We start from the raw sequence: 72,089 nt of genomic DNA, 5'->3' as shown, positions 1-72,089 counted from the left end.
GGCCCTGCTTTTACCTTTTTTTTTTTTTGTAATTTAATTAATGTTTCTCTGCCCCACTGAACTGGTGAACACCTGTGGCTTTTCTTTCTGTTTTATCCTCAGGCCGCAGCTCGATGTTATCACATCACACTCAATAACTATGTGCTTAAGTAATTATTTTGTCACTCAAGAACTACGTGGTTAAATAATTGTTTTATCTGTGACAGAGTTCTCAGCTAGGCATGCCCTTTTATCACAGGAGGAACATTTGCAGGGAGGAGGATGTAGGAAGATTATTCCATTCCTCTTCAGGTGGGAGGAGAGAGAAGTTCAAGGTAGAGAAGTATTGATAAGGATCAGGCTGGAGAAGGTGGAATTTTTGCAAGAGAAAGGGTCTGGGGGGTGGGAACTGTCTGAAGAGTTAGAAAATGGGAGGTGATGGGTCCTTAGTAATGGTCACTAGGAGTTCCCTAAGGGGGAAATGGGAGGCATTTAGGTACCTTTCTGGGGATCCTGGAGTCGCCTAGCCCTGTGGTCCCTCCTTCCATTCTCACCATCCTGCTGGCGTAATTTCCATTATGATTCTCTCTTTTTCAAACAAACAGAAAACCTTGACCAACATATCACTTAGAGATAGGCCTTGAAATTTGTTCTTAGATTTATTTATAGACAACCCTTAGTTTATACATAAGCATTTTAATTTATAAGCAAACATTCTTGGAATGTTGAAAGAACATTTTTCTTATGAAATTAAGCTTAATGTAATAGGAAAAATACCTATCAAGTAAAAGCTTGTAGATACATGAAAAGGATTAAAAATGAGTGTCGGTCAATATGATAAACACTTAAAAAAAACACATGATTTTTAGAGAGAGAGGAAGGGAAAGGGAGAGAGAGAAACATCGATGTGAGAAAGGAACATCGATTGGTTGCTTCCTACATGCCCCCTATCAGGAATAGAGCCCACAGACCAGGCTTGAGCTCTGACCAGGAATTGAATCAACAACCTTTCAGCGCACAGGATGACACCCAAACAACTGAACCTCACGGACCAGAGTGATAAACACTTTTTTATAAACAGTAACATCTCTGGTGGGAAAAAAAAGTATTTTTATAATATTAATAACATAAAATAAACTTCATAGTCACATTTGAAAATTATTGAAGAGGAATAGAATTCGCCACCCCAAAATGTGTCTCTTTGACATGAGGATTATTATAGGCAGATTATTTTTTAAGAAATGAAAACAGAAGTTACCTTTTTTGTAAAAGACACTTGCATCCATAAGGGAAATCTCTATTGGGAAGGGTGTCTTCCTCTCTGTACCAAGAAGAGTAGGATGACCAAATCTCTAGAAACTTATCAATGAAGAAAGCTGAGGCTTAAATCCGCATAGCCATATTCTTACTACTACTTTTAATAGTAGTTTTTTAAATAGCCTCCATGGTTGGCTCCTGACCCCTCTACATTTTTTTTTTTTTTTGTCTTAGCTGGGGATGGTATTTAAGGTGGTGATTTGGAACGGTAGGAGTTCAGAATGAGTCACACCAAGATATGCCCCTGTAGTATGCATACTATTTTGAACTAAAGGCAACCCAGACCTTAAGGGTTAAGAGAAACTTCTGCCCCAGCTTAAATACCTAGAAGAATTTAAGTCAGGGATCTTGCCCCGTGTACAAGATGATCAGAGATGACCTTTGTGACATATCTATTTCAAAAGCACCTACTTTCTCACCCTGCAATGGCATTTCTCCCTTCGGAAGCCCCAAGGTCCCTTACCTCATCCTTAGCTCAGAATGCTCTCTGTTCCTCATTTTACCTTTCTGTTTTGGAGCCTTTCATATTGACTCTCTCACAGTTGGGGGTCCCACATGTATGTGTGTAATTAAATTTGGTTATTTTCTCTTGTTAACCTGCTTCAAGTAGATTTAATTATTAGACCAGCTGAAGGAACATAGGATAGTAGAGGAAAGTTTGTTCCTTCCACAAAGGCCATCTCAGGGACTGACTCAGTTTCCTGGGTATGTCCCTTGCATAAAGGACGCATGCATGTCCTTAAACTTGTTTGTTTTCACCCATTAATCTGTCTTTTATTGGCGGGGCATAGAGATCACACTAAAAACCTAGAATGGTAGAGGGAAAATTATATTTTTCTCCCATACATTATGAAAACCTATTATACTTTGAGGACTTTACTAGTATATGCCTAAAATAATAATAATGGGATTCAGCAATGATCCTATTTTAAAAAAGCAAACAAAACAAGAACAGTACAGTCTTCTAAAAATGGAGATATTAACTTGAGGAGGAAAATAAAGTGACAAAGATAAAGGACATTTTAACTCTCAGTCCTTTATCATGTCATCATCATAATAAGATTCAGTGGGCTTTGCGCAAGGTGGAAGCAATTTTGCGTCTCCTGGTAAAAACTGCAATGTGTAAAGGTCACTTTCACAACAAATTGTGTCAAGGATGAAAAATGAACAACAATCATGCTAGGATTATTTTGCCAAAGTCTTCTGTGAATTGAATGTCGCAAAATTTGTGACCAAATGTGTGGTTTGCTATGTCAGCATAATATCAATTTTTGAATTCAAAAACCCAAAAACACAAACAAAACACAACACACACACACACACACACACACACACACACAAATAAACAAAGCCCAAGGAAGGCATTTAGACTCTATTTAAGTTGAAATATATTTTATCAAATTCTAATATATCAGAGGGTAAAATATGTATAGTTTTTATGCTTAGTATTATGTCATGTTTCCCATCTTTCTTAATATCATACTGACTTTATGAGTTAAAATATTGTCTGGGACAGATTATGATGGGCATTGTATGATATGCTAAATAATTAGAAACTGATTCCGGCAGGAAATGGTGAGTCATATATGCATATTCAACAGGGGAGTAAAACATTTAGAGTTTTGAGTAAAAAAAGATTGCTCTGTAACAATGAGAAAGACGGATATGAGACAGCTAGGTCGTAGGCAGGGAGATTTCGAGTATGGGATGTAACATCTGATATTGCGTGTTCCTTCTCTATACGTGAATGTACTTGTTAAATTGCTAGGTAATTGAACAACACCACTTCCTCTTCTTCATCCCCCTCCTCCTCCTCTTCCACCTTCTTCTTTTGTCTTTAAATTGCAGTTCCCTTGTGAGAGGAATGGTTTTTACTGAAAACCTTTGCCTTCCTAGTGACAGAACCTTGGAGGGTCAGGATGAAGGGGATTTGAATCACCACCAGCATATGAGGGTCAAAATCCTTACCTCCCACCAAGAGCCGAAGCTTTGAAATGGGTAAAGATCCTCGTGCCAGGCTGCTTCTTATGTAGGATGCATTTTCCTGAAAAGAGTGTTCAGGCTTCTGCTTACCCGCCGTTTGCCAGACATGCCTCGATATGTTTGAAGCCCAGGAAGTGATAGAACTGAAAAGTGTCCTCAGGCAGCTGCTCAGCCCTGTAATAGGCTGCAGACAAGGCTGTCTTATGAGCTTGTTAAACACGCCTGCACCTGCCTGAGCCACAGCAGGGAGCAGGAGAGTCTCAAGTGAGTGCTTTGTTATATAGAGCGGATATGGTAAAAATAAGTAAAAAAACACATTTATTATCTTTGTATCAAATTTAATCCCTGTTGATACATTTTCACATATTTGATCTTCACAAGAACATTGTGAGGTACACACATTTTTTTTTATGAGGGCATTTCTTATCATCCCATTTCAAAGCCAAGGAAAGGGTAGGAGATGTGAAGTGAGTGGGAGAGACAAGGAGGAAAGCAACTTTCTGATCATTGAAATGGAAAACACCAGAAAACGGAACTGATTTTGTTACTGCAAGAATAAGAGGTGTGTGAAAAAATATGAAGGTGATTGACAACCAAAGGGATATGAAGAGCATGAGAAAAAACCCCTTTCTACCTGAAATCAGAATCAATATGAGGTTTCTGGGGACAGAAATGTAATGAACCCACATACTTCTGATTTGTTTTCAACGAACTACAGAAAAAAACCCCAAGTAGGTAAGTTGAAAACCATAGCATAAGTCAAGGAAGCACATTTTAATTTCAAAGATGTCATTAAAAGAATAACAAATGAGCAAGCTAATCAAGGAGAAAACTAGAATCCTATATAATAAAGAGCTAATATGCTAATTAGACTGGATGGCAGAACCACCGTCCGGATGACCTTCTGGACGACCTTCTGGATGAAGCCGGGGCATGAGGGCTGAGCCCCTTGCATGAATTTTGTGCATTGGGCCTCAAGTATATAAATACATGATTATTTCCAAAGATGACAATAAAAGAGTAAAAAGAAACAAAGAACCTATAAAATAACTATAACATGGTAGATTTAAATAAAAATATATTGATATGGCAATATATGTCAAAAGACTAAATATTCCAATAAAAAGACATAGGTTATCAGTGGACAACACACACACACACATATCTATAATTTTGCTTATAAGACACACAACTTAAAGATAAGCAAACAGTAAAGGTTAAAAGGATGAAGAACGATATACAATGTAAATTGTGTGTTAGTAAGGAAGTAGAGAAATTGGAACCCTGCACACCACTGATGGGAAAGTATAATGGTATAGACACTATGAAAAATAGTATGCGTTTTCTCAAAAAATTAAGAAAAGAATTACCACATGTTTAGCAATCCCCAAAATTATATATATATTCCCTAAAAGTAAAAATCAGGATCTCAAAGAGATATTCATTCTCCCGATGTTCATTGTAATGTTATTCACAATAACTAATAAGTGGAAGCAACCTAAATGTCCATTGACAGGTAAAGAAAATGTGGTGTACACATGGAATAGTATTGAGCCTTAAATAAGAAGGAACTTTCTCCATATGTGATAACATTAATGAACCGGGAGGACATTATGGTAAGTGAAATAAGCCGATAGCAGAAAGATAAATATTGTATGATTCCACTTATAACAGGTATCTGAAATAGTTGAACTCATAGAAGCAGAGAGTGAGTGGTGTTGTCAAAGGGCTAGGGGGAGAAGGACATATGGAGTTGTTGTTCACTGGGTATAAAGTGTAAGTAATGCAAGATAAATAAATTCTAGAGTTCTGATGTCCGGTACAGTACCTGTAGTTAACAATACTGTATGTGCACTGAAAAATTTGTTAAGAGAGTAAATCTCAACTTAAGTGTTTTTACCACAAAAAAAGGGGGTGGCAGGAGGAAATTTTTGGAGATGATGGATATGTTTATTACCTCGATTATGGTGATGGTTTGGTCAGTGAAATGGGTCCTGCATATGTCCAGCTTGTATACATTAGAGAATTGACACTCCCAGTCTGGTGGAAAGAAGATGGCCTTTTCAATAATGGTGCTGGGTTATTTGAATATCCATTTGAAGAAAAGCTGACTCTTGGTCCCTGCTTTGTAGCATACATGGAAACCTATTTCTGGTGGATTATTACCTTGCAATGGGCAGAAATTTCTGTATAAAATACTAAAAACTCTAATGAGAAAGGCTTAAATTGAAATATCAGATTTAAACTAAATTAAAAACAGTTGTTCATTCAAGGATTATATTAAGAAAGTGAATATACTAATTATTGACTGGGAAAGGACATTTGTAATATGTATATTTGCAAGATTATTATATCCAGAATACATAAAAATATCTTACAACTTAAAGGGGGGAAAAAGACAGCTCAGTTAACAAAATGTACTCTTTCACACACACACATAAAGATCGCCAATGAGCAAACAATAATGTGCTCAACCTTATTGTTGTTCAGGGAAATAGAAGTTAAAACTTCAGTGTCAAAATGAGATACTATTATATATGCAACAGAATGCTAAATAAAAGACTGATAATACTAAGAGTTGATGAGGATGTAGAACCACTGGGCCTCTCATACACTGCTGGTGGGGGTAAAATCATCGAACTGCTTGGAAAATTGTTTAGCAGTATCTAATAAAACTGAACATACACTTACCATTTGATCCAACAATTTCACTTCTTAACTATATACACCCAAGGGGAACAAATGCACACACATGTGCACCAAAAACATGTACAAGAACTTTCATAGCATAATGTTAATAATCTCAAACTGGAAATACCTAAAGATTATTTAACAGTAAAATGGAGATATAAAAGTTGGTGGGTTCATACAATGGAATAATATACAGCATTGAAAACAAATGAGTTACTGCCACAAATAAGATGACTGAATCTCATAAGCTTAATGTTGAGGGAAGAAAGCCAATGGATACATATTGTACAATGATATTGATAAAATACTTAAAAATACACAAAATAATTCTATGTTAATGGAAGCTCAAATAATGGTAACTTCTGGTAGGGCTGTTAATGATTTGGGCAATGAAGAAGGTGGGCTTTTTAGCTGCCAGTAATAGTCTTGATCTTGGTAGTGATTATAAGCATGTGTTCATTTTGTAAGTCTTTTATACTTGAATACAATTTTATTTTTTGTTAGTCCTCACCCAAAGACATTTTTCCATTAATTTTTAGGGAGAGAGAGGGAAAGACAGAGAGAAACACATCGATTGATTACCTCCTGCATGAATCCTGACCAGGGCCCAGGCCAGGGAGGAGTATGCAACCAAGGTACGTGCCCTTGACAGGAATCAAACCTGGGACCCTTTGGTCTGCAGGCTGACTCTCTACCCACTGAACCAAACCGGCTGGGGCTTGAATACAATATCTTAACATCTTGTAGGATTCTAGGTAACAAGGTGACAGGATTTATCTTTAATACTCTGAAGGAAGATGTTAAATCAAAACTGAAGATCTATAATGGAGAAATTAGCTGACTCCAGTTCTACCTTTAAATAAAATATATCAAATGTCTTTAAACACAAGACAATAGATTAAAATATTTGGTTAAGTTGCAATTAAAATCTAAAGATTAACCACCTATGCACAGGATAAATCAGGATAGTATGTTTATTTTAAGAAAAACAGTCTAGACATAATTGATGGACTCTGAGATATTAAAATGTCAGAAGTGTTTACAGACCTAGATTTAGATATCTTGCAAAAATATATGGAGTGAGACATTTTCTCTTTATTCTGTGGAGGGCAGACTACTTAGTTTCCATATTAGTTTTAAATATATGGTACACTTATAGTTTGTTAAATCATACTTGAAAGATGGATTAGACACATTTGTATATAAACTGATTTTTGAATAACAATCTAGCAAAGTACTTCTCCTTCACATGTTGTGTGGAAAATGCATGGAATGCCAAACCTTTTTCCAGAAACATAGAACAATGTCTGTGTGTGCCTTCCCTGCTTTGAGGCGGCACGATTGGTTTCTGGGGGGAGAGTCTTTGGCTCTTTTCCCAACATGGCTAGCCTACGTCATGACAACAATTAGTGGTTGACCAATAATGCTGTTACTATTTAAAAATGATTGATGTCAGATACTTTGCTAACAGCATATACTAAAGTGTTAAAGTTACAAATGCTGTAGAGAAATCAAGAAGAAGGAAAGAATTTTGGTTTTGTGCAAAAGTAAATACCAAGAGCTTTTAATATTAGTTTTAAAAAATGTTTTGTAGTTGATGGAAATATTATTTTAATGATTTGTAATTATGAGAAGCTGTAATACATGCCTATTTATCGAGAGAGAGAGAGAGAGAGAGAGAGAGAGAGAGAGAGAGAGAGGATCTATATCTCCTGAAAGGATTTAAAGTGAAAAGCAGGAACATTTTATTTGCTTCCATATTTTGGCTAAGTGATGTGCATTTGTATCCTTTCTTTTAGATTTCCAGCGAAAAATGCAAAGGTAATTTTTTTCTACTCTTATCTGAATGGCGTTAAAAATAGAAAAGAAGAATAAGAAGGGAAAAAACATTGTTTCAGACCATGCAAGCTGAAGGTCATTTTATGTGAATACTTATCTTTTTATCCCTTTGCTATGCATGTGAAATCTTCAGCTTTTTCCTCATCCTCACTGCCAACCTCCTGGCAAGCCAGCATAAACTCCCACCAGGGAGCTTAGCAGTCTTCTAAATATTCCTTCCATTGTGCTTTCCGCGTCCTCAATCCTTTCTCCACTCCAGAGCCAAAGTAATTACTTTTAATGCCAAAAGGCATCATGGAATTCCCTTGTGGAATACTCTTGACAGAAGTCACATTGCGTTGAGAATAAAAACCACATTCCTGGTGTGTCCTCCCAGATCTGGGTGACATGGTCCCTGCCTATTGTCCGCCTTCTCGCCCAGCCCTCCCCTCTCCTGCTGCTGCAGCCCAGCCACTCCGACTCTGCTTACACTCCCCACTTTCTTGCCCCAGGGAGTTTGCTCATACTTTGAACAATCTACCTTCCAGTTTTTCCTCACCCACCAATCTTGGAACTCTACTTCTCCATGATAGCATATAGTGTACGCACTCCCATGTTTATGCATTTCACATCTACCTATCCTTCTAGAATACAAGTTCTACGAGGGAAAGGAATCTGATTATTTTAGTTTTTATTTTATTTCTAGTATTTAAGATAGTGTCTGACACATAGCAAGTGTACAATAAATGTTAATTAAAAAACTAAGAAATCTTATATACTAAAACCTTAATATGCAAATCAACTGAACAGTGGAATGACTGGTCGCTATGACATGCACTGACCATCAGGGGGCAGACGCTCAATGCAGGAGCTGCCCCCTCGTGGTCAGTGTGCTCCCACAGGGGGAGTGCTACTCAGCCAGAAGCCAACCTCATGGCTGGCGAGCACAGTGGCGGTGGCAGGAGCCTCCGTGGCAGCGTTAAGGACCCCTCAGGGAATGTCTGCCTGCTGGCTTAGGCCCGCTCGCCGCTAAGCTCGCAGTCAGACATTCCCCAAGGTGTCCTGGACTGCAAGAGGGCACAGGCCGGGATGAAGGACCCTCCCTAGTGCACCAATGTCATGCGCCAGGCCTCTAGTTTGATATAAAAACTCGTGCATGGGTAGGGTCCCTAGGCCTGGATGGCAATCAGGGCCGATCTGTGGGATGGGACAATAGGGGGGGGCCCTGCTAGCACCCTCCTTGGCCAGCCTGGCACTGCTCGCTGGCCAGCCTGGTGCTGCTCGCTCACCAGCCCTGCCCCCACCACCGTCACTGGTCATCTCCCTCTGTGGGAGGTGACTGGCAGGGCATTTGGGGGGGTGGCGCTGGCCCACTCACTGGCTGGCCCCTCCTCCCGCTTCTGGTCACCTCCCTCTGCGGGGCGACTGGTGGAGTGATCAGAGGCCCCTGCTGGCACCCGCCTTGGCTGGCCTGGGGCCTGCAGGCTGGGGGCAGCCTCTGCATTGAGCATCTGCCCCCTGGTGGTCAGTGCACATCATAACGACCAGTCATTCCACAGTCGTTGTTTGGTCAATTTGCATATTATGCTTTTATTATATAGGATATCAATTAGAAAGCAAAATTATGAGTTTTATATTATATATCTATTTAGGGTTTCAATTCAGATTTATTTTATATATATATATGTGTATATATATACATATGTATATACACATATATATATGTGTATATACATATGTATATATATACATATACACATATATATATACACACTAGAGGCCCAGTGCATGATTAAATCATGCACGTGTAGGGTCCCCTACACGCTTTCGCTTTCGATCACGGGGGAGCTGGGTGCCTGTCCACTGGTGCACAGGCCTGAGTGGACAGGCACCCAGCTCCCACGCTTTTGATGGTCCATGGCGGGACGTGAGCTCGCTGCCCCAGAGGCCCCTTCTGTGCCGCAGCACAGCCATGGCACAGACGCTGAGCTCGCGCCGCCGCTGGCGAAGCGAGCTCAGCGTGCCGCCGGCCCCATCGGCCACCCCGGCCACGCCGGCCACCCCAAGTCCCACCCCCCCATGCCTCCTGGCCAATCGTGGGCATGGCGAAGGTACGGTCAATTTACATATTTGTCTATTATTAGGTAGGATAGGCATTTACCTTTGCATAAAATAAAAATTCTAATGTTTCCCCATATATTTATACATATAGATCAATCTTATTTATTCTTCCTTTAAACCCCTGTAGTTTAGATTTTTGAAAGTAGAAGAAAGGTAAATATTATTAAGTTAAAATTTCTCATTTTATAGATAAGAAAACTGAAACTCAGAAGAGGTCAAGGAGACACTGGCCTACTTGGGCCTGTCCCGTGCCAGATATCTTTGTGGAACTTAGTAAGTGCTGTTTATCCATGGGGAGCCCATGTGATTTTTGCAGGAGAAAAGGGTAATTGCAGTGTATGTTCTGTATTATAGCTTGATATTTATTCTATAGAGTGTGATGTATATGGGGAACAAATGGATGTTTGTGTATTTAGACATAAAGTGGGCCATTGTGCCTTAACAATGGTGTTTTACAATAGACAAACTTTTTAGAATGCAAACACTTTCCCAGATCATACATATTAATTAAGGCTTCTAGGCATAACCTCTGTTTTCATTAATTCATGCAGAACATTGTCAATTAAATCAGACAGTTCCTTTCCAGGTGTTTTACAAGTTGTGTTTGATTGATGCTTTGATTATACCTTTTTCCAGTTTCCGTAATGCTTCCTATCATTTGCATGGCAGAGCTTCAGAGACACAATGTGAGAAATGCCATTGTCCCCTGAAACTCTAGGCTGCTCCTATGAGGGTATCTGGGCAAGAAGTTGGTCAGGGCTCAGGGTCCTTCCTCTTCATCCAGCTGGATGGGTGGCCCCTAATCTCAGCATCCCCCAAACCTGTGGCTTTTTTCTGTTAAGAAATCCTGTAAATCTCATGCTCTCTCTCTACTTGTGCACATGCTTCTCCTGTTGCTCTCAATATCATCTTCACCCACTCTATTTTTCAGAACTAAATCTTATTCAGAGCACAGACACCGTATTGTGCTGATAACTATGAGGCTGGGCTAGAGCTCAGAGCTCTCGTACTTTCTCAGTCACAGTTTCAATGTGCACTGTGAGGGCAGACACTTTTCTGCCTGCTCCAGGAAGCTAAGTGTCCCTCCGAGTCTGGACTGAATCTTTTGTTCACCGCATATTAACACAGCGTCTGCCATGGTGCTCAATAAACACTTGTTGCCTGAGGAAATTGCTATTTAACATCATATTTGAAAAAAACATCCAATATCAAAATTCATTCCACATTTTAAAGAAATAAATGTCCTGCAGATGAGCATAAAATGAAAATCATTTTTCTGTTTTTAATAAAGTGTCAAAAGGACAGTAGCCATAACAAAATTCACTAACATCTGATCAGAACATGTATTGTACATCAGAGTCCATCATAAGTTAAGGTGAAATGTATTCTTTCAGATCAGACTGATGGAAGTAGAAACCAGAGCAGAAATTATCCTTAGATTTGCATCTGCCTGGGATATTTTGACGTTTATGTTCCCTAATTATTGCTAATACCTGGAACAAAATCTGGAAAGCAAGAAATCACTGGCATTTCAATAGCCACTTCTCCACTCTCTTGGCCACACCTGATGGGCACAAGGCGAATCTCACTATCACTCCTTTTTCTATGTGTGATTTGTGTTATAGCTGGAGTGACAGTTTTCCTCTGTTGTCCTGGACTTATTTTTTGATATGTTTTATTGATTTTAGAGGGAGCAAGAGAGAGGGGTAAAGAGATAGAAACACCAGTGATGAGAGAGAATCATCGATTGGCTGCCTCCTGCACGTTCCTCACTGGGGATCCAGCCCGCAACCGAGGCATGTGCCCTGACCAGGAATGGCACTGTGACCTCCAGGTTTCTGGGTTGATTGATGCTCAACCACTGAGCAACACTGGCTGGACGTGTCCTGGGTTTATTTTTAATAGTGTTCCTTTGTGCTCAAAGGTGTCCTTACTTGAATGAGAAATTATATGGTCCTTTGATTGTAAGATCAGAACTAAAAAGGGGGCTGAGTTGTTACCTTGTATTCTTCCTACGTGTGGACTCAGCAGCAGGGGTGGCTGACCCGATATTCTTGCTTTGTCAGCAGGGAGGACCCTTTGATGCTTCCAGTGTTTGAAGAAGAGGCTGGGATGGTAAGGAGGGCTGGCTGGCTGTTGGCTCCGGGCCTTTCCCATGTCTGATTGGACACTAAGTGACCCTCGTCTCACACAGCACACCTCCTGTCTCTGGCACAAGCAGGAGTTAGTTGAGGGAGGCTGAGAGGAAACTGTTTATTGAGGGCATAACCGACCGCGTGCCAGTGTGCACCCAGGGCTGGGCTGCTACAGCTCTCCGAAGGAGGCGTGCCTGTCAGATTTACAGATGAGGAAACGGAGACTTGGCGAGGCGAGGCAAACTCACCGATGGCCACCCGCCCCCCCCCCCCCCCCCCCCCCCCAGGAAACTGAAATTTGAACACTGACTTACTAGTTCAACATTAGTTTGAAATATTAGTTTGAACCTTGGGATCCACATGTGGAGAGAAGGTGGGCGGTACTAGTGTGCAAGCTATCACGGACCAAGGTATTTGCCAACGTTTCTTTTTCCCACAACGGAGTGTGCTGGACACACAACGGTACAGACTTCATTTTCCGTTGGCTTGAATTTCTGTTAGTCCCCCTGGGAATGAACATTTCCCCCCAAGAGGCCCACGATGGCCTCCCAGGACTTGCCTGCCTGGCTCCCGTCGCCCCTCCAGGCTAACCTCCCTCCTCACACGCCTCCCTCTGTGTTCCAGCCACAGCAGCGTCCTCCCTGCCCCTGGAGCCAAACACGCTCTTCCTCTGCACACGTGTGTGCACATCGCTCCCTTCTCCAAAGTCTCTTCTGCCGCCTTAGCCCGTGTTTGGTCGGCCCATCCCTGAGCTATTCGTCCCCAGCGAGGTCCCTCTGGTTTCTCAGAGCAGACGAGTTCCTTTGTCACCTCCTGTGAGAGCACCTGCATTTTTTATCAGCTTTACAATAGCAGAGGTGATGGGATAGGCTGTGCACAGAACTCCCCCCTATTTCCAGACCCCTGCACAGACCCCAGCACACTGCATGCACTCCTCATACACTAGGATTAAGTATTGTCCATTCAGCCTTCATTGACATTCCACCTGCTTACGTGGTTTCCAATTACTGCCTGGCCATCCCTCCCTGTCTAAAGTGTAACCAAACACCTTCTGTAAGGATCTTAAGCACTGAACACATGTCCACAAAAACAAACAGAACCACAAAGCTTTGGCTGCATTGGCTGGAAAGGCTGCACTTACTGCCTAACCGGTGTGGCTACGTGGTTAGAGCATCGGCCCCGGCACCGAAGGGTCACAGGTTCGGTTCCAGGTCAAGGGCATGTACCTGTGTTGCAGGTTCGTTTGCTGTTGGGGTGAGCATGGTCTCACATCCATGTCTCTCTCCCTTCCTCCCTCCTTTCCTCTGTTCCACTCTGAAAAGCAATGGAAAAAAGATCCTGGGGTGAGGATTAACAATAAAGAAAAGACTGCACTTCAGTCCATAAAGCTTAAAAAAAAAAAACCAAAAAAAAAAAAAAAAAAAAAAACAGAAAGAAATGCGTAAGCCTCCCTGTTACTATGGAATTGCTTTGTTTTATTTGCAATCGGGTTCACCAAAAGCTAATTAGTGCTCTTTAGAGCAAAGGAACAATGCCTGACGAGGCTCACCTTCCATCTGGAGCAGAATTAAAAAGAAAAATGTAAGGTGAGAAGATGTGAGGGCACTCAGAATGGACCAGTGATTGCTATTAATGCTCATTATCTGGCCAACAGGCAGGAAAAAGGCTTTGGGAATTGTAGGGCGCATATACTTTCTCTCTAATTATTCTAGTTCGCTGTAATTAAGCCACTAAAACAATCCTGAGAGAAAGCAATAATGTCTTTTAATATCAACCAAACATGTCTAGCATGTTTAGCTTTATTTGATATAACGTTTCAATGTGACAGAAAGGCTAATGCTGACTTGTAAATTTTTTTAAATTATGGCATTTAGAACTCCTACCACAAAACCGGATAAAGCATAACTCAACATCATTTGAATCTATTAAGTATTTACAAATTTGTAAAATCTATCATAGCACTGCTGTATCTGAACTCTGTCTAGATCATGCCTTTTAGAAAAAGAGCCCTTTTAATGTACATTTTCAGAATTTGAAGAGTGGAGGCAATACAAAGGAATAAGTCTGAGTTGGAATCCTCTCCAAGGAAGTCCTACCCAGAGAGGGACGGGGCTTTGGAAGGCAGAGCCACGATGGATGTAAAGCAGGATGTTCATTATTTAATACACCCACGGGAGCTATCAAAGTAACGTCACATTGTATTCCATCATGTAGTCATGAACCGATTTCTGTGGTAGGTGGGTTGTGTTGGATTGAAAAGCACAGGTTAAAATGAAAGCTCACACCATTACTGCTAAATGCAGATGATGTTGCCACTCAGGCCACTGCCTCTGGGACTCACAGGAAGCTGAAAGCCTCAGGGCACCGCATGGCAATGGGACCCGTTCAGGGTTATTCACGGGCCTTTTAGAGAAAAGTCTACTGAGGCTTCCTGTGCATTTATTGGGTATTTTTACAACGTTTACAAAAGAGTAGTGGTAATTCCTAGCAAGTCAGAAAAAAAACTACGTTTTTAATCGTTCCTTTCCCAGAATATCCACAGCAACACTAGATAGAACAGTGTTTATCTTGTGCATTTCCCCCCACTGGAAAGCATAACCTAGAGAAAGAGTGTATGTGACATGCATGTACACTGTAGAATAATATGAACACAATCAACACCAATATAAACACCACCGTACTTCTGAAATCCTCTGTAGGCTCTGTCAATAGTCCTCTCCTCTTGGAGTAATTACTGTCTAGGACTTTGTGAAGTCATTCATTTGTGTTTTTTTTTATCAGTTCATCAGAAATGTAGGGCAGCCCCTAGATATAATACATGGGGCGGGGCAAAGTAGGCTTACAGCTGTTTGTATGGAAAATGATACAATAACTAATAAATAATAATGCAAGAATAAACTGTGCTTCATTCACTCACAGCTGTAAACCTGCTTTTGTCCCAGCATGTATTATTCAGGTTTGATGTTTTTGGTTTTTGGAAGAATGGAAATGCAACCTGTATGTGGTAAATGCTTTTTTAAGTCAACTTTGGAGCTTTGAGGTTTATCTGTACTGATGTGTGTGCAGCTTTATTTTCTTCATTTCACTCCGACTCATTATATGAATGTATAAAATTCCATTGTATGGATTGTTCACATCTCATTGCATACATTTTATTGTGTGAATGCACCAGCTGATTTGTTCATTTTCCTGTTGCTGAACAGTTGAGCTGTTTCTGGTTTTCTCCCTGTAGAGCGATGCATCTTCACCACAGAGTTGCTTCCCATGCACACCCCGGTGCACCCGGAGGGTTTTTCCAGGATCGAGGTTTCTTTATAGCTAAGAGTGAAGTTGCTGGGTTTCTGGGATATACATGTCAACTTTACGTACGTTGTAACGCCAAATTGCTTTCTAAATGATTTTTTACCAATTCCCAAATTAATAATTATTGAGCAAGTGCTCTCATCATTTCATATACTTTATAAGCAATATCTATTCTAGTTTTTCCAATGTACTGTAATTATCCTGAGAGAGATAAGATTTACTTATAGTTTTGTTTGGGACAGATTAAATTAGGCTGCATATATTACAAGAATTGTCTGTAGCTGTGGACAGAGAATTAGAACCATGCTTGAGAATGAAAGTGCACTGCTCAGGCATCAAGGTGAGTCTATAAACATGCGAGGCGAGGAGTGAACAGAAGAACAATGAGCTGAGGTATATTACACACCAAGACAGCACAACTGCCCTGATGCTTACAGTTACATCTAAAAACCATAGACACTTGAGAGAGAATTCATGACAATATTAGAAGCATGTAAATTAAGTAAAGAGGTATCCTTAATGGACAATTTATTTCAGCAAAATGATTTTGTATATTTTGTATATTTAGAAGAAAGGATGCATACTGAAAAAGAATTATTTATGAACTCAATCCATAGGTTAATGCTTTATAACATGATATACAACATATGCATATATGTATTTGCATGTCTCTGTGTTTATGCACATATGTATATATAGATGAGGCATGTAATTCATTTGCAAAATCTGTAAAAAGGAAGTTAAATAATGCATAATTTATCAACTGCTAACTTGGCATTGAAATAACTTCAATATTAGCCATAAATACAGGTCTAAGTCTTCCTAATGTGAGATTGAGGGTATAATTGACAGTTATCTAATAAATATGAGCTTTATATCTAACTCAACATATAGAAACATTCTGTTGTGTAATGTGATTAATCTGTAACTCAATAGCAAAACAAACAAACAAACAAACAAAACACAAACAGTGGGATTAAAAAATGGGCAGATAATCTGAACAGATGTTTTTCAAAAAAAGACAGATGCCCAAAAGGTCCATGAAAAGGTGCTCAATATCACTAACTATCAGGGAAATGCAAGTCAAAATCACACTAAGATATCACCTCTTTCCTGTTAGACTGGCCATTATAAAAAATACAAAAAATAACAAGTGTTGGAGAGAATGTGAAGAAATGAGAACCCTCGTGCACTGTTGGTGGGAATGTAAATTGATGCAGCCACTATGGAAAACAGTATGGAGGCTCCCGAAAAAATAAAAATGGAATTACCATATGATTCAGCAATTCCACTTCTAATTATTTACCTGAAAGAAATGAAAATGCTAACTTGAAAAGATACCTGCATCCTCATGGTCATTGCAGCATCGTTTACAATAAACAAGATATGGAAGTGACCTAAGTGTCTTGATGGATGAATGGATAAGGGTGTTACATATAAAACTAGAGGTCTGGTGCATGAAATTCGTGCACGGGGATGGTGGGGGTGGGTCCCTCAGCCCGACCCGAACCCTCTCCAATCTGAGAGCCCTCAGGGGAGCCCTCTCCAATCCAGAAGCCCTGATGGCTAAGGCCCACTCCCCATGGTTCTCTGCTCTCTGCGGGGCCTGGCCACTTCGCACCCACTGCCCAGAGGCTCTCTGCAGCCAGGGCGGGATGCTTGCCTCGTTGTGGGCTTGATCTCCAGTTGGGGGCATACAGGAGGCAGCCGACCGGTGATTCTCTCTCACCAATGATGTTTCTGTCTCTCTCTCCCACTCCCTTCCTCTTGGAAATCAATGAAAATATATTAAATTAAAAAAAAGAAGAAGAATGAATAAAACAAAGCAAAAAACAGCCATTCTCCGGATCATTGTCCCAACCCCTTAAGATTCTGCTTCCTGGCAAGTGTGGACAGTTTGGCTCAAGTAAACCCATAAAAGTTCTCTATAGGTTTGAATGTTTTTACATGAACACAACATATACACTGAGGGCGAGGCAACAGAATCAGTCCATGAGGTCTTTTGTGAAACTGTAGAGGCATCTGTTTTTGCTGTCAAAAGCCAGGTCACCCTTAGAAAGAGTGTAGATAACCGGAAATGGAATTTACAAAGAGAAAACAGACAGAAGCGAGAAGAGGAATGCTCCCGCACTCTTTTCCACCTGGACAGGCTGGTTTCTCAAACATCCTCCCTCCCTGAAGTTGGTGAGCTGCGGCCTAAGGGTGGGGGAGTCAGAGAAGCTGGAGGGGAAGTCTGAAGCTCTGACGTCACTGGAGAGCTTTCTGCATTTGAATGAAGCCTTGGAGTGAGATCCATTGGAATGAATGGCCCTGACCTCCTCTCCTCCTGCTTGCTCTCTACCCCACCCCCTACTCCCTGAGCCCAGGATCTGTCTGCTCCCAGTTGCCTCCCCGGAACATGCCATGCCCAGGTGGATCCCAGAGAGTGGGCACTGCTCCCACAGCAGCACCCAGCTCTGTAGGGTGCCCTGCAGCTTGTGGTGCTACAGTCCCAGGGACAGCAATACCCAGCAACCGCGGGTCCTCAGCCTCCCTCCAGATACAGGAGGAAAGACAACCTAAGCAGCAAGCCCAAGGGACGCCTGGGAGGGATGTGCTTGCCAAGCTTCCATGTAGAAGGCCATATGCATGTGCTGCCCAGAGGTCCTCCGGGGCCAGAGTGGGACGCTTGTCTCTAAGCAAGCATCCGGCCCCAGCAGCTCCACGGTGGGGGCAGAACGCTTGCCTTGTCGCCGCGGCGACAAAGCAAGCATTCTGTCAGGCCGCTCACACTGCCTGCTCTCAGCGGCTGCCCCCTCAGGACTGGGGGACTCGGGCGGGCTAAGGTGATTGGGCGCCACCATCTTGTGGCTATGGGTGCTGCCATCTTTGTGATGGAGTGACGGTTAATTTGCATATTACCCTTTTATTAGATAGGATATTATTCAGTCATAAAAAGAAGGAAATCCTGCCTTTTGTGACAACATGAATGGACCTTGAGTGTATTATGTTAAGTGAAATAAATCAGACAAAGAATGACAAATACCATATGATGTCACTTATATGTAGAATCCAAAACAAACAACAAACAAAACAAAAAATGAACTCATAGATACAGAAAACTGACTCGTATTTGCCAAAAGCAGGGAGTGAGAGCTGCATAAAGGGGTTTGAAAGGTACAAATTTCCAATTATATACAAGATCATGGCAATGTGATATATAGCATGGCAACTACATATTGAATAATGTGTATTGTATTGTATATTGGAAAGTTACTAAGTTATTAGATCTTAAAAGTTACCAGGGGCAAGAAAAAATGTTATGTGTAGTGATGAATATTAGCCACATTTAATGTGGTGATCATTTTATAATATACTAGAGGCCCGGTGCACGAAATTCGTGCATGGAGGGGGGTTGTCCCTCAGCCCAGCCTGTACCCTCTCCAATATGGGATCCCTCTCACAATCCAGGACTGCTGGCTCCCAACTGCTTGCCTGCCTCCCTTCCTGATTGCCCCTAACCGCTTCTGCCTGCCAGCCTGATCACCCCCTAACCACTCTGCTGCCAGCCTGTTTGCCCCCAACTTCCCTCCTCTGCCGACCTGGTCACCCCTAACTGCCCTCTCCTGCATGGTTGATCACCTCCAACTGCCCTCCCTTGCAGGCTTGGTCCCTCTCAACTGCCCTCCCTTGCAGGCCGGGTGCCTCCCAACTGCCCGCTCCTGCTGGCCATCTTGTGGTGGCCATCTTGTGTCCACATGGGGGCAGGATCTTTGACCACATGGGGGCAACTATATTGTGTGTTGCAGTGATGATCAATCTGCATATTACTCTTTTATTAGATAGGATAGAGGCCTGGTACAGGGGTGGGGGCCAGCTGGTTTGCCCTGAAGGGCATCCCGGATCAGGTGGGTGTTCCCTTGGGGTGTGGGGCGGCCTGAGCGAGGGGCCTGTGGTGGTTTGCAGGCCGGCCACACCCCCTGGCAACCCAAGCGAGGCCCTGGTTTCTGGGATTTATTTTCCTTCTACAATTGAAACTTTGTAGCCTGGAGCGGAGCCAAGCCTGGGGCTCCCTCTGAGGCAGGCAGCCATTTGTGTTGGGGTTATAATTGAAACTTTGTTGCCTTAAGCGGGTGGGCATGGCCAGGGTGTGCGGAAAGCTTTGTTTCCCCTGTTGCCGGCGGCAACCCTGGCCTGCTCTCTCAAGCTCCATTCTGCCGCCATTTGTTTGAATTTGTTTACCTTCTATAATTAAAACTTTGTAGCTTGAGTGGAGGCTTAGGCCTGGCAAGGGCAGGTGGAAAGCTTGGCTTCCTCTGTTACCTAGGAAACCTTGCTCTCTGTGGCTGTAGCCATCTTGGTTTGGGTTAATTTGCATGCTCGCTCTGATTGGATGGTGGACGTGGCTTGTGGGCGTGGCTTGTGGGTGTGTCGGAGGTATGGTCAATTTGCATATTTGTCTATTATTAGATAGGATGCAAATATTGAATCATTATGTTGTACACCTGAAACTGATATAATAAAACTAGTATACATTAAATAATATTATTGCAACAATGGACACACTTTGAATGGGGTCTGATGGCAGTGATATGTTTACATTAGCTTTCTGATTTTGTTGATTGTATTGTTGGCATATAAAAGAATGTCTTTGCAGGAAATACAGACCCAAGTTTTCGGGAAATAGGGAATCACATGGGCAACCTACTCTCAAAAGGTTTAGGAAAAATTGTCATTTATACTATACTTGTATCTTTTTTTGAACTTTGTAAAAATATTTAATAAATAAGTATATTTAAAAAATAATGCTACCAAATAAAGACATAATATATTCCTATTACAATATGCCCCTTTTCCATTTGCCAAACATATTTTAATAATAGCATCCAGTTTGAATAAATGTTGATTTGAGTACATGAGCTATTAGTGAGACCTTATTTTATATTGAGAAATTGCTTATCTTGTAGACCTAAGCTCCCCAGGGGCCAACATTGTACTCCTTTCTCTTCACTTGTGTTGGGTGAAAATTTCTCAAAATACCCGCTGTATTCGGCAAGTCTGGCAGTGAGCAAAGCAAGCATTGCCACTTATGCCTGCTGTGTTTTTAAAATTTTTTTTTTAATTTTCTTTATTGATTAAGGTATTATATATGTGTCCGTGTCCCCCCATTTGCTATGTTTTGAGAGCAATTTAGTACATTCAATTCAGCTTTTTCCAAACTGTAGATTGCAATCTACTTTAAATATCAAAATGTCACATACGTGTGTCCTTCTGTGGCTGTACTTCACATTTTATCATAATTGTCTCTACATCTTGGGCTGGATTCTCCGACATGATGTGGTGGTTGTGGTGACAGTACCATGCAGTGGTGCCCTTTCCCATAGTTCACTTCACATATAATCACTATCTACCTTTCCCCCAACCACGTGAATTCCAAGCCTTCAGGAAAAGGGAAATTTGTTTTTTCTCAACATAGTGAAAGCTCATGCATCTTTAAAGGCTTATCACTAACATTAACGTCTTCCCAGGTTTTATAAGCATTTCCTCCCCTTCCCCCTCCCCAGCCTCACGAGTCATGCCCCATCTCTTCCAATGCTTTGATCAGAGTGGATCCTCTCTTCTTCTAAGTCTGCATCATAGATTTTCGTTGTGTCTGTCTTACCACTTGGCTCAGCCTACTTTACCGTCTGGGGCATTGTAGGGGAGGTTGCATTTGAAGGGAAAATAGCATGGCTGAGTTTAAGGAAATACTCTGGCCACGGGGCAGGGCCAAGGAAAGCGGCGTGACCTCAGAGCAGCTGCTTCTCGCATGTGTTCTGCTCCTCACTTGGCAAGTGAGGGGTCTCATGGTGTCAGGACCCTCAGGGGCTGGCTCCTCACAGGCGGCTTGCAGAGAGTCATGTTGATCAAAAGTTGACTTCGCTGTTTTTCAGTGAAAACTAATAGGAGGTCGTCTAGATTAGCATGTTTCCAACAAATTTAAGGGCACACTTCTCCCCCTAATAAAGTTCCAAAGACTATAATCAACTGCTTCTTGGCATTGAGTTAAGAAAGTTGAGTTCACAGGCTCTTTCAGTAACTGAGCCTAACAGCGGCCAGCAGGAGGAGGTGGATTTAAGGTGCCTTGGGTTGTTTGCTGACCTGCCTTTTTAATATAGATTTCATTATTATAAACTAGAGGCCCGGTGCATGAAATTCGTGCATAGGTGTGTGTGTGTCCCTCAGCCCAACCTGCACCCTCTCCAATCTAGGACCCTTCGAGGGATGTCCAACTGCCTGTTTAGGCCCGATCCTGGTGGACATCCCTCTCACAATCCAGGACTTCTGACTCCCAACTGCTCGCCTGCCTGCCTAACTGCTTCTTCCCGCCAGCCTGATCACCCCCTAACCACTCCCCTGCCAGCCTGATTGATGCCTAACTGCTCCTCTGCCAGCCCGATTGCCCTTAACTGCTCCCCCCTGATGGCCTGGTTTCCCCCAAACTGCCCTCCCCTGCAGGCTTGGTCCCCCCCAACTGCCCTCCCCTGCAGGCTGGTTGCCCACAACTGCCCTCCCCTGTAGGCCTGGTCACCCAACTGCCCTCCCCTGCAGGCCTGGTCCCCCCAACTGCCCTTCCCTGCTGGCCTGATCGCCCACAACTGCCCTCCCCTGCTGGCCATCTTGTGATGGCCATCTTTGACCACATGGGGGTGGCCATCTTGTGTGTTGGAGTGATGGTCAATTTGCATATCACCTCTTTATTATATAGATAATATGCAATGAATTTCTTCATATTCATAGATTTTTTATTTTTATGTTATTACTTTGAGATATATATATATATATATATATATATATATATATATATATATATATATATAAAGTTTATATGCAATTAAATTCTGAAAGAATTGGCAAAGCAGCTGTAAATGAGCCAATAATTAGTATCTCATAGTCAGAAGCTGTGTGTGTGCGTTAGGCCCTTGCAGGTCTGCTGCAGAAAATGTTATACTCTTGCCAGATCATCTCTTAGCTTAAGGCTGAGGGTAAAATGCAGTGAGGCCTATGATATGGCTGGTTTTCAGCTTTATGAAGATGGCATTTGATCATCACTTTAGTCTTGCTTGAATGAAAAATTACAAAGATAAGAATCTACGTAGAGTCTCACTTGTATCTTTAATTTATGACTAATCTTTTCAGCATTGTTTGCTGGTTTGAAAATAACTCAAGGTGAACACAATTTGAATGAGGCCGAGACTTCTTTCCCGCCAGTCTGGAATGTGGAGTAGGCTATATCTGGCCTCGGTCAGGGTGCTGTTACATGATGGCACTGGGATGACACTGTGACAGTGTTGGAGAGGGTCTTGGTCATGTCTGAATGCTGGGTTCAACCTCAACCACCCTTCCTACAACGTCCCTGAGGGAGGGAGAGATGTACAAAGATGCAAACAAAAGCACATGTGGTGGGAGAGTTGTCTCTAAACCCAAATAATCAGAGCTCCGGGAATCCAGGCTGGGCCAAGCAATGGCTTCCCTCACCCAAACTTCCTCAGAAATCGCAGAGCTCCTCTCCCAGGCTGAGCAGACATGAAACCTACTCGTTAATACTCAGGCAGGATGGGATTTAAAACACACAGCAGGTGCCAGCCTATGTGTCTGACATTTCTCTCTATTATCTTCCTTTCCTTTTGAAAAATAGAAGCACTGACTATACCCATCTTCAGAATACCAATGGTATCTGTTTCATCTATGTCTTCAAAATGAAGCCTAATGGACTTACTATTTTAACACCAACCCCTTTCCTTAATAAATTGTAGACCTTTCCCCATCCCAATTCATAAGGGTGTGTGTTTCTTTTTTAAGAGTTTCAAAATATCCTAAGGAGAACGATGCTGGTATTTTTTGTTTCCCCAGGGTACTCTCTCAAGAAATATTTTCAAAGAATTGAGTGAGTGTTATATTTTCTGAATCCTGATGTGACTGACTATTCCTTTCTTTTTGCCCAGGTTCACGGACAAATTTGCCTGGATATAACCTCATGGCCACAGTCCTGTTCATGCGGAACTCGGTAACATTGCTCCACTGTTTTCTAGCATTAATCTTGCAGATGAGGCATATAAAGACAGCCTAATTTCCTTTCCTTTGTGGATACACATTTTACTCATCCTTATGCAACCTTATGGGATTTCTTTTGTGATTGCAACTCAGGGTTTTCCCTGGGATATGTGTAAGTGCATGATTTCTATCAATATTCATGCTCTGCACTCAGAGGGGGCCCTTCCTACCTAAAGATCCAAGCTCAGCCACATCTCCTTTTATTGTTTTATTTATGGTTGCCTTCCTTTTACATGCCTCGTTTCTCCTTTGCCTTCTCCTTCTGAAAATACTCTTTTAAAAACATAGCCGAATGGTCAGGGCTTACGCTACAGTGTTGTCATGGAAGGAGTTTCTATGTTCCGTTAGTGGCCGTTCTAACCTCGAACATGTCCCATCCTTGGATTTACAGAACTTTCAACCCCACAGAGAGTTGAAGAGAGCTTGGAAAAATATCTTCCTGCTGAGTAGCAAGAATTTCTTAGAAGAATTATTCATTTACTGTTTTATTATTTGACTAGATCTGAGCTTGAAGAACCAGTCACTAAATGTAACTGGTAATTCCCCCTCTTCCCTATTTAGTCTTTCAATCAGTAATACCTTGGACATGGAACTTCCTGAGATGACTTCATGAGAATGGCATATTTATGTGTAATAACTTCAACAAATAAATTTGCCTTGCTGATAATGGCTGTATTCCTCTATTGATCAGATTATGTCAATGTTCTATATTAATAGCAATGACTTATAAGTCTATGCAGACAAGTCAATTAAATATCTTCTTAGAAAAGCATCTTTTTTTTTTGCCTTTGCTATTGAAAAGAACACATTTCTAAATAATCTGCATGGCAGTAACATACACACTGTTTCTATACACCTTAGACCAATAGTTTTCCACCCTGTCTGTCCTTAGACGCACTGAAATACTTTAAAATTACCATTGCCTGTGCCACATCCCAGAACAATTAAACCTCTGGAACTGGCACCTCGGCTTCAGTATTTTTCAGAAATACCATAGATTATTTTAATCTGTATCAGAGTTAAGAACCACTGCCTTCATAAAACAGGCAAAGGAATGATTCTACATTTGTGTGTCCGGCTTTTGTTTGTTCTCATGCCTGGGACTGTTATGGTGGCTATCCATTGCAGAAAGCACGTGGGGGAAAAGATCCGCAATGCTCCAGGCTCTGGACCAAGCCCCTCCCAGAAGGCTGCAGCAGCCTGCAGAGCTTGCGCGCAATGGGAAGCCATGCAGGTCCATGCGGTGCGGGGCCATGCACGCTTATCGAATGTACCTGAGTACCTAGCTGCGAGCTCAGAGCTCAGCTCACGTAAAATGGTACACAGGACCTTGAATATGGTATTCAGTGTTTATTCACATGCGAAGAAAGCTTTATTCTAGGAAACATCTGTGAAACATAATACAGGCTTTTACCTCCCAAAGATCAACTGTAATTATAAACTCTATTTAAAATCTCACATAATAGTTTGCTCATCCTGAGAATTTCTGCACTAAAGAATTTCAAGGTTAAACTGAGGACTTTATAACACACACACACACACACACACACACACACACACACACACACACACATTTATTTATCTGGAAGTTGCTTACACCGCTCATACCATTATTACTATTGCTATTACTCTACAACCACTACTACTATGGCTACTACTACTACCAACAATAATAACAGCAAAAGCTTATATAAGCACTTACTTTACCATTTGCCAAGCAGTATTGTAAGTACCTCACATATATTACTTCTCTTAATCCTCAACAAGCCCATGTGGATGGTGCTACTGTTATCCTCACTTGGCAGGTAAGAAAGCAGAGGCATAGAGCACTTAATGACTTTGCAAAGCGGAGTACAGGAGGTAGGATCCAAACCTATGTTCTTCACTACTATGTGCTACTTTTAAGTTATAGTTCAGCACATAACTGGGATTAGAAATGTCAAATACGATTTAAAGAACTAAGAAAACAGAGCAGAGAAGTGTACTCAGTATAAATAATCTCAAACGACATAAATAAAGTGATGACTATGCTGGGATGTATGGATTTGAATTTTAAGGAACTAAATCAGACTTCAATGATGGGACCCAGGAAGCAAAACAGTGACACACTTTACTATTGGACTGCAGAATGGAATAAAACAACTGGCTATTAAAATAATCTGATTTTTAATGCAAAAGCAATATATCTCTGAGCTTGTTAATTGCGATTATTATATTATCTATTAAATTATGTATGATAGTAAATTTTTTACTAAAGTGGAATAAATTCAGAGCATGAAAAAGAACTTCTTTTTATCCAACAGATTTCTTGTTTCTTTCATAAAATTTTCCCATATCTTCTTTTTAATCTACAGACATCAAAGTAGCTTCCATCTATATTTATCATTAGGTTAATTTAATCTTCTTGCTTTGTTTAAGTAGAAGAAATTTCTCTGTGTCTTTGTTGTGTGTACATTTAAATTATGAAATAATCACAGTTTTAAAAAGGACATATGCTAAATTAGATAATATATTTAAAAAATGATAAACATCTGTGTACCCTCTATCAAGTTTAAAGAAAAGAATATTACCAATGAAATTGTAACCCCTTCTATGCTGTTTCTTGCCCTTTCCTGCCTCCCTCCCTCTCTCAAGCATAAACACTATTCTGAATTTATGTCTATCATGCCCTTGATTTTCCAAGTTTACATACATAATATAAACATAATATTAATGTTGTTGTTATGAAATCCAGATAAATGGTATTAAACTATATGAATTCTTTAGTATTTGCCTTTTTAAAATATTTACATTGCTTTTATTCACATTATATACTTTTTCCAGGGTTTATCATGATATATCATGCATAAGTACTTCACTTATTTTTTTAAATTTAATTTTATTTTTATTGTTGACACTGTTACAGATGTCCTCCATGGCGCCCCTGCCCCCACTTTACCCACCTCCAACCAGCAGCCCCCTTTCTCCTGGCCTTCACACACTGTTGTCTGTGTCCATGGGCTGTGCACATATGTTCTTTGGTTAATCTCTTCACCTTTTATCCAGTGCCCCCTACCTGTCTCCCCTCTGACATCTGTCAGTTTGGTCCGTGTATCCATGCCTCTGGATCTATTTTGTTCATCGGTTTATCTTGTTCATTAGATTCCACATGTGAGATCATATGGTATTTGTATTTGCCTTTTTCAATCTACCATATGTGTTTTTCTGAGATGTTTCAATGTTCACATGTATAATACTAGTGTACTGATTTTCACTTCTTTTTTATTATATTGTGTGAACATATCAAAGCATTTTATTTATTGTCCTTTCTATGATTACTTGGCTTGTTTCCAGCATTTTTCTATCACAAATGTTGTGGTTATGATCTCTCTTGTACATGTTTTCTTGTTCATCTGAAGAAATTTCTAAGGGTGGAGTTGATAGGTGATGGCATAGGCACATTTTGCAACTTTACAAGATTGCTCTAATTTGCCTACCAAGAGTAATTGAGACAATTAACATTCCCACAGTGACTAAGAATTTTCTTAATTTCACATCCTTACCGAAATGCAGCATTGTCAGAAGTTTAATCTTTGCCAGTCTACTCAAAATAAAATGTACCTCACCCGGTTTTAAGTTGCTTCCTCAAATATTACTAGTGTGTTTGTTGATTGTTTGTGTTCCCTCTTTTGTGAAATTTCTTTTCTTGTCCTTGGCCTCTTTTTCTGTTGTTTTTCTATTGTTTTGGAATTCTTTCTATATTCTAAAAATATGATATTTGTCTATTATAAGTGTTTTAAATATTTTCAGTTTTGCCTTATTTTTCACTTTTTTATGCTGTAAATTGAAGAAGAGAGACTTTAATATTTATTACAGTGAAATGTACCAATCTTTATAATTTATTATTTTAATCATAAAAAGTAATGCATGTTCAATACTGAAAATGTGTAAACAAAAGTACAAAGAAAGAAGAAAAAGAAAACAAAAAATAGGGCAGTAAGGAGTGAAAGCTTTAATGTTAGTTGTAATAAATAAGAAACTAGTATGTTTTCACATGTTTAACTCTTAAATTTCTCATGAAGATCTTTGGAACATTTTTATACTGAACTGTTACAAGTTTTTTATATTATTTATTTAAACTCTACATATTTTAAGGCTATTTAGCTCTTGTGTATCATGTTTTCCTATTTGCTTACTTCAGGTCTATGGTACTTTATGATATAAAAATACTAAACTTCCATAATTCAAAATTCAAGTCTATGAGTCATTTTTTTCTGTGATTGCATTTTCAAATTTAGCAGATCCTATGATGTCTCAGGCCTAGCTAAATATTGTCTATCCTTAATTACACATGATGCTATGTTACACACACACGTATGTGTACTTTTATAAATTTAGTGCATTCTGTTATATAACTTGAAATTGGACTCCAAAACAATAATTGAATAATCCATAATCTCCTAAGATTATTATTTTTCATATGGTCAAGTTCTTATATGTAAGGTGATGTTTTAGGTCTATCTAACTCATTCATGAGTCTGACATTTTTTATTTGTGATGAAAGACTACACTGTACTATTTTAGTTAGAGGATTTCATAATGTTTCACATATTTAGGTCCTTAAAATTTGGAACAGAAATATCTAGAGAAGAAAAGAGGACTTGCTACCAATAGGATGGAGAGAGAAAGAAAGAGAGACAGAGAGAGAGACTCTTGTTGTAAGAAATTAATTAGTGTAATGATGGAAGCTGACAAGTTCTAAGATCTGCAGTTGGCAAGCTGAAGACCCAAGAGAGTGATCATGTAGTTCCAATCGAGTATGAAGGCCTGGGAACTAGGAGAGCTGATGGTGTGGGTTCCAGTCCAAAAGCCACCAAGCTCGAGACTCACAAAGAGCCAATGTTTCCGTTCAAGTCACAAGGTCCCAGGTGAAGTCAAGAAGAATTTTTCTTACTATGGGAGCAAGTGGTCAGCCTTTTTCTTCTACTCTGTCTACCTATTCAGATATTAATCTTATTCAAAAACACCCCTTACAGATACACCCAGAATAATGTTTGACCAAATATCTGGGCACCCCATTGACCAGTGAAGTTGACACATAAACTTAAGCCCACAATGATTTATCATTTTCCCATTTTGTATCTGCTACAAGAAGGTTGCATACAATCTTATGGGTGGTCAATCTTCTTAGTTTATTCTGACATTTCAAATTATTATTCCAGTTGGAAATGGAAAGTGAAAGATATTTCAAAACCATTAAATTGGTTTGCTATAGGAAGTTGCCACATTTGAGCCAAGGTCTGTCACTGAATTCTTGGATATTCAGAAGCAAATGGAACATAAACGGCAGCACTACAGATCAGCCTGAAGCAATAGGACTGTCAAATCTTTAAAAATACATGACAGGGAACCAGAAATGTTAAAGAAGGAACGAGAAACAATCACGTTTCTGCTAGAGCAGTTGACACATTGAAATGTATATTTCTCCTCGGAGAAGTCCACATGGCTCCTATAATTAAAATTGCTCTGAGTGGGAAAATGGAAGGGAGGTGAAGAAATGAAGTATTACAACCTTCGTCGTATTCAATCCCATTGAATGATGCTCATAAAGGCAGAGCTTATATCCACCCACAACTGGAGAAGAGATACTTTGAAAGTATCTTACATTTTACATGCTTATGCAATGAATTGTGTATGTTTCCTTCAAGGAAATTTAATTTCAATACCTGAAATCGAAGTCTTTCAGAGAAAGGCAAACATCAAAATGTTAATATTCATCTCAGATATATCAGTGTAATTAAAAATGAAAGCCAGATTCAAATTCATTTAACTTCATTCATCCATTCAATAAACTTTATTTTCTAGATGAATAACTGTTTCATGTGCCTAAAACATTTCTATGGGATGAAGAAGAGAGAGGGAAAGAAAAAGTAAGCATGTGGAAATGAAGTATATAAGCATATGAAAATATAATTGTGTAAAATTGTTACAATGGCTGTTTTGTTGGGGAACAGGAGTAGAGAATCAGAGATCATTTTACTCCTTTCTTAAAGTGATATTATGTGGTGTGTATGCATTTATTACTTACTATGTGTGAGATACTATGCAGGGCACTAGGGGAGCCAATGGTGAACAAGACAACCATGTTTTATGATATCACTAGAGGCCTGGTGCATAAAAATCGATGTCCCTCAGCCCAGTCTGCACCCTCTCCAATCTGGGACCCTTCGGTGGGATCAGGCCTAAAGGGGCAGTTGGACATCCTTCTCACAATCCAGGATTGCTGGCTTCCAACCATTCGCCTGCCTGCCTGATTGCCCCTAACCACTTCTGCCTGCCAGCCTGATCACCCCTGAACCACTCCCCTGCCAGCCTGATCCACACCTAACTGCTCCCCTGCCAGCCTGGTCCCCCCAACTGCCCTCTCATGCAGGCCTGGTCCCCCCAGCTGTCCTCCCCTGCAGGCCTGGTCCCCCCAAATGCCCTCCCCTGTAAGCCTGGTCCCCCCCAACTGCCCTCCCCTGCTGGCCTAATCGCCATCTTGTGGCGGCCATCTTGTGTCCACATGGGGGTGGCCATCTTTGACCATATGGGGGTGGCCATCTTGTGTGTTGGAGTGATGGTCAATTTGCATATTAGCTCTTTATTATATAGGATTGGGTTGTGACAGTAACTAGTTACATTAGACTGTGAGGTGGTTTTACTGCATGCTGTGATCCTAATTGAATGTTATCTATCTTTTGCTTTTATGATAATATGAATATTAAAGAACATTATATTTTTTGGAACTATTTAGACATAAACATGTAGAAAATTAGCATTAGTGGGAAATATCTAGTTTTGAAGAAATAGTTTAGAAATAGTTTTTCAATATGATTCATGATACCCAAATCTCGTGACTCTCAATTTATCTTTTGTCTGATGTATTTTGGATAAGACAGAATGTTTTTCAACACTCATTGGAGCACTTCATACTGATTTTTTTTCTAATTTGCTTAATTCCTTTTACTCAATCATTAACTTATTCATTCAGTACAGATTGATTGATTGGTATATGTATGGTTCCTTAATGGGAGCTGCAGAAAAATGGAATCAAACATGAATAAAATATAAATCTAGTCTTATAAAACTTATTGTCTGGCCATGTAGTGAAAAGAGAAGACATGTACTCAAGATATAATTATGAAAATAGTGTTAAATGGCACAAAAGAAGAATAGGAAGAATTTTACTTCTGTTTATGCAACGTTAGTAAAGGGAGCATTTGACCTAACATCTGAATACTAATTAATATTTTGGCAAGTGCAGATAGGGAGGAGAGCCCTCTAAATAGCGAGAACAATGGAAAGTGAACACAGGGTGACGTGGGAAGCAGTATTCAGTTTTGTAATGCATGGGATCTTCAATGGCATAACTTAGACATAACATTGATAATTTTGGGGCAGATGTGAATGTTAAATAATATTTCAAGATTTTTTTCAATGGAAAGCTACAGAAGGTTTTTGAACAGCAGCATCCTTAGCCTGAATGACTGAAGAGCTAGTGTTGCCATTACCTGGAATAGTGGGTCAAGGGATGTACACGTTTGGGAAACTGTGTGTATGTTAAGGAATGAGTTTTGGTGAGTCTTCCATGGAGTGTTCTATGCAGGCAGGTGGAGATATAAGATCACAGTTTACAAAAGAGGCGAGAGCTGTGAAAGGCATTAGAGTATTGGCTGTAATAGGCGTTAGAGTGTCTATCACTCATGTAGATGCGAGCGCTGAAACCATGGGACTAGATGAAATTTCCAAAGAGCCGAATGAGCTTAGGTAGGAAGATGAAAGAACGTGTCTAGGGCTCAATAAAAGAATGATCTACCATTAGAAGGTGGGCGGAGGAAGACAAACCTCCTCAGGAAACAGAGCCGCAGTTGCAATGTTAGGAAAGGACACAAAAGTAGAGAAGAATAATTTTATCGGAGATAAGAAAAGAAAAAAGTGATGGAAAAGGAGCCAGTGCTGTCAAATTCATCAAAGAGATCAAGGAGAAGAAGCACCAGGGAAACACTTAGATGTGAACTTATAGAAAATGAGCATTTCCCCGAGTGATACAGGTTATTCACTGTGAATTACACACAGACTCTTAAGTCACAGATGTCAAAATATGTTACTCTCAAAGTGCTTCAATTCACACTCAGAAAGAAGAGTGGCTGTTTAGGTGGAGGATGTGATGTTTATTTATCTTTGTACTTGGATCCTGCTAGGACTATAAGCCTTATTCCTAGGTGTGTGCTCTGTATGGCTGAAAAAAGTACTTGGAATAAATCCCCCGTGCTTTTGCAGGACAAGAGAAAGGGACAATGTTTTGTGTATCTGCGATGCGAGGGTGAGTGTGGGCTGGGCAGTGTGTTTCACAGACTATGTGGGCAGAGTCTTCGCTTTCCATTTCCTCTCTTCCTATTTGTTCTTCCTCAAGCTAAGAGGCTATAACATTTGCAAATGAACATAGTGAGCTCAGCTAAGATGCCACTGAAATACTCTTTCTGTTAACACAATTTTGCTCTTTTAAAATAGTTGTTTTTCATAATTTTCATATTTCACTATAAAGAAAGGCACAATGTTAACAAAATCAATGGGGTGGGAGAATGGAAATCAGATACATTTAGCAGTGAGCAAAGCTGATCAAATCATATAAACATTGAAAATAAATGTAATAGATTTTGACCCTAATATTAAATACCATAATTTGTTTCAATCTTTCTAGGTCCTAGTTATGTTCTTTTGGATGGACAGCCTAAGTATTTTCCTTCTATTATCCTCTGACATTTCTAAAGTACAGTTTTTTTCCTGCTGAGTTTTCTAAATTTCAGTTTGGAGGTGAAATAGCTATATTCTCCCACTTGACTTTCCTGAGTAGCCATCTCATTAGCATGGGTTTGCTCTGGATGCTGATAACAAGAACCCACCCTCCCAAATAAAAACCCACCAGCAACAATGGTGTGAAAAAAGCAGAAATTTATTTCTCTTTAAGAATAGCCCAAAGGTAGGAACTCAAGGTTCAGGTTGTGTGAGACCCACAGCATCTAAAAACTAGGATCCTTATTTTATTCCTTCGTTCCTATGTATTCTCAAGGTCAAATCACACCCTCTATGGCTCTGCAAATATCACTCTATCTGTGTTCCTGGCAGCAGGAAGGAGGGACGGAAGAAGCAGGACTGCTCTCCTTTTTAAGGAGATATTCACACTTCTGCTTCAATTTCCTTGTCCAGAACTTGGGCACATGGCCCCATTTGGTTGCAAAAGAAGCTGGAAAATGTACTATTTTCAGTGTGTGGAAATCTCTCCTTAACTTCAACCTGAAAAGCTGTCATTGTCCTACACAAAATCTTTTCATAGACTTCCATTGGTTTTGCATTTCTCTCTCTCTCTCTCTCTCTCTCTCTCTCTCTCTCTCTCTCTCTCTCACACACACTTGAACCACATTAAAAGGTTTTGCAAACACATATTTTGCTTTCCCTTTTTTTGTACTTTTATCTTCATGGTTTTTCTCACTAAAATTTTCCTCTTTTTGCCACCGCTTATTGAAATCTTATTTACCTAACTAGGCTGACAAATATAAAAAAAATTCCTATAATAGCATGTACATTTTACTCCTTTGATTTCTTATAGCATTTGATTTATATTTTTTCATGATATTTTACATATTATACCAATTATATTACAGTTGGACTTGCCTTAACTTTGCCGTAGGCTATAGGCTCTTTGAAGCGTCGAAGATATATCTCATCTCATTTATTTCCATGCAGATTCTCTGATTTCTGCATAGTAATACACAAAATCAGGTTATAAAATGTAAAACAAATTAAATTCCCATAGACATCTATGCCTATTGTTAAGCACTATGGAAAAGAGCACAATTACATATGTAATTTTTACATAAATTTTAAACCATTTTTCTAGAATTAAGATGATGACATGTTTGAGGTATGGGTTTGGGAATACTGCAGAGGACCCAGGATGTCTTGATGAAAGTGGGAAAGGTCACAATGGAGCAGGAGAGGCTTATCCTCCTCAGGGCGCAGAGAGGAACCCAAATGTCAGGGGAGGAATTCAAGCATGTTGGTTGGGAACCTAGCCTGTCTCTCATCAGTTTATCCAGAGGTTCTCCCTGAGCCAACATATTACAGAATATGAACTCAGATTCTGACCTAGGAATCCTACAGAATGTCTTGTGAGTCCTCAAGAGATTTATTGATATAAACCTGCCCTAGTTTTCCTATACATCTGATATTTCATACATTAGCCACTTCAGAAAATTCTCCTCTCTATTTAAAATGGAAGACAAGACTTGGCTCTGCTAGCGGTAGGTAGACCTTGCAGAAGAGAATTCTGGACAGCATGTCTCTTGTTCAGGAAGATTCCTGCAGGAGAACAGGGTCTTTCTGTGTCTGTGCAGTAGGTGACAGGATTAGATTTAAATCTCTGCTCTACCATTTTGTGACTTGAGAAAGCTGTTTACATCTTTGAGTTCTAAACACTACGTATTGCTGTAAACTACCTCGCATTACAATAAATTCACTTATTTGTAAATATTGTATGCCTCAGATTAAAACAAAAATCAAATGACTAAATCCCTGGGCCAAGGAAGACCAGAGGAACAGGTCGCAGGAGAAATGAAAGGTAGAAGGTCTTTGGTGGATTTAGGAGAGAAATGAGAAATGCTCTGGCAAATACACCTAGTTTATTCTTTCCTTACTTCCCAATCATGACAGAGTCAAGGGACATGTGAGATCAGGAATGTCTCCACAATTCTGCTCCCTTAATGAGAGAAGTTTTCCATTCCAATACTCCCCAATGCTGTGTCTCTTAACCTATTGGCCTGAATCACGAAGTCACAGTTAGGCAGAGTGGGGTCATTGCCCATCTCCCTTCCAGGGGTGGGCAAACCTTAGTCCCGGGACAGTCCACTTCCCAACTTGATGAGATCGCTCCCTCAATACCAACCACTGCTCCTTTGGCTCATTCCTCCCAGGACTTTCTGCAGGGGTTCAGACCCCTCAAAAGTGGTTCCTGCAACTCTCTGCAGTCGTTCAGAAAAATATGGTATTAAATCCATGTCCATAAGTCATAGGCTGAATTGTTCTACTTCATTCTATGTCTCATCCAAAGTATATGCACTCTGTCCACCGTATCATATAAGAAGTTCTGCATTGAGAATGAGTGCTATGATGAAACACATAAATACTGTCACCAACATAACACCATAACAGCCACCCCAAATTTGTCCTTGGCATTCATTAAATCCCCTAGGAGAAACTGAAGTTCAAAAATAGCATCTCCTTCCAAACTGAGGGTAAAGATTATAATTCCAAAAGTATAAAATCCGAAATAAAACTGTCTTGCCCTTATGAGTAGAAGTTCAAAGTCCAAAACTCTAGGCCAGACTAAAATCCTACATTATTCTCGCTAGTCTGTGCTCCTGCTTAGTCTTAGCTAGAGTTGCGTGATTCCTGAATAAATGTTGGATTTTGTTATCAGCTACAGCCTGGACTACAGGACACTGGAATGGACATTGTTTTAGGTCCTCAGAAATTGTATTAATGCAATGATTTCAAGATTAATCCTGATTTGTTTAATGGCCCTGGATAAAGTTGATCAGTGCTTTTCTGACAGGCTTGATCTATAACAGGAAAACTAGAACCTCATTAGTACCTGGCAGAGTAGTTGAGAATCAGCTCTCTGGATTTTCAAAGCAGCAAACATTGTCCCATACTCTGAGATGCAACAGCCTAGTCAACTTCTCCCTATAGTTGATTTTTTCCACAAGGCTCACTTCTGCACTTCATTCCCATTTCTACTCAGCAGTCACTTCAGAGAGAGCTTTACTATCTCCATTTTAAATCACCCTTAATGTATCTCTTTCTATCTTTTTATCTCATTATCACTGTCTGAGATTATATGGAGTTTTTTTTTTTTTTTTTTTTTTTGTCTCACTTGCTTCAGAGTATAAATGAAGGGAAGGACATTGTTGTCTTATCCGTTGTGCTTCCCCAGTAATGAGGGAAGTCCCTTGGACATAAGAGTGAACCAATCAGAGTCTGTGGAATGAACTAATGGGATAAACAGAAAAACTCTCCAACACCCCATCTCCATTTCTAAGGAGAAAGTGCCTCAAATTCTGTTTTTAATTTTTATGGTTATTATTTTTATTTTACAATATTTCAATTTAGGAGATTATTTTTTACTCCCTACTATAAATAATGAGGTATTTTAGCTCAGTTTAGCTGTGCATTCATCTTCTGAGTGTGTTAGCAATAATACTTTGAAGACTTTACGTACTAAATATTATTTTCCTCACTATGGCAGATGTTATTAATCAACACTTATTCAATACCCACTTTCTGTTCAGCTTTGGCTGTGTTCCCTTCTTCCTGTCTGGAATATGAACATAAAGCTGGGAGGAGCAGCAGCCATTCTGTGGCCTGGAAGAGAAGAAAGATAGATCCCACCATGACATTGTGGACAAAAGTGTACCAGCTCAGGATGGAGGCAGTCACACTCACATGTATTCTCATTACTCTTTTGTTTTTGTTTTGTTAATCCTCACCAGAGGATATTTTTCCATTGATATTTAGAGAGAGTGGAAGGCAGGGGGCAGGGGGGAGGAACAGAGAGAGAGAAAAGGAAAGAGAGGGAGAAACATTGATGTGAGAGAGACACATGGATTGGTTGTCTCCTGCACGCACCCCAGCAGGGCCTGGGAATGAACTTGCAACCCAGGTACATGCCCTTGACCTGGAATTGAACCTGCAACCCTTTGGTGCTCAGGCAACATTATACCACTGAGACACACCAGCCAGGGTTTATTCTCATTACTCTTAACCCTTGTTTTCCTGTAATTGATACTTCAGCCCATTACTAACTGATATATTGTTGAGTCAACTTTGAGCCATAACTCTTGGTTTCTCATTATGCAAAATAAGGAGAAAAGGTTCTTATCTTACCATCCTGCACTTTCCTGACAGTTTCTCTCAGTTATATCATTATTCTGCTATCAGAGTTTATAACTCTTACATGCTGTTCTATTATGGTAAATAATTCTCCTAGGAGTTGCCTTCAGAGTTCATCTAAGATTTGATAAATAATCAACAGCGATGTAATTATGTAAATATCAGTCATAATTAGAACCTCATATTATGATTGGACTCTGAGCAATAAAAACCACAAAACACAATTATAAGCCACAAAACCTATGAAGCTCAAAGAAGAATCTTGAATTATAGTCAAATGTAATTGTACAACGTCACTAAGTCAAGATCCTCTTGGTTTGTTTTATATTTGGATCATGACTTTCATAAATTTATTTCTGAAGTTTTTTTTATGATTTAAAAAATGCTTCTTTGTCACATCACTAATTTTTAACCCAGTTTCGTAGTCAACCTATATATGGGATGTATTTAAAATTATTTCCCAATTTGCCCATAGAGATACACAAGTTCATTCTCCTAAGACCAGCAGATAACATTGCCTTTTCTTTCCCACCCTGCCACTAGAGGGTTTTTCATCTCTTTCTATTTAATATATGTGAAAAATATTTCAAAATCGATTTGATTACCAATAATACTAAACATTCTTTTTATTTTTTTATGAATTATATGTTCCCAGTCTTTGTACATTTTGCTATTAAGACAGCCATCTTCATCCTGCTATTTTATAATTTTTTGATTTTGATTTTGGTATGTAAACTTTGTCATTTTATTACAAACTAAAGGCCTACGGGGATCAGGCCGAAACTGGCTCTCTGACATCCTTCAAGGGGTCCCCAATTGCAAGATGGTACAGGCCAGGCTGAGGGACCCCACTGATGCATGATCAGGGCCAGGGAGGCACCATGGGAGGGCTCCAGGGCATGTCTGGCCCATCTCGCCCAGTCCTAATCTGCCGGACCCCAGCAGCAAACTAACCTACTGGTCGGAGTGTCTACCCGCTGGTGGTCAGTGTGCATAATAGTGTCCAGTCAAACGGTCGAATGGTTGGAGGGACAATTAGCATATTAGGCTTTTATATATAGAGATACTTTCTCAGTTTGCTCTTTGTGTTCTATTTTTCCAGTGGATTTGTTTTACTGTAGTATAAATGCTATTTTTGGTTTTATATAACAGGTTTAAGGTAGAAGTTGATCAAATTAAAAAAAAAAAAATAACACCTTCCTTCTATGGCCCCTGTCTGATATCATTCCAGCTGAACTTGAAAGTTAATTCTATCAGGTCTGATATTACTTAAATGATTTTTCCTACAAATATCCATTTTGCTTCAATTATATAATAAACAATGTTTTAGATATAGAACATAATTAAGCATCAACCAATGTAATCATTGCCCCATGAAGCATATGTTCAAAATTAAGATGTTTTTACTTGTTATTCAAATATCTCTAGTTTGTTTATGAATGCTTATCTCTTTAGGTCACATAAACAGGTCCTTGAGTTTAGACTGATGATAATTATACAGATGGAAAAATATTACTCTCAAGCTCTCTCCTATGCCAGTTTCTGACAGCTCCCTTGATCCATAGTTATGAGTATTAACTAGTCCTGCAAACACTTTCATAGGGTAGATAGGTGCCAGAATTATAAAGTAAAATGGATCTATCTCATTTCTCTTCTCCACAGTAAAAAATTATATAGAAATATATGTATATAGCCTGACTGGCGTGGTTCAGTAGATAGAGCATCAGCCTGCAGAGTGAAGGGTCCTGGGTTTGATTCCCAGTCAGGGCACATGCCCAGGTTGTGGGCCTGATCCCCACTGTGGGGCGTGCAGGAAGCAGCCAATCAATGATTCTCTCTCATCATTCATGTTTCTATCTCTCCCCCCTCTCCCTTCCTCTCTGAAATCAATAAAAATATATTTTAAAGAAAAAAAAGAAATACATGTATATGTCCTTATAATCATACAACACTGTTTTGCTGCATTTTTATTACGTTAAATACTTCCCTAAATTATGGTATGTATACTTGGTATTCCTATGCTTTTTCTAATGAATAATTACCTCTATTTTTAAATTTTTATTTCTCAATTACAGTTTACATTTAATATTATTTTGTGTTCATTTCAGTTGTACAACATAATGGTTAGACAATCATCTACTTTACAAAGTGTTCACCTAATATTTCCATTACCCACCTGTCCTTACACATATTGACTATATCCCCCATTGCTGTACTTTTACATCCCCATGAATGTTAGGACTAAAACACTTTCTTTTTTTGTCTTATTTAATCCTTTGTTTTGGAGGAAATAAATGTTAAACATTCAATGACCATTTTTTTATTGTTTTTAAGATGTTAACTAAATGAGAATTTTTCCTCTCACTAGAATGTATTTAAGATCTCAGAAACAAAATGGAAGAATAAGCCATAACATTGAGATATTTCCATAAGTTCTCTTTAGTAAAGTTGTGTGGTTTATTAATTTCTTTTTGACAAATATAGACTGTGATTTAAATTTTCCATTGTATTGTTCTATTAGCACTTTTATAAAGATTGAGACTCATTTTCTCTATCCCTGGACTCAAGAGACATTTTTATTTTAATTGTGACTCCTAGAGCTCAAAATTCTATTAAGCACTTTTTAAACTCATCTGGTGGTAAGCTTAGTAATATATAGTCTAATTACTTCACTCAGATGTAAAGAAATTGAAAATCTGGATATAGGTGATTTTCAATAAGAGATAAGCAGAATTTTTTTGTAGTAAGAAAATATTGTGTGTAAATTCAGATTTTAAATATTTAATGCTTTTATGTCTCATTAATTTTTCCCCAAGGTGGGAAAATAAAAGTAAGCTACATATAGAAGAATATGAATTGAAATCGCTTTGTTCTTCCCAACATCAATACTGGAAGGTAGCTAAGCAATTTAGGTTTTACCATTCAAAGATAATTTATTTCTAACTACAATTATATACCCAGCCAAAATGTCAATGAATTTAATAGGTAGAATAAATGTTCAAAGCATGTGAAGACATGATTCACCAAACAAGGTAGTAAGCTAAGAAAGAGGAGCACATGTGATTTAGGAAACAGCATATGCAAACCATGAAATAAGCCAGTGAACCTTCAAGTTGATCATGAACAGAGGACACAGCATGATAGCCATGTGTTAGGATTAGAAAGAAATAATTCTGATTGGATCAAATAAAAATCTGTGGAATACATCCAGGACAATGCAACTGATAAAATACTTAATGTATTTTATTTCTTGAAAGGAAAATTAGACAACTAAAAAATAACATAGCAAAAAAGAAAAAGAATTAAATAAGAATAAAGACACAAATGAGAAGGGGGAGCAATGATTAGCTCCTCTGCAGGAAGAAGAAAAGGTGGGATAGTTATAAAAAGCACTTGCATGTTATAGTTATATGAATCCTCAAAATTAATGAGACCAAAACTCTATTTGGGAGTTTAATAAGGGAAGGAGTATGAGTTTTCTATAGTTCAGCAATGAAATATCATACATTTAGTGTCTGCAAAGAATACTCATTGATTAGCTCACAGTTTCCAGGGGTCAGCAGTGTCCATTGGTTGGGGTCTTAGAAGGTTTTAGTCAAGGTGTAGGCCAGGCTACATGCCATCTAAGGAAAGACCCACTTTCAAGTTCCCTCAGAGTTTTGGAAGAGCTCATTTCCTTGTGCAGTGAGAAAGCATGGTGACTTGCTTCTTCAAGGTCAATGAAGAACACAGCTGTCTTCAGGGGCTGCCTCGGCCCCTCTTTTAAGGGATTTGGCCTGATTAAACCAATCATCAAGGATAGTCTTCCTTTTGATAAAGTTGAATTCAACTGATTTGGGCCCTTAATCACATCAGTAAAAATCCTTCTCTTTTGTCATGTGCTGTGGGCTAGATGCAGTCTCAGGTTCTACCTACACTTGGGGAGATTACATAAGGGTCTGATCATAGGGGGTTATCTTAGGGTGTGTCTGTCACAGAAGGGTGTGTGTATATGAGTGAGGACAGCAAATGGAGGAAACCTAAATTGTCACCCTCTATAATAACAAGTGACAAGCCAATATTGATAATGCTTGAAGCTGAAGACATCAATTAGAAATATTACAAGATGTAGAGGCAAATCCTACCTAATAAAATAGTAATATGCAACTTGACCGCACCTTCGCTACGCCCAAGCCACGCCCACCAGCCAAAGCCACGCCCACCAGCCAATCAGGGCAAGTATGCAAATTACCCAACAAAGATGGCGGTTAATTTGCATACGCTGAGGGAGGGAGGAGTGAAGACTGAAGACAACTTAGAAGGAAGAGGGAGGAAAAGTGGAAAGCAAGGAGGCTGCCAGAGGGAAAGCTCCGGAGGGGCGGAGTGGGGCGGGGCGGGGGCGGGGCAGGCAGCAGCGGCTTGTGGGTGCAGGCGCTGCGGCTGCAAAGGTGGCAGCAGCGGCAGTGCACGCGGCCGAAGCGGCCGCTTGCAGGATTCTTCCTGCAAATGGGCTACTAGTAATAAAATAATCTGCTAAAAGAGGGTAAGGCAGTTTCCTTTGAAAAGAAAAATATGTGAGGTCATTGAGAGCAACTGTTAGTTTTCACAGGAAACCTTGTATAATCATATGATGTTTAACACTGGGGTGACTGCATATATTTGACCGAAATAAAAGCATTAAGGCCCTGGCAGGTTTGACTCAGTGGATAGAGCATCGCTCTGTGGACTGAAGGTTCCTGGATTCGATTCCCACCAAGGGCACATACTTTGGTTGCAGGCTCCATCCCGGTCCAGATTGGGGCACATGCAGGAGGCAATTAATCAATGTCTCTGTCACGTCAATGTTTCTTAATCTCTGTCTCTCCCTTTCCCTTCCACTTTCTCTAAAAATCAATGAAAAAAGTTTCCTTGGGTGAGGATTAATTAAAAAACAAACAAACAAACAAACAAAAACATTAAGGAAAAAAAGTAAGAGACTTTTCAAGAATTCAGGAAAGACCAAAGTTCTTAGGGAAAAATGTACACTTAAATCTACAGGTAGAATAAATAAATGTTTAACAAGACAGATTTCAATGGAGCTGCAGAATATATGTAAAAGTATAGAGGTTTCTTATATGAATTAATATAAAAAATATGAAGAATGGTTTGAACATGAAAGTAGACAATAATATCAAGGATGAAGAAAAAGAATGCTTAAAAACTACCACACAGAGAGCGACGTCAGAGGAATGGCGGTACAGGGCACATCTTTCTCTCCCCCTGAGATTTCAACAAGTTAACCATCTATAATTCAACAAGGAAACCCCTGCTCAACCCAGACGCACACCTCAGAGACCCATGCACTGAAAAAACTAAAGGGGGGCAACCAGGAATCAACAGGGAGCCGAGAAGGAAGGAAAGCGCAGGTGGCCCACAGAGGAAGCCCTGCAGCAGGAGCGCGTGGATTAGCTGGGAGAGGGGAGAAAGCCAGCAGTGGCAGGCATTTCCCCTGGCAGGCTGGGAGAACAGAGAGCTGTGTGTGTGTGTGTGTGTGTGTGTGTGTGTGTGTGTGTGGCGGGGGTGGGGGTGGGGGTGGGAGGGCGGGTGAGGAGGGCAGCCCAGCAGGGCGAGCAGGGAGTGATGAGAGAGTGAACAGTGTCTGAGTCAGCAGACACCTGACAGCATGGGGCTCTGTTGGGCTGGGCGGTGGTGTTTCAGACAAAGAAATGGAACCACAGAGCCCTGCCACTGCCTGGACTCCCCAAACTCGCCTCCTGTTGCCCTAGGACCGTGGTCGGCAAACTGTGGCTCGCGAGCCACATGTGGCTCTTTGGCCCCTTGAGGGTGGCTCTTCCACAAAATACCACGGCCTGGGAGAGTCTATTTTGAAGAAGTGGCGTTAGAAGAAGTTTAAGTTTAAAAAATGTGGCTCTCAAAAGAAATTTCAATCATTGTACTGTTGATATTTGGCTCTGTTGACTAATGAGCTTGCCAACCACTGCCCTAGGAGACTGGTCCAGGAGCGTATTATCTGTAAACCAAGAGCTGTTGCAATAGAATTGCTGTGTCCCTCTGTGACTGACCCCCAGGAGGTCCCCCACGGAGGTCAGGGGTCACCATTATGATGAGGGCAAAACAAACCCCACCTCCAAGCAGTGAGGCAGTACTGTATTATGGAAGCCAAGAACATTCAATACTGGAAGACCTTGAGAACATTATTCTCAGTGAAATAAGTCAGGAAAAAAAAGCTAAGGATATGTGATTTCTATTGTTTTATACTTATATAAACTGTAACTCAAGAATTAAGTTAAAATAGAGAATCTTCTAGACACCTGAAGATTAAGTTGGTTGTTTTTTTTTTTTTACTAGTAAAAATACTGGATACAGGAAAAGTAAGAGAAATAAAGAGCAGCCCTGAACAAAAAAAATCATTTTTAAAATGTCAATTAATTACATTAACTATTAATATTAAAAGTAAATAATTTTAGAAGCCTAAAAATGGCAGAACTAAAGCTCATGGAAACTGTAATTCCATGGGTACCATTCCATGGGAATTTAGAAATGGTTACCATGTAGAACACAATAAACAGATAATATAGTGAAAAGGATAATCAGAAAATCTCAGGTCTTCTCTCAACTTTCACAGTAAAATTAAATGCAATTAAAGTGTTGCCCTGGAGAACTACATCCTTAACATTGGAAATAAACAGAGTCAAACTTCACTTAGGACTGTGCATATTCGGTGTTTGATTAGTCACCTTGGCACTTGTGCAGATTATTAACACTAGTATCATCAAGAAATATAAGTTTTCTTCTATGCCTCTCATGATCCCTGCTAGCTTTGCATGCCCAGCCCCTGAGGAAGAGACTTCACTAATCTAGCACTGAATTAGGTTTTGAAGCCAATCTTTTACACAGCGATAGTCATTCTGAAAAATAATTTAATTACAGATATGTGGCACACATGAGCATTTTGAAATATTAATTAATAACTTCATAAAAAGTGAAATTTCCAATGAGACAAAAAATTATGTAGCAATTAAAATTCAAGAAAGTAAGTTTATTAAATTTTTTTTACTTAGGTAAATTAATTACTAGTTATAGCTGCAAATATGTTTCCTAAACTCATATGGGCTCCAAGGTGCCTTTCTTGTTCTTCACTGTTTAACTCATCTGGGGCTGATGGGCAGTGCCCCTCCCCCTTTATACCATTAAACTCATAAATTTTTCCTGTAGGTGTCACTGCACGTATTAAACTGTGAAGATGCGACTATGTTTAAATACACGCTATCTGTGAGATTTTCACAGTCTCACGTGAGGACAGTTGAAATACATGTAATTAAAATGCCATTATTACTTGTGAATTTTAGTTTTAAAATGTCCATTTGCTATACCTTTAATTCACACATATCCTATATAATAAAAAGCTAATATGCAAATCGACCAAACGGTGGAACAACTGGTTGCTATGATGCGCACTGACCACCAGGGGGCAGATGGTCAATGCAGGAGCTGACCCCCGGTGGTCAGTGCACTCCCACAGGGGGAGCACCACTCAGCCAGAAGCCAGGCTCACAGCTGGTGAGTGCAGTGGCGGTGGTGGGAACCTTAGCACAGCAGTGCTAAGGATGTCCGACTGACGGCTTAGGCCTAAGCCATCAGTAAGATATCCCCCAAGGGCTCCTATACTGCAAGAAGGCACAGGCAGGGCTGAGAGAACCCCTGCCCCCGAGTGCATGAATTTTGTTCACTGGGCCTCTAGTATACGTATATGTTAAAATGTAATAATTTTACATTAAAAGGCAGCATTAGTTTTTCAGAAATGAACAGAACAGTTTATTCGTTGTCAGCCTATGGTTTCTTCACTTGGATTCAGGAATGTCATAACCTTCTGGAATGCCTTTAACCTCTGTGCAATTCTTTTCCCCCGCTTTTCAGATTTCTCTTCATTTACCTTCTCTCTATCAGGACTCAATCTTTGCATCTGTTCTCTTTTCTGCCTAGACTCACTCCCTCGGTGATCTTATCCTACATCAAGGCATAAAAATCATCTCTATACCGATAACTTCCAATTTTATATCTGTAGCTCAACTTTCTCCCCTGAACCTCAAGAGAGTATATTCAATTGGCATCAAATGGTTATTCAAGTTCCTCAGGCCAAAAATCTAGGCATGGAAATCTTGGTGTTTGCACACATCACCACACATTATACTCATTCGTAAATGCAGCAGGTTCTGATTCAAAACATGTCCATTATTCAAACACTTCTCACCACCTCCAGTGCCATCACCGGGGAACAAGTCACCATCGGATCTCTCTAGAATATGGCAGGGCCTCCTTTACTGATGTCAGGCAACTTCAAGCAGAAAGCAGAGGGCAAATACAAATAATTAAGAAGGATTTAATTTTAAAAAACTATTTAGAAAGGTGCGAACAGAGATCAGAAAATCGACAAGGAAGGGTGCGATTCCCCAGTGTTAGCGCTGGCAGGAGCACATTACTGTCCTAAACCCAAGTGGTTGTTACAGGAAACGGGAGGAGTCGCTAAATGGAGATGGTCTCTGGCAGGAACTCTGACCTGGTGCATGGACAAAGACAACCACGGGCATTTACTCCCCTGTAAATGTCTCCCATTAGCTGAACTCCATACACGCTGGAGCCAAAGAGCCAATTAGTGGTTAATATTGAAAGGAGTTTTTAGGGGTGAAATAGGCAGGTTTAGGAAATTTTAGAAAATTAAGGGATCCATGGAAAAAGCACGGGGCTCTGGAGCTGCAAAAGGTTACATTTCCATAAGATGAGGGAGCTGGAAACAGCAGAAGGTCTATATTTACAAAATAAAAAAAGGAGGAAGAAAGCCCAAAGGTAATAGGAAAACAATAAGGGAGGAGGGCCTCATATGTCCCCTGTGAGGTTTGACCTTTGAGCTCAGGAGTTGCTATAGTAACCAAATCAAAGGGGAATAGTGACCAATAAGAGGGGATATTGAGGCACAAAAAAACCCTGCAGCCTTTATAAACCATAGGAAAAAGTGACTCAGTGGGACTCTTTCTCCCTCCCCACGTGGGAGTCTGTAAATTTCCACCTTTGCTATACCACCTTCCATCCGCGATTTCATTCTTCGACTCCAATGAACAAAGAGCCCAGGAAGTCATCCTGCCCAGGGAACACCACACATTTCAGCCAACTTTCCTGTTTCACTGTGTCGTGCAGGTCACCCTTTGGGGCACAGGGCAGGAAGAGCTGGCCCCACTACTGTTCTCCCTTGATCCTGCCTAGCTCTTTTTTAAAATCTATTTTTTAATACACAGAGCAGTTTTGTTAAAAAATAAGACAGACCCTGTCAGATGACTGCCCAGAAGCTCCCAGTGATTTTCTGTCTCTATTACCATTAAAGTCCAGGTCCTTAAAATGGCCTGCAGGCCCCACATCAAAGCTGCTCCTACTTGCATGGCTATCAGTCTCTTCTCTGATTCAGTTTTCTTGAATAGAATTCCTCTCCTTGTGGTTTCTCAAACATCCCAGGCACGCACCTGCTTCAGGGCCCTTATTATTTTCTTGAACCCTCCTCCTCTGCTATTCCATGTGATTCACTTCAGGCTTTCTTCAGATGTCACCCTTTCTGCACGGCCTTTCCCAGCCATCTTTCCTAATGTTCACCTGTCCTTAGATCAAGTCCTGACACATTTTTCTCCATAGACAAACTTATAATTTCTATTCTGTTTCTACCTCTATTACTTTATACGTAACTTAAATATCCTATATAATAAAAGCCCAGCGATCATTATGGCATAACAACCAGAACAACCAATGACCAGACGACCAGCCAGTAGCTATGATGAGCACTGACCAAGACCTTGCTGTTGGCGTCCTGATAGCCCATGATCCCATTCACCTGCACCCCAGACCCTGACAGCATGGAGGCGGGAGCCCCATTCCTCATGGAATCAGCCATTGGTCAGCTTGCACCCCAGACCATGTTTCAATGTCCTTCTGATACAGACAAATTATGGGATGAGAATAAATCTCATTTTATTGAAGATTTTTGTTGGAAATTACACTGAAGAGAAGGTGCCTATGTGAACTGTGAAATGCATGCCCTTAATGAAATTCAAGAAGTATTCACATTGCATGGAATGTTAGCATTTAAAACTTCCAAACTATCCTTTATTAACAAATACAATTACATGTGATGAATCTTATGAGCGACAACAGGCAGAGGTTTTGATAAATTCTCTGAATGATGAACAGTTGGCAGCCTTTCAGACTATAATTTCCACCATCGAAGATCAAACTGTACACCCCAAATTCTTTTTCTTGGATGGTCCAGGAGGTAGTGGAAAAACATATCTGTATAAAGTTTTAATACATTACATTAGAGGTCTTGGTGGTACTGTTTTACCCACAGCGTCTACAGGAATTGCTACAAATTTACTTCTCGGTGGAAGAACCTCTCATTCCCAATATAAATTACCAGTTCCATTAAATGAAACTTCAATTTCTAGATTCAATATAAAGAGTGAAGTTGCTAAAACCATTTAAAAGGCCCAACTTCTCATTATTGATGAGTGCACCATCCATGGCATCCAGTTATGCTCTAAACGCCATAGATAGATTACTAAGAGAAATTAGAAATTTGAATGTTGCATTTGGTGGGAAAGTTCTCCTTCTCGGAGGGGATTTTCGACAATGTCTCAGTATTGTACCTCATGCTATGCAATCGGCCATAGTACAAAAGAGCTTAAAGTATTGTGGTGTTTGGGGATGTTTCAGAAAGTTGTCTCTTAAAATAAATATGGGATGAGAGGATTCTGCTTATAGTGAATGGTTAGTAAAACTTAGAGATGGCAAACTTGATAGCAGTTTTTATTTAGGGATGGATATTATTGAAATCCCCCATAAAATGATTTGCAATAGATCTATTATTGAAGCTAACTTTGGAAATAGTATATCTATAGATAATATTAAAAATGTTTCTAAACGTGCAATTCTTTGTCCTAAAAATGAGCACATTCATAAATTAAATGAAGACATTTTGGATATATTTGATGGAGATTTTCACACCTATTTGAGTGATGATTCTATTGATTCAATGAATGATGTTCAAAAGGAAAATTTTCCCATTGAATTTCTTAATAGTATTACTCCTTCGGGAATGCCGTGTCACAAATTAAAATTGAAAGTAGGTGCAATCATCATGCTACTGAGAAATCTTAATAGTAAATGGGGTCTTTGTAATGGTACCAGATTTATTATCAAAAGATTGCAACCTAACATAATCAAAGCTGAAGTATTAACAGGATCTGGGGAAGGAGAGGTTGTTCTGATTCCAAGAATTGATTAGTCCCTGTCTGACACTGGCCTTCTATTTAAATTAATTTGAAGACAGTATCCTGTGATGCCAGGATTTGTGATGACTATTAATAAATCACAAGGACAAACTCTAGACAGAATAGGAATATTCCTACCTGAACCCGTTTTTGGACATGATCAGTTATATGTTGCTTTCTCTCGAGTTTGAAGAGCGTGTGACATTAGAGTTGTAAATACTTCATCACAAGGGAAATTAGTCAAGCACTCTGAAAGTGTTTTTACTCTTAATGTGGTACACAGGGAGATATTAGAATAAGTTTAATCAATTTATCAATTATTGTTTGTATCAATGTTATTTTTATATCATGTTTTTGTTGTTTTTATATCATGTCTTTGTTGTTGTTATATCATGTTGTTATTGTTTATTTATTAATAAATTTATATATTATTTTCATATATATTTTACTAATTTTCTTTCATCTCTGACACCTCTATTATAGAGAAAGGGCGAACAGCAATATTAAAATATTTCTTCTAATTAATTCCCTTTCAATGTGCACGAATTCGTGCAACTGGTCACTAGTCTAATATTTTTAGTTTAATGTAAGCCCCACGAAGATAGGGATGGTTTTTCTCTTTGCTTCCCTGATGCTTTGCCTGGATCAGTGCTGACAAAGTACTTGCTTGATAAATATTTGTTAAATTAATGAATACAGTCATTAAGAGGGTACAGCCTATCTTCTTTTTCTAAGTATTTACATATGATAAGATATTTTAAATCTTGTGATGCTGTAGGTTGATCCAGTTTAATTGGCTTTATGCCTGCACTTAACCAAACAACCCCCACCCCTCCCTATACCTTGCTCTTTGTGATTGCTGGGAGACACAGCATGTGGTACATGGCAGCCTATTTATTCATAATGATTGGATATTTAAGCACAAAGTAGTGGGAGAAGGAATGATTGCTGTCAGCTCACAATTTCAATTAGTAGGAGTGAGATGTGTAATATTCTCAGGAAGGAGAACAAGCCCAGAGCTATTTAAATTCATCGCGTACAACTCACTGTAAACTGCAGGAAAGTATATCTGATGTGGGTGGTGATATACCAAAGAATTAATGGAAAAAATGTGTTCCAACACTTCAAACATTGTCATGGACTCTGGGGACTTACACTCTATCAGCAGCAAAATCAAAAACAAGATGCCGTGACTGGCATGTTGGGCTGTTTCTATTTAGAAAACCAATTTTCCTCCTCTTTGGAAAATGATCATGGCATTTGTTTACCTTCAAAGTGCTATAATATAAATGCTGCCTAAATAAATGAAATTTACTTCAATTTAGAAATGTAAGAGTGATGATGACATAAACATGTTGTTTAGGCTGAAGTAAATCTTTTCTGCTTTGCTTTCCTCATCTGCACAATGTATGTATGTGTGTGTGTATGTATGTATATGTGTGTATATATATATATATATATATATATATATATATATATATATATATATATTATGTGTGTGTGTGTGTGTGTGTGTATCTCCTATATAATAAAAGGCTAGCATGCAAATCGACAGAACTGTGAAATGACTGGTTGCTATGATGCACACTGATCACCAGGGGGCAGATGATCAACACAGGAGCTGCCCCCTGGTGGTCAGTATGCCCCCACAGAGGGAGTGCCACTCAGCCAGAAGCCCTGAGCCAGGCACACAGCTGGCCAACGCCGTGGCAGCGCTAAGCCATCAGTCAGACATGCCCTGAGGTCACAGGCCAGGCTGAGGGACACACACACACACACACACACACACACACACACACACCTGAGTACATGAGTTTCATGCACCCAGCCTCTAGTCTAATATATAGAGGCCTCAAGTATTATATTAGACTAGAGGCTCAGTGCATGAATTTGTGCACAGGTGGGGTCCCTTGGCCTGGCTGGCGATTGGGGCCAATTGGGGCTGTTGTCCTGATTGGGGCCAATTGAGGCCGGCTGGCCAGGGGGAGGAGCCACGGGAGGTTGGGGGGCCAATTGGGACTGGCCGGCTGGTGGAAGGAACTGCAGGAGGTTGGCTGGCTGTGGGAGGTTGACAGTGGGAGTGCACTGACTACCAGGGGGAAGCTCCTGCATCTAGTGTCTGCCCCCTGGTGGTCAGTGCGCATCATAGCAACCGGCCAGTCATCTGGTCTTAATGGTTGCTTAGGCTTTTATATATATAGACTAGAGGCCCAGTGCACGAAATTCGTGCATGGAGGGGGGTTGTCCCTCAGCCCAGCCTGTACCCTCTCCAATCTGGGACCCCTCAAGGGATGTCCGACTGCCTGTTTAGGCCCGATCCCAGGGATCGGGCCTAAACGGGCAGTCAGACATCCCTCTCACAATCCAGGACTGCTAGCTCCCAACTGCTTGCCTGCCTGCCTTCCTGATTGCCCCTAACCGCTTCTGCCTGCCAGCCTGATCACCCCCTAACCACTCTGCTGCCAGCCTGTTTGCCCCCAACTTCCCTCCTCTGTCGGCCTGGTCACCCCTAACTGCCCTCTTCTGCAGGGCTGACCACCTCCAACTGCCTTCCCTTGCAGGCTTGGTCCCTCTCAACTGCCCTCCCTTGCAGGCCGGGTGCCTCCCAACTGCCCTCTCCTGCTGGCCATCTTGTGGTGGCCATCTTGTGTCCACATAGGGGCAGGATCTTTGACCACATGGGGGCAGCTATATTGTGTGTTGCAGTGATGATCAATCTGCATATTACTCTTTTATTAGATAGGATAGAGTCCTGGTACAGGGGTGGGGGACAGCTGGTTTGCCCTGAAGGGTGTCCTGGATCAGGTGGGGGTTCCCTTGGGGTGTGGGGCGGCCTGAGCGAGGGACCTGTGGTGGTTTGCAGGCTGGCAACGCCCCCTGGCAACCCAAGCAGAGGCCCTGGTATCTGGAATTTATTTTCCTTCTACAATTGAAACTTTGTAGCCTGGAGCGGAGCCAAGCCTGGGCTCCGGCAGCCATTTGTGTTGGGGTTATAATTGAAACTTTGTTGCCTTAAGCGGGTGGGCCTGGCCAGGGTGTGTGGAAAGCTTTGCTTCCCCTGTTGCCGGCGGCAACCCTGGCCTGCTCTCTCAAGCTCCATTCTGCCGCCATTTGTTTGAATTTGTTTACCTTCTATAATTGAAACTTTGTAGCTTGAGTGGATGCTTTGGCCTGGCCAGGGCAGGTGGAAAGCTTTGCTTCCTCTGTTACCTAGGAAACCTTGCTCTCTGTGGCTGTAGCCATCTTGGTTTGGGTTAATTTGCATACTCGCTCTGATTGGATGGTGGGTGTGGCTTGTGGGCATGGCTTGTGGGTGTGTCGGAGGTATGGTCAATTTGCATATTTATCTATTATTAGATAGGATTAGATGTTCTCAAATAATAGCAGGGTATAATATCTCATTTTGAAAAGGTATCTTAGTTTGAAAATATAATGGTAAGTAAAAATAAAATGTGCTTAAAATAAATGCCAAAGAGTAAATCTATGTTTTAATATATTTGCTAATTACTACAACAATAGTATAATTTGTTTACCAATCCATGGAAAAAGGTACACAATATAGTTTTCCTTTATCAAGTATGTAATCAAACACAGGCTCCTAAAAGTAATAGGGTTTTCCTAACCGGTTTGGCTGAGTGGATAGAGTGTCAGCCTGTAGACTGTAGGGTCCCAGGTTCGATTATGGTCAAGGCCATGTACCTTGATTGCGGGCACATCCCCAGTAGGGGGTGTGCAGGAGGCAGCTTATTGATGGATGTTTCTTTCTCATCGATGTTTCTAACTCTCTATCCCTCTCCCTTCCTCTCTGTAAAAATCAATAAAATATGCCAAAACAGGTTTGGCTCAGTGGATAGAGCATCGGTCTGCAGACTGAAAGGTCCCAGGTTCGATTCCGGTCAAGGGCATGTACATTGGTTGCGGGCACATCCCCGGTAGGGGGTGTGCAAGAGGCAGCTGGTCGATGTTTCTCTCTCATCAATGTTTTTAGCTCTCTGTCCCTCTCCTTTCCTCTCTGTAGAAAATCAATAAAATATATTTTTAAAAAATAAATAAAAGTAATAGGGCTTATGGTTATTCTTGTTTCAAATAAATCTATCTTAATTATTGATGTAATAGCTCTTTTCCTACTAATCAGTATAATTCACATCTTTGATCTCTAAATAGATCTTCTTAAGCCCTGAAAGTGGAGAAATAGAAAACATCTGTACATTTCTGAATTGTTGAAGGGAACTATTCTAAATGCAAAATGCTAAAGAATCTGCTACATGACAAAAACCAAAAAAACAAACAAACAAAAAACCCCAGGCACTAGTCAAGGTCAAACTACCTATCTGAATATACACACTAACTGAGAAGTGCTGCAGCTCAAGGACTTGTCAGTCCTTTCAAGGTCATTCATGCAGACACATAAGAATATATCAGAGAATATAAGAGCTTAAGATCCTAAAAGAGCTAAATAAATCACAATCTTACAAGAAAATATTTGTTTTGCTACTCAAAGTATCAAAGATTTTTTAGCTAGAACAAATTGAAAATATATTAACTTGAATCTGATAAGAAAAACCTGAATAAAGAAAATCTATTTGGAGTCCAAATGTTTATTGGCTTGCAGCTCACCTTGCCATTACTTTTATTGACTTTCTCATTTCCTGGGATAGCTCTTCAGTAGTTAAAACTCGGCCTGAGTCCTCTCCTTACTCCATCTCACTCATTCTCAGCAGAGAAAAATCAATGTCATTTCAAAAAACTTCTCAAATTTCTTCCTTTTTGGCTTCTAACTTATGCAGATCTTGACCTGCTTCTAAGTGTTTCAAGGCAGCAATTCCAGGCTGGGAATGCATTTGGGAGCCCTGGTCTACCACTCATTAGCTGTTTGCCCGTTTCCTCTTCTGACAGACGGGAACTGTTGTCAGGTTTCAATGACAGGACACAAAGATTTGATCATGAAAGAAGAATCACATGGATCTTGGGTCTTACCCAACAACAAGCTTCACTCAGGATTAGTGACGTGGACATGTGACAAACATGTCTCCAGGCCCTACGCTATCAGTTGCAGCTTCCCCAAGTTCTTCACCCTGGTTTTGGTTCCAGAGTAACAGCTCAGCAAGGCTCAGAGAATGCCATTTCATTTGGGGCTTTCTTATGCTTGATTTGTCACTCAGTCAGCTTTTCTTCTCCAGTCAACTGAATCCTGTAATAATGTGCTTGCTGGCCAGTGCGTGCCACTTACTGGCCTCCTGGCATGGGTGTTCCCAGTTCTTTCTGGTGTCACCAGGCATCTGGGACTCTGTGTTCATTTTGTTACCTAAGTCCCCATGCTCAGTGCCCATGCCCAATGGCAGATATCTTTGCTTATTGTCACTTGACCCAAGGAAAGAGAGTTGGAGGAGGTTTTGGCCTGTGTAAATGTTCCTGTCACAGCTTCGAAGCGTTACCCTGTCAAGTTGCCCACAGGCACCTGTGCCAGGTTCCTGCCAATTCCACAGTTGAAGCTCTCTGGAATTTGCTCCCACATTTTGAATCAACTGGACTTCCCCTTGCCATACCTTGGAAGTTGTTTTCCTCTTCAAACAGCTTCATATGTGTTCCTTATTCCAGAAATTCCTCGTAGTTTTATAACAACCAAAGGCAATCTTATATTTTTTTTAGTTGGGTTATTGATTTATAGATATACAGTAGTGTTCCTCCTTATCTGCTTCAGGACCCTGGTGGATGCCTGAAACCACACACAGTACCAAGCCCTATATAAACACTATGTTTTTCTCTATACATGCATATCTATGACAACGTTTAATTTGTCAATTAGGCATGGTTAGAGAGCCACAACAACAATAATAAAGTAGAAAGAACACATAAGAAATGATGTAATAAAAGTAATGTGAATGTGCTCTCTGTTTCTCAAAATATCTTATTGAACTGTACATGCCTTTCTTCTTCTTGTGATGATGTGAGATGATACAATGCCACGCCGATCCCCGAATCTGTGGAACTGTCCTTTCTTGCAGTCAATGATGTGGCATCACTCCTTTCAGGGGACCCCTTGCTGAAGTGTCCATATTCAGGCTCAACACATGCTGTCAATCAGAACATATTTTCTGTTCAGCTCTTCATTCTACAAATTTAATGTCTGTTCCTGCTTAGATAAGCACTTATCACGCATTGTGCCTATAACTTTTACAGTTTGAGGTCCAACAGAAAAACTAGCTCAATTTCACAGATAGCAGATTCATTCTTTAAAAAAAACCCACACCAACATTTTCATTGATTTCAGAGAGGAAGGGAGTGGGAGAGAGATAGAAACATCAATGATGAGAGAGAATCATTGATTGGCTGCCTCCTGCATGCCCCACACTGGGGATCAAGCTCACAATCTGGGCATGTGCCCTGACTGGGAATTGAACTGTTACCTCCTGGTTCATAGAACGATGCTCAACCACTGAGCCACGCCAGTCAGGCAGCAGATTCATTCTTACCATAGAACTTAACAACCTTAGCATACAATTTTTTTTCTTTTCTGATGAATATGAGAACTTTCATCTTTTCATTTGAAGGAAGCACTTTACAGCTTCTCTTTGGCTTATAAGAATTGCCAGCATCACAGCTATTTTGCTTTGGGGTCATTATTTGGTAAAATAAGGGCTACCTGAATATAAACATTGCTATATCGTGATAGTTGGTCTGATCACTGTGGTGGCTTCTAAGTGACGAGTGGGCAGGACCTGGACGTGACTCATCTCTCTGTCTGTATCTGCTGGACAAAAAGATGATTCATATCCCAGGTGAAACAGAGCAGGACTGCGGGAAGTTTCATCATACTATCGGAACAGTGCACAATTTAATATTTGTGAATTGTTTATTTCTGAAATTTTCCATGTAATATTTTCAGATTGTGATTGATTACCAGCAATTAAAACTATGAAAAGTAAAACGGTGGATAAAGGTGGACTACTGCATAGATACAGGAAAGAGAGAGAGAGAGAGAGAGAGAGAGAGAGAGAGAGAGAGAGAGGCATATATTTACATCATAATCTATATATTTGTATTTCTAAGGATTTTGGTAGCTGACAGGAAGACCTAATCTACTGAGCTGACACCACCAAAAGGTCACGAAAAATAGAAACAACTTGGTTGAGTAATAAAATGTTATAACTGTCTATTATTTGCACATATTTATGCTTATATTTCCAAGGAGGACAGCTACAATGAGGAGATTAACTTGTGTAGAATCTTTGGGCTACATATTTTAGTTAGATCATTCAGAAAAATGGTAAAACTTTTGATTTGAGATTTAGATGTTAGTTTAACTGACTGGGTTTTCAAGATAATAAAAAGTTTTCTCTAATTTTTGTATTTTGTGTACCTGCTGATGTTTGGAGGGTCATAAAAATAATGTCAGGTATTATCTTCATTTTTTCACTCTGCAGTGAAATGAAGCTGGCCAGAAGGAGAATAGTAGAACAAGCACACTTTATTGAATTATTAGAGGCCCAGTGCATGATTGAATCATGCACGTGTAGGGTCCCCTACACGCTTTTGCTTTCAATTGCGGTGGAGCTGGGTGCCTGTCCGCTGGTGCACCAGGCCTTTCAGAAGCCTCCGGTGCGGCGGAGGCTTCCAAAAGGCCTGGTGCCAGAGCAGACAGGCACCCAATGGTCCTCTGCGGGACGTGAGCTCGCTGCCCCAGAGGCCCCTTCTGTCCCGCAGCTCAGCCATGGCGCAGACGCTGAGCTCGCACCGCCACTGGCGACGCGAGCTCAGCGTCCTGCGGGCCCAATCAGCTACCCTGGCCACTCTGAGTCCCACCCCCTGCGCCTCCCTCTGGCCCAATCGTGGGCGTAGCAGAGTGATGGTAATTTACATATTACCATTTTATTAGGTAGGATGGCTTTAATAATGATTTTGTTATTATATAAAACTAGTGACCCAGTGCACGAAACTCGTGCTCATTAAAAGGGAATTAATTAGAGGAAATATTTTAATATAGCTATTTGCCCTTTCTCTATAATAGAAGTGTCAGAGATGAAAGAATATTAGTAAAATGTATATGAAAATCTTTCTCCTGTCAGAGTCTGGGGTGCGCTGCGGGACCTAGAGTCAAGTTCCCACCCACCAGCCACACATGCTTTGAAAACGCAGGAGACCCAGACCTGGCCGGCCCCCACCCCCATTGGGTGAGACCCAGACCTGGCTGGTCCCACCCCTGTCAAGTCCCTCCAGGCGGGGGTCACAACCTCAGGTCCCCTGGCCCGGCACCAGTGGGGGACACAATCTCAGGTCCCCCTCAAGCCCTGCCGGACAGGGGGGTGCAGCCTCAGGTCCCCCATCCTGGCACCAGGGTTGGCGGCGTGGATTGAGGTCCCCCATCAAGCCCTGCCAGGCGAGGGGTGTGGCCTGAGGTCCCGTGTCAAGCCCCACCGGGTGTGGGGTGCGGCCTGAGGTCCCCCGGCCCAGCGCCGGGAATGGGGTCGTGGCCTGAGGTCTCCTGGCCTGGAACTGGGATGGGGGCATGGCCTGAGGTCCCTTGCCCCAGCCAGGCGCCATGCAGCCTCAAGTCCCTGCTGTTCGGTTGTGATGTTATTGCATACCAGCTAATTTGCATATTCCTCTATTATATAGATAGATTATTCTACATTGCACTATTTTAGACACTCAATAGTGAATAGAAAAGCAATTCATAATTAAATTAATGAAACCTAACACCAGGCTGACCTTTTAGTAATTAATTTTGTGGTTGAACTGCAAGATAGATATAAAATGCTATATGGTCTTCCACATGTACCATGGATTTAAATAAACTAAATGGAATTAATAAATAATCATGCAGTTAAAAGAGGGTAGAGATGGGAGTATCTTCATGTGTGACCTTCCTAATGAGGCAGTGAAATAGGCGGTCAGCAAAGGACCCCTCCCCCCCCAGTGTCCCCATTACTTTGCTTAGGGCAGGGACTAGGGTTAGAGGAAAGGCCTCAAGGCTCTGTGCAAATCTATCATGTCATACTCCTGACCTGCGGTTCAAATGCAAACTAGAAGCAATTCAAAGGGAAATGTCTAGTTTTGCTGTTGGCTTAAGTTTTTGACGTGTTTTCTAAAACTTATATTCTATTAAGACCAGTTCATTAAGAGGCCATTAAATTGTAGCAGGGAGGTGACTGCCATTGACCCACTTTTCTTTCTGCCCGCACGTCGGCTCCTTGTCTACCTACTGGTATGTGAGAGGTTACCCACAATAATATGCCCATCACTGATACTAATACTGAACACAAGCACTATATGCATCAGGTTTGTATGTGATAACATTTATTTATAGAGTAATATGTTTTTAGGACCAAGACCACGTTATAACGATTTTGACTTGGTGAATGCTTTGGCTGAGGTTTTCTAAACCTTAGGTTAAATAAAAACTGATTTCATGTTGCTCCATTTAAAAAATGTCTTTACGGGACATGGAAGAAATGGCAAAGGGTGTAACACTTGTCCCTTTGAACCAGAAAATCAGTCCTGATTATGCTTGGGTTGTGGAAATATTCAGACAATCTACTTCTTTGCATTTCTTTCAAAGTGTTTTCAGCTGTGTCAGACTAAGGCCAGTCTCTTGAAAATATTACACTAGTGGTCTTAATCCTGGTTGAAGGATTGGAGCACTTGGGAAATTTTATAAAGCATAGTGATGGCCTCAGGGCATTGATTGATACTTTCTTTGTTCTCCATTGGGCATGCTCTTCCCCGAATTATCTCTACATGGATTGGCTCTTCACCTCCTTCTAGTCTTTCTTAAAAAACCATTTTCTCACTGAGCTTCCCATAACCCCTCCATTTATCTTAGTTCACTCCTGTCCATTATGTTTCTGTGAAGGGATCCACCTGCATTTTGTTTGCTCCTTTTCCAGTAGGTACAATAAACACTCAAAAATATTGACTACATAAATGAGTGAGGCAGAGTATGCAGAGCCCTAAGGCAAGTACAGCGGTAAAATGTGTGGATGTGCTCTGACTTCCAATCACTCCACATCTGGACCCCTTGTAAAAAATATAGATTTAAAAATTGTTTCTTTTAACTATGTCAATACTAAGTTTCCTTAAAATATGGCTTACTAATGCTATTTCAATTAGTTTCTAAAAATTATTACAAGTTCAACATATTCTTAGCCATTACTGTTTCAAATATTGTAGATAAATTTTCAACCACTTTGCCAATTTATCTATTGAAATTTTAGCCATAGTCTTAATTTGTATAAGCATTTTCTATATTAGGGTAAGAACCCTTTGTACCCTATAGATATTTTCTCACTTTCTCCTTAGTCTTCTTGGGGTGTTTTTAATATGCTGAAGATTATAAAATTCATATTAACCATTTTTCATAAATTTCCATTACTCTTAAATTCAGAAATTAGTTTCTTTGCAGCTACAGTCTTCTACTATTTTTATGGTTTATTTTTTCCACAAATAACTCTTTAATGAAGACGTTGACATTTTTTCTTTTATAGAGCTAACCAATTCTATACTTATTAAATCATACTATTTCCTAAATATTTGGCATGATGTTCCCTCCTCTGTTTTGTCATTGTATAAATATACTATGTTTCAGGTTAAACTATTAAAATATTTTGAGATGAATGACATCTTTACAATATTTAATATTCCTGTCCACAAACAAGGTCTATCTTCTCTGTGTAGGTATATCTAATTCATACCTTAGAGTACATTTTGTAGTTTTCTTCATCTAAGGCCTGTGGAATTTTACATTAATGTTATACACATATGCATAAATATATTTGGCTTGTACTCAACACAATACATTGCCCTCCATTGTATTTTTTTAAACAATCTTTCGAACTTCTTGTCACTCTCCCTAACTATTCACTGACATGTTTTTCCTCCACTTTCACCCTCCCTAATACAGACATTCAAGATGGTTAGGGGAAGCTCATTACATACATCCTAACTTGACTTAGCTCTCTGTGAAAAGTGATAAATAGATACCATTTTTGAATCAATGAAGGCTAATCATGGCTCCTTTATTATGATAAAACAAGTCTTAGGAAGTGATTTTCCCACCATTATTATTCAAATATAATAAGATTTATGTAACAATATAAAACCTGATAAGTCATTAAATGTTTTGCTTCACTTACCAAGCAAATTACTAGCTATCCCTGCTCACCAAGATAGACATTGCATTTTTCAATTTGCATTGCTTTTTATTGTAGGTATAAAAATGAAATCAGTTAAGAAGATTTATAAAGAAAAGATAACTCTAGTGTAAAAACAGAAAGGGTTCAAACTTTATGACACACAGTTTAATTAAAGGTTATGAAAATAAAATATCGAGACTAAAGCATCTTTAATAATCAGATATTGTGAAACCACAAATAATCTTTGATGGAAAGAACTTGTTTTCACAAACTAAAATCTAAAATAGTTTCTATGTAAACAATGCTTGAGTTGGTAAATATTTGCCTAAAAAGAACAAGATTTTTATAAGCTGCATATACACAATTTTATGATAGAAACATTAAGGATTTTCTCTCACAGGAACTGTAAGACCACTTTTACATTCTCAAGTGTTTATAAATAATATGTCTTTACCTAATTTTTTATATATTTAAATCATTACTGGAAAATTTCAAACATGTATAAATGCACTAAGATTTTGGGACAACCCATGAGAGGAGAAACAGCAAAACTAGATTTCCACAGATTCTTGAGAATTTCCTTGAAGGAAAGTGAGATTGTACTTGAGAGGAGATATTGGCCATTATTCCAGAACCAGGCTGCAATTTAAAATTATGCTAAATGGAAAAGCCTTGTATAAACATCTTTGCATTTGAAGAAGCTCATAAATACACTTTATAACAAAGGCATTGCCTGCTTTTAGTTTCTAGAATTTTAGCATGGTCAAGTGTTAGATGGGAATTTTCTCTTTGAAAGTCAGTAATTCAGGTAGAAATGAGAAACATCCCACATTGGGTAAATAAAAATGCTTCATTTTAGTGATGGTAATACAATTTTATTATTTTAGCCACTGAAGAGGTAAAACCATCTACCAGTTCCTATTATTGTAGGAATTATCCTTGCAGAATTAGCACATCTATTCTGATTTGCAGGTTAAAGAATAAACACATTAATCGTAGTGGTATATTACTTATACTCAAAGTAGTGATTGTCTGCTGTGGTATAATAGTTGCAATACATTTATATAGCTATTTTCCCCAAAAAAAAATTCAGATCACTTTAGCACCACTTAATCTTTATTATTAGAACTTTTTGGTAAAGCCAAAAATTAACTGAGTCCAAGTTTATGTTTGTAATCGTCTATAGTTAGCACCAAGGTCTTGAGCAGACACAAGTGGGAGGTAGTATGATTTGTGAAACAATGACCTAGGAGGGTTTTTAGTTACCCTGTTTTCATTTTGATGTCGTCCAAAGCAGACTTGCTGATAGAATTGGTGTTGTTTGTCTTGTTAGTAGAGAAACTGGTGGACATTCTGAACATGTTCATTTATCCCACCAAATAGGTACTGATTCAACCAGACCACCGCCACTCCCCACTTTCTATGGGAACCTTACCTCTGCTCTAGGAAATGTGTAAGTTCACAGATAATAAGTAGTAGTGGCCATGGAGTTAATCAACCAGGTATCATTCTAGAAATATAGATCCCAAAGGCTTTAATACCCACCTGGTCCTAGATAGACTGTTGTCAGATGTCTTTGGGTTTCCTCAATAAATTCTGTCTCTTGCAGGTCAAATAAGACAAATATAAATGCCTTTCATGATCATTCACTCTCCTTGCTATTGCTTGCTGGTTAGGTTTTTACCTGGCTAAAGACCCATGCCCTGGGTTTTTATTTTTGTTGTGGTTTGTTTGTTTGTTTTAGATTTCCATGCCTACACTCAGACTTGGGAGTGACTGTAAAGTATGCAGATTCTAGGAATGTCCTCAGAGAAGAAAACAGTTGGCTGCTTATAGGGATGATGACTCTAACATAATTCTGGTATTCAGGACCTGGGCAGCAGATCCTTCAATCTAATCCCATGCTTTTCTAGGTATAAATTTTTCAGGCTGAGGACATCAGGTATGGGCTTGTCCATCCCTCAAAGATCCTAAAGTTTATATAGGTGGATTATAAAGAAGAGAAGGTCCACTTAGTGACTCAGCAATTTTTACTGTTTTAATCTATGCCATAAGAGTCAGTCATAGTAAGAGGGATAGAAATAAATCAATATGTAAATAAATAATACATACTTGTGTGTGTACTCATTCACCAAACCTTTATTGGCACTTGCTATAATCAAACCATTGTCCTGTGTACTCTGGGAAGGCAGATCGTTAACACTTGTTTTCAAACATCAAGGAATAATAATCTCAGGGAGACAGAGACAAGCCATCAGCATGTTGGGAAGTATGAGACTTGGTTGTAAAGTTTATAAGGAGGACATTCTGATAAAAGGGAAATGTGTGAAGGACACCTGTACTGTTTATTGGAATTCCGACTTAGAGGAGACTTAGAGGGGTGTTGAAGGTGGCGCCCCTAATTATTCCTTGACCTTTCCAAACAAGTCTGTGCATGTGCAGACCCCTGGATGTTTACTGGAATCCTTATGCCTGATCCCTGGATGCCCTTGCCTAGATGACAAGATGACAATGTAAACACATGTGTCCTCCAAGATTACTCACCCTAATGATTATATCTAAAGATAAAAACTGTAATAAAAGCCTAACATGCAAGCAATCGAGGCTGCCTGGCTCCTTCAGCCAGGCTGTCCCTTAGCCTTCTCTTTCACAGAGTTATCTGTTCATACATAGTTCAGGGGCTGCTGGTCAGCCCTAGCATCAGCAGTTTGGTCCACTAATTCTTCCAAATACCTCCTTTGTATTTTAATATCTTCATGGCAAGAAAGCCATGCTTCAAAATGAAGTGTGAACTTCCTAGCCAAAAGCACCAGCTGCCTATAAATGTTTAGATATTTCCACATGTAAGAGAAAAATGTGCCATTCATTCAGGGTGGTATGTATCCTTGGCAATATTGATGTTCTAGGAAGGAGCAAGATGTGCCTGAAATGAAGAGGCTGGGTTCACACTCAGAAACACCCATCCACCTTGACTAGTATGGAAGAAATATTCCATGATATTTGTGATTGGCCTTGTGATATTTAGCCCCCTAGTAAATGAAGCTACCTATGACTGACTCAGGAGTGCTACTGAGAACAGGGGCATGCAATCATTCAGCACACGTCTCACAGTCCTGATTTTAAACTGTTCATTCTCTGGTTTATGTTATCTTCTAACAGCCTTCATTTTAGCAAAAAAAAAAAAAAAATGACATCAGAAAGAACCCTGTGAATTTTGGTTTTTAAGTGATTCATAGTATCCTCCAGGTTTATAGTTCATCTGTTTATTCATTTAGTCATCTCCATGGTCTAGAAACTGGGGTAGGCAATGTGAAGACAGAGATTAAAAACAAACAAACAACACAATTTGATCACAGCCTTACAAGAACCACTTCAGATTTGTGAACTCCAAAAATGTAAGATAATAATTTTGTGGTAATGTGTCATAGCAGCCATAGGAAACAAATACACTTTCCTTTTCCTGTATAACTTGCCTTTCTGAATATTTCAGCACATTCAGTGTGTTAAGCCAATCAGTCTTTTCTGTAAATTGAAATTTTAAATCAGTTTTGTCCTAAATTTGATTTTAAAATGTGGCAATTTAATTACCCTCTTGAATATGTGAATCATGTTATTGTCATATCTACTAAGATTTAAAAAAAAGCCATCTACAGTATTAATTAGGTGAATGACATTTTTTTTCATATTTGAATTATGTCCCATCAATTGGATTATGTTGCTTGTATGATAATTAAGAATAAGAAAGTATCAGTTAGTGTGACTTACGCTAATAAATATGTAATATTGGATATTTCATATTTTATTGAATAACACTTATTATAAGTTAAAAATATTACTCTAAATATATATTACAACCTTAAAAATTTGGTGCATTTTTCTGTTTATAAAATAACAGTTTCAGTTTTCATGGTAGACCAAAATTATTTGATCTTCAAGCAAGGATGATGATTTTTCTAACTGACTTTGAGATGAAATAAAGTACAGAGTTTATTAAAAGTCTGTCTATCTATCTATCTATCTATCTATCTATCTATCCTCAATCATCTACATAAGTAACCATATGTTTGCCCTTTTAGTTGAACATTAATAGGCTTAACATTGGATGACAAGCATTAAATCAATTTAACATAAAGTTATTTATTCATTCTTTATTATAGATACGTATCTTATTTTTAAGCTGAAAATTAAGTTAGTCTGCCATTGCTCCTTTTAAAGGTATTTGATAACATTTGGGAATGATGAGACTTAGTAGCTAAAGATAGAATTATTAGAGATTATATAATCTAGTAACATATCTAATATGAAAGAATACAAATTTCCAATATTATAAGTTTTTAAAGTATAATAATTACTACTAATTACACAATTTGGTAATATTAATTAATAGCATCAGTTGGATCATGAGTGCTTTTCAGGCAGGAAGATGGTTATAACCTTCATTACATGATGATTCATACTCTCGTTCGTGAATGATTTTGTTCTGCTTGGAGAACACTTACTCTCTATTTTTCATTTTAGTTAGAAATATTCCTGAACTAGGAAGTGAGTACTCTGCTCAAGGACTAAAAATGCCCAGGATTCTTGGGCCTTGGGCTGTGTACAGGTGATAGGCTGCTGAATGAAGGAAAGGAAATTCAAAAACAAAGGCAGCTGTGCCTTCCTCTGGCTCTGCTTCCTTTCCCACCCCTTCCTCTCCCATTCGTCACTCTGAACTGTCCTTCTCTTCTCCCATCCTCAGCCAAAACATCTCTGGAAAAGTTTGAAGTCTCTTTATACTAAGGCCCCACCATTTCCTAAAGGTATCTCTCCTCCCCTGGGGAGATGAAAGCTACTTCCGAAGGTGAATATAAGACAACTTGGGAGGCTAGCAATCTGAATCTGTATTCTGCTGCACATTCTTGCTAGTATATAATGAAGCCCATTCTTATCATTTGTCCAGCCTTGTAGAATCTGTTTCCCGGAATCCTTTTTACAAGGGTCATAAACCATGCACAGCCCCCACATGAGATAACTGCTGGCGCCAGCCAGGAGTTTTGGTCATAATCTCACTTCCCCCATTCTGACACACGGGGGCTGCAAAGCCTGCGAAAAGTCCAGAAGCCTGGTCCATATTTGGGAGACAAAGAAACTAAGGGGATAAAAGGGAAAGCTCTCCCCACATTCAACGCTCAGGCTTTGGAGACTGACTGCCCTGAGTCACCGCACTGTGCATCTGCAATAAAGGCATCCTTTTCTGAATCCTTGGAGTGCCCGGCTGATTGTTCTCCCACGCCGCCTGGCAGCTTTCTGCAACACTTCCAGGCAGTTCTTCCAGGCTATCTCCTCCCCTATTTCTAAAACAGCAACTCTTTTCCATTCACTGTCCTTTATTTCATGTTCATTTTTTGTTTCCCTGCAGTCCTTTCTACAACACTGAATGTGGGAAGAAATGATGAGACTGAAGGTTTTGGCCCCATCCATTGGAAAATGTAAGAAGCAGGAAAAAAAAAGTAAAGTTCTCAACTCACCTGTGGAAGAGCCACACACAAACTACCCAGAATGGCAAACAGCTTCCATTTAGATGCAGGGCTAAAGGCCTTCAATAGGTAGCAGCTGCCTTTGGTGCCCTGTCCCAAAGAAATTCAGTTGTATCTGGGTTTATGGGAAAAGGAATTGCGGTTTATTTGTGTTTTCTAATATGGCTCTGAAAGAATTTACTGAGCCAAATCCTTAATTGCTTCCTTCTTCTTTGACAGCTTAATCTATTTTGAGATTTTAGCGACACATAGCTGGCTCCATGGTTAATTTGATTCTTGCCTCAAGGCTGAATGATAATCAGCCTTTGTTGCCAACATGCCTACTCAGTTTTATCCTTTACCCATTAGAAATGAGAAAGTTTCTGAACTTTCCTGTCTCTTTTCATTTCTGCTTGTAAAACAGTCAGTTCTTTTCTATACTTATCTCTTCTTCAAATGTCCTTATCAAATACAGCCAATATTAGCCAAACTATCTGACTATTATTCTGTTTTCCAGCATTTTTTTCTCTGGAGCTACAAATTCATTAAATGCATTATTTTCATTCTAAGTCATGGCAGGTGGAACATTTACCATACAGAATATGTTCTCTGACCAAAATGGAATAAAATTAGAAATCAATAACAGAAAGACAACAAGAGTATCTACAAAACAGTTGGAAATTAAACAACACACTTAAAACAATCCATGCACCAGTCAAAGAGGAAGTCTTCAAGGAATTAAAAAATACATAGAAATTAAATATATATGTATATATACATATACTAGTATATATATATATATATATATATATATATATATATATATATATCAAAAATCAAAATTTGTGGGTGCAGCATAATCTGTGCAGGAGAGGGCAATTTATAGTACTAAACATTTACATTAGAAAAGAGAAAAAGCCTCAAATCAATCATCTAAATGTCTAGCTTAAGAAAATAGAAAAAGGACAAAATAAACCTAAAGTAAGTAGTAGGAAAGAAACAATAAAAATAAGAGTAGAGACCTATAAAATTGAAAATAGAAAGACAATAGAGAAAATAACTGAAATTAAAATTTGTTTCTCCAAAAAACAACCTGATAAATTTGATACACCTCCAGCAAGAGTCACAAAAATAAAGAGAAAAGACACAATTCCCCAATATCAGGAGTCAACCAGAGGATATCAGTACAAATCTTGTAGCCATTAAAGGGATAGTGAGGGAATACTAGAAACATTTATATTCATAAATAAATATACCAATTCTTCAAAATCTGCAAAATTCTGAAAATCAAGATGAACTCAATAACTGGGGTCATCTCATAGATGTTAATGAAACTGAATTTGTAATTTAAAACCCCCTAAGAAAAATCTTCATGCCCACATGGATTTCACTGAAGAATCTTCCTAAACCTGTAAAGAAGAGTTAACAACAGAAAACAGAAGAGAAAGGAACACATCCCCCTCATTTTCTGAGGCCAGTAATACTCTCACTTGATCCAATGCAAACATCTGCATTGATGTTTGATTGGGCCTAGGACATCTCACTGTGAGTGAATGAGTCCTTACAGAGGCTTAGAGCCCTGGCTCTGACTGCCTGGCTGCACATGTCAGCTCAGCTCTGTCTGTGCTGTTCCCTGGTGAGTTACATAACTGGTCTGAGCTTCATATGCCTCCTGTGTTCAGTGTTGATAACAATAGTAGCTTCTTATATAAACTTTGTACAGATTCAGTGGGTTAAACATATAAAATCTTACAGTCTCGCCCTAGCAAGTGGTCAAGTACTATTATCTATTATTTTTTTTCAAATTATTCTCTTCAATGTTCTCAGTTGATATGCATCATGTAGATGAATATCATCATTTTGGTATCAGTCTCTTGCTAATTTCTGTGAAATCCTATGTTTCATTAAAATTTATTCTATGGTGTTTCAGAGTTTTCACATATGGTTTGGCAATTTATACTTTAAAAAATCTGTATGTTCTGATTGTGTAAATACTCTAAAATATATGATTAATGTAAAGACAACCTCTCCCTCAGAGTTGACATGTAGAAATGAACAGGAATGATATATGTAAGATTAATGGATGCTACTGATTTTGCTGGCTGGAAAAGTCACATGAAAGCTATGCCTAGCATGAGCATGTTGGGAAAATAGATTAAAGTGCTTTAGTTTTATGTTTTTAGATTATGAATGGTGACTTTTCTTTGAAAATTTAAAAAAGCCCTCTTCCTCATGTTTGAATTTTTATGTAATTTCTACCTCATCTGATATTAATACTCTCCCTTGCTTCCTTTTGCTTTGCATTCACATTGCATATTGTTGCCTTGCTTATTTTTTTTTTTTTTTACCTCTCTGAACTGTTTTATTTTGATTGTTTTAGTCTTGTCTTAACCTCAGTTGGACCCTCAGGCTAGCCAACAGTCTTTTCTAGTTTTCTGTGATTAGAACCTCCTGATTCTTTACTCTAAACCTCCAACCCCTCCCCCTCCGCGCCCCCTTTGAAGAAGACCTCACCTTCATCATGCAAACATGAGTGAAGTGACCAAGAGCTTCTTTAAGTGTATTCACATTACTTTTGACTCCTCTGAGTCATCCCACACATTTAATCAGCTACCAGATTCTCTAGATACTATTTCCCAGTTCTGTCAAATTCTCTTTATATGTACTGCCACGCTTGTCTCAGTTAGTATCACATGATAAGAGACATGTGTCATCTGTCTAGTCAGCTTTCCTCTCTTGCTCCCTTCCAATCCTCCACAGAGCAGCCAGGGGGCTTTTTTATTAATGTAATTTTGATTGTATCACCCTCTTCTTTAATATCTGAATAGCTTTCCAGTTTCCCCAGGCCAAAGTCTAAACAGCTTAGAATATCTTACAGATCTTGCCTTTGCTAATGTTTTTATTTTCTCTCTTGCCAACCATCCATTGCATCTATAGTATGTCTACAGTATACAGTTGTGATGGGTGAAAATTATGTATGTGGGTATCAACATACTCCAAGTTGGTTCAGGGGTCAGTGAATGGATAGATGTATGAATCATGGCAGTAGGGCTGTGGAATTTTGTTTATGCATATCCTAATATATAAAAACCCAGGGTCTGTAACATCCAAAATGACCAAAGGCTCGACTGACGGGAAGTCAGTGTTGGGTTGCCATGGCGACCCAGCACTGACTGCTGAGGGGGCTTTGGATCAGGCCAAAAGAGAGACCTGGAGAGAGAAGCAGGGTCTGATTTGTAGCCTCCATGGAAGCTGTTGATCAGCCCTTGCCTCTCTCTTTCTCTTGGGGCCTGGACAGCAGCCATGCCTCTTTTTCTCTCAGATCTCCGCTGGGCTGCTGATCAGCACCGCCTCTCTGATCAGGCCCATTGATAGGCCCAGAGAGGCTGACTGGCATAGAAACTGACCAATCAGAACCAAATCTGGGTGAAGTGTGAGGAGCCAATGGCTGCCTAGGAGGCGGAGCTTTTGACGCTGACTGGCATAGAAACCAACTAATAAGAACCTAATCTGGGTGAACTGCGAAGGCAGAACCTAAAGTGGGGGCTGAGGAGGGGTTTTAAGGGCAACAGCTGTTTGGTGTAAGGTGTAAGAAAGCGGTTCAATTTTTTAATGACCAGTTTGGCAGTATAGTGCATATGGCTGGCTATCAGTCCAGATATAGGGATTATATATTTTTGTCTGCCAAGAGCATCTTCTCCTGATGAAAAAGGCTCCCCCCACCCCCCATTTAAGGAATCCTATCCTATATAATCTATATATACTACTAAAAGGGTAATATGCTAATTAGAACGGGTCGACCGGCCATCTTCCAGACTTCCCACTTCCTTCCGGACAAAGCCATGGTGGTGGGGACCAAGGCAGAGGCCATTAGGGGCAATCAGGCTGGCAGGGGAGGGCAGTTGGGGGTAAGATCAGGCTGGCAGGGGAGGGCAGTTGGGGGCAAGATCAGGCCAGCAGGGGAGGACAGTTGGGGGCGAGATCAGGCTGGCAGGGGAGGGCAGTTAGGGGTGATCAGGAAGGCAGAAGCAGTTGGGGGTTAGATCAGGTTGGCAGGGGAGGGCAGTTAGGGGTGATCAGGCAGGCAGGCAGAGGCAGTTAAGAACAATCAGGTAGGCAGGCAGGCAGAACAATTAGGTGCCAGCGGTCCAAGATTGTGAGAGGGATGTCCGACCACCGGTTTAGGCCTGAGCCCTGTGGGATCGGCCTAAACTGGTGGTTGGACATCCCCCAAAGGGTCCCTGATTGGAGAGGGTGCAGGCTGGGCTGAGGGAGCCCCCACCCCGTGCATGAATTTCATGCACCAGGCCACTTGTATAGTTTATAAAATGATTTACCTATAGAGATGGTCTTGTTTATATTTTATAAATAATTAAACTATGAGGTAACTCAAAAAACCTTAACCAAGTCAGAGGAAAAACATACTTCTAGCAACATGTTGAAATGTGTTTGCTTACCTCATTTAGTGAGCCAAATACCATAAATTTCAGGACTTTCATTGATAAACCAAATATTAAAATGATTCATTCCACAAGTACTCCAAAGTTACTTGCTAATATTCCATATATAGCTTTTTTTCTTTCCTTTTAGCTGGTTGAAAACCATAAACAACTACTTTGTGTTTGTTACAATTAGTATATTTTGGAAATACATATTCATCTCATTTCCAATGCAATTTGCATACATCTCTGAGTCAGACATGCTGCATTTACTAGCATACCATTCATTTTTCTGTCTGTGAAAAAATTTTCATCTGGGGAGATGTTATGTCAAAAGGGCATTTTCATCCCAAAAGCTTGTAATCTTAAACTGATAATACATTTCCTCCTTTCCTAAGTGCTGTATCTCATGCTGTTCTCAGATGTTGATTCTCTGGGCACATATTCTCATGGTTCCACAATGGAAAGTTATTAAGTTAAATTCTTGAAAGACATCAACCCTCCAATCCTCTCCTTTTAGTCAATAGCATGACACCACTGTATTGTTTTTGACCTCCAAGCCCCTAAAAGAAAGTCAATGCAGTTTATTTTGCATCAGCTCTACTTGGGCATTATAATTATTACTAGAGGCCCAGTGCATGATTTAATCATGCACCTGGTGCCCCAGCTGGCTGTCTGTCCACTGGTGCCCCAGGCCTTCCGAAAGCCTCCGGCGTGGCCATGGCACAGACGCTGAGCTCGCGGCGCCAGTGGCGCCGCGAGCTCAGCGTCCTGCTGGCCCAATCAGCTACCCTGGCCACCCTGAGTCCCGCCCCCTGCGCCTCCTGCTGGCCCAATCGTGGGCGTAGCGGAGTGATGGTAATTTACATATTACCATTTTATTATGTAGGATTATGAAAGTAATTCCTATGGAATGGATGATAGAAGTGAAGACTCCAAGCAGCTATCTGTGTTAGTGACAACTTGTCTTAAGAACACTTTCATCAATACTAATAAAAGGGTAATATGCTAATTAGACCAGGAGACCTTCTGGGAGACCTTCTGGACATCCTTCCAGACAAAGCCATGGTGGCGGGCCCGAGGCAAAGGCAGTTAGGGGCTATCAGGATGGCAGAAGGGGGGGGGGCAGTCAGGGGCGAGCATTAAGTCCATAGAGGGTAAAACACAAATATATAAAATTTAAAACAAGAAAATTAACAATAATATACAAAAAGTCAATTGAAATAAGAGTATGTCTTTTCCCATTTCAAATTTAGTTTCATAAATCTCAAAGTCTAAATAACACATATAGTATAAGGTATCACATTGACTCAAGGAGAAAAATCTCAGTAGATTTATAACTTAGGAAAAATGAAAGTATTCTGTCACATCTATTCCCCTGTTCCCAAAATACCTAAAATGTATAGATTTACTGGTGATTTCTTTTAAACTTGGGGGATGAGGAGGAAGACAAATTATCTCCTTGTTCTATACGCTTTTCCAGAAAATATGATTCTGAGAAACACAAGGAAACCTGTTAAAGCAGAATACTCAATAGACTAAATAAGAAACTTTGTAATATCGTCTTAACAAATATGCACTGAGTGATAACATTGGATGCAGAACTTTCCTAAACAGAGAAGAGAGGATTAAAAAAATGTACTGAACACCCAGGTCTCCCACAAGGCAAAACGGGGGATACAAACATAAAATAATAGCACTATAGGTGAAAACAATAAATGATTAAACACCAACATGATTCATACAGAGCATACATGTAAAATAAACTCAGAAATAGAGGAGAGCGATATAGACATAAACTTGATTTGGGCTGTATCATTGGACATTTCTTCATAATAGTCAAAAAGCCCTGTATTGCCTACCTGCATTGGGGAAAGGTACAGCATGTTATGCCTATAAAGCATTGCTCTGAGTACATATTGGAAGCCTTGTAGCGTAATATAGATCATGCAAAAATAAAATAAAATAGGGCAGAACATTTCAGAAGCCTGTTCTGGTGACTCCTGACAAAACTGTGAACTAAGCAATAAACTTGAGTTTGGTAACTCCAGCCCTGTTCCCTGCTGCTTTGCCAATGCTGACGATTTAGGCCAGGCGAAGCTTCTCAGACATCCAGTTCTCCACTGGCTATTGATACATTAGTCTAAGTCACTATGTAAGTGCTCCCTGAGGTTTAGTTTTCCTTAGGGAATGACAGCGTGTGCCTCTTACCAAGGCAGCATTAACGTCACAAATTAGAGAGGACATGCATTTTTGAAAATATTTAGAGGAGATATTAGGGTAGGCATTTCTATCCTTAAGCACACTCTCCAGCTCTCCTGCCTGGGAGGGAGGAAGCAGAGTTTAGCAGTGATAGCAGCTTAGACTCTGAGGCCAGAGGGTGTGGGTTCAAATTCTGACTCCATTACTAATTAGCTGTTTGATCTTGGGCATCTTTATGTCTTTGTTTCTTCATCTGAAAAATGTGGTGAGTAATCGGACCTATAATATACAGGATGAGCAAAAGTAGTTTTACGGTTGTGAGTACAGGAAACCCAGTTTATTTTCGTGTTCATGAATTACCATCTTATTTTCCATAGGACCAACGTTAAACCTATTTTGCCATACCCTGTAGTTTACATTTCAGTCCTGTGAGGATTCAATGAGGTAAATCCCTGTAAAATGTTTGGGGCTGCGCCTGGCATACAGTAACCCTTACAAAGGATTAAGGAATACTGGTGAGAGTACTAGTAATGCTAATCACACGTTGTTGTGCACACCCACAGACACACACACACACACACACACACACACACACACACACACACAGCACTTACAGTAGCAGCGGTCCCCGCCCCTTGCTCACACTCCCTAACCTTGACCGACCTCCTCCAGGGGTTCTGATGCAGCCTGCGCAAACTCTGGTGTGGGCTTTAGTGCTCTCTCAGCAGCATTGGAATTGCTCAAACCACGACTGATCCTCCTTACGAAGCTCTTTGAGAAGCAGCCCAGGAGCCTCTGGAGTTGCTGCAGTCAGTCCTTGAGAATTTAATTAGCTGCGCTGATGGAGTGGTTCAGCTTCATTGAGTCGCATGTGGCCAGGAAATGCCAGATGTCCTCCCGCTGCCTCACCAGCCCTGGCCCCCTGGGCACCGCAGAGGCACCAGCCTCCCTTTACAGAGGGTGTTTCTTCTCACACTGCAATCTGGCCTCAGGCCGAGGAGCCCCCAGGCCCGCTGTCTCTGCTTTGATGTTGCCACGTAGCAGGGAGAGGCATCTCGGAGGCTGCATCCCATGTGAGTCAGGGCAGCCAGTGGCTTAGGTTTATTGCTACATTATCTGCCACCTCCCCCTTTTCCCAAACATA

This window comes from Cnephaeus nilssonii (assembly GCF_951640355.1).
Source record: "Cnephaeus nilssonii genome assembly, chromosome: 14".
Lineage (NCBI taxonomy): Eukaryota > Metazoa > Chordata > Mammalia > Chiroptera > Vespertilionidae > Cnephaeus > Cnephaeus nilssonii.
Note: the sequence above shows the minus strand (reverse complement) of the source record.